This window comes from Saccostrea cucullata, unplaced genomic scaffold (genome assembly GCF_032062105.1).
Source record: "Saccostrea cucullata isolate Sc308-1 unplaced genomic scaffold, CSIRO_AGI_Scuc_v1 ctg1204, whole genome shotgun sequence".
Lineage (NCBI taxonomy): Eukaryota > Metazoa > Mollusca > Bivalvia > Ostreida > Ostreidae > Saccostrea > Saccostrea cuccullata.
Window position 1 is genome coordinate 17314 of NW_026938394.1, and position 72089 is coordinate 89402.

Sequence of the window (72089 nt, forward strand, 5' to 3'; positions counted from 1 at the left end):
ATTCAAGTCTGTAGTTCATTTAACCCATTGATTGATTGAATGGAAAAAAACAAGCAAATTCAAAGAATTGTGGTCCCCTGCTTTTGGCGTCCTTATGGGTGAGATGTTATTATAATTTATGTACAACATATTTTGTCAAATAAGAATGCCAGGTATCATATGTCATTGAAGAGTTACTGTAGCTCCAAAGTTTTTTTTCTCTATTAGGTCAAACATGAAGGTAAAGGTCAAGGGGTCAGAAATCATAGCATGCTCAGAAATATCATGCAACAGACCTATGAAAACCCTATCTCTTCTAAATCAAAGTCATAAGGAAGAATTAATATTTATGAAAAGTATGTCATACTTCAAGGTCAAGATATAATGGTAAAAAATCATGATAGTGTAATCTGTATTAAGAAAGGAATAATTCGCACAGGTAATATATACATGTGTAATTTGAACATGTTGAAAGCCCTATCTCATCTCATTCAAAAGATATGACCAAAGTTTAAGTTTTTGTGACATTGATAAGCCGACCATTTAACAGATGACAGATGAATAAGATTTAATGTCCTCTCATATTCGCTAAGGTGGGGGACAAAAATCAGAACTCATCAAAAGGGATTGACTGACCTTGACCTGATAATGCATATAGATGCTTTCTGTAAAAATAAACGTCTTCTTACAATAATTTAGTTTATAGTTAGAAAGTTTAAGTATCATAAGAAAAAGAAATATCATGTTTGACATACATGTAGATCTATTTCAATGAAAAAAAGTGATATTGTCAGAATGAGATCAATATTGCCAGAGTGCACCTTGCAGGATGAAAATTTAGTTTTATTAATTTCAGAACTTCTTTTTTTCTAATTAGAAACCAAAGAATTTTCGATGAATTCCAATCATATATTACTAATAATTATAATGTACATGATGTATGTAAAGCCTAAATTGATTATCCAATGTAGATTTAACAGTCGAGCTGGTTGATGACAGGAATAAACTTAAGTAGTAAATAAGGTACCGTAAAGGCGTAGTACTTGTATGCAATGTATATGTTGTCTTATTTCATTATATTCATTGTACCTGCTTTTTTGGCTGATATTAAGTGGTTATTTCAGCTTTTTTTTTTTATTCAGACAGAGTAGCATAGAGATGCAATTAATTTCATTTTTCATAATATTCATTCATTCATAAAAATAATAAAGACACCTATCCTAATGATAAAAAAAGAAGAATAAATCAGATTGGTGATCAATATCTAAAGACATGCATGATGGCAGATCTAAGGGAATACTGTAGGTTGTAATATTTTCCTTCGTTTATTGCTTTTCTCATTTACCTAAGACATATCGACATGAGTTATTTGTCTCATCTTTTTTTTTTATGATTATGGCTAATTGATTTCAAACATTTAGCTTATGAGTCATGTATTATCATAGTCTAAATTTATGAGTGGTGGATCCAAGGGGAGTTGATATTGAATTTTTAAATACTTGTGGTGGATCAAAGGATACTAATGATTTTTGCAAATTTATTTCAATGTTTAGCTAATATTTCTGATTGTGATCATGATCTTAACTAAGAAGTGGTGGATCCAAGGCAAGTGGATATTAATTGTTTTGATAGCCATGAGAGTTGTGGTGGATGTAAGGGGAGTAGATAGATATTTGTAATGGGTCAAAGGAAAATAATGATTATGGTTAATTGATTTCAAACATATAGCTTATATGTCATGTGTGATCAAGATCTAAACTTATAAGTGGTGGATCCAAGGGGAGTGGATATTTATCTTTTTTAATTATTTGTGTTTGATCAAAGGATATTAATGATTTGTGACCATGTCTAATTTATTTCAAACATTTAGCTCGTGATCTTGATTTTAAAGTAGTTGATCCAAGGCAAGTGGATATTATTTTTAAATATTTGTGATGGGTAAAAGGACATTACTGATTCCGGCTAATTGATTTCAAACATTAAACTTATATGTCATGTGTGATCAAGATCAAAACTCATAAGTGGTGGATCCAAGGGGGGTGGATATTTATCTTTTTTAAATATTTGTGAATGATCAAAGGATATTAATGATTTATGATTATGGTTAATTTATTTCAAACATTTAGCTTATATGTCAGGTGTGAACATGATCTTAATTTAAAAGTGGTGGATCTAAGGGGAGCGGATATTATTTTTAAATATTTGTGGTGGGTAAAAGGATAATAATGAATATGGCTAATCTATTTCAAACTTTAATCTTATATGTCATGTGTGATCAAGATCAAAACTTATTAGTGGTGGATCCATGGGGAGTGGATATTCATTTTTTAAAGAAATATTTGTGGTGTATCAAGGATATTAATGACTATGCCTGATTGATTTTAAACATTAAGATTATATGTCATGTGTGGTCATCATCTAAACTCATAAGTGGTGGATCCAAGAGGCATAAATATTTTATTTTTAAATATTTGGGTGAATCAAAAGATTTTAATAGTTGTACTTTGTGATATATAACTGAATGAGTTCCATTAATTAAATATGTAGATATATTGCACATGAATTAAATAAATCCAATCTTATTAGTGGTGAATGCAAGGGGAATGGAGATTTTAAAAAAAATCCACAAACTAGACATCATATAAACCTAACATATATAAATATATATTAGTTAAGGAAAGAGACCCTCTTTGTTTCATTATGGGAGGCAACTGCCTTAGAAACCTGTTTTCATATAAATCTTCTTTTACATAAGCAAAAATTTGAAGAATGAATACTTGAAAATTTGAAAAATAATAGATATTTGTCATAACTATTCACTTTTATAAAATGAGAAACCGAGAAGATACTAATGATCCATTAGTCTAAGAAAAAAAACCAAGTTTTTAGGAATTATCTTACAGTAAATATATCAATACATCGGATTTAAAACCCCATGATAAAGAAACGTGGGAGAAAAAACCCCATATGACAATATAAGCAACATATGGGTTTAAAAAACCTACATTGATTTTCGTGGGGTTATTTCCCCCATGGGGTGAAAAATAAACCCCATGGGGTTTTTGTGGGGTTTTTTGTGGGGTATTTTTAAGTTCATGTTTCCCCATGGGATTTTTATTTTTGAACTCAAATATCTCAAAAACTAGCAGAAAATGTTGAATTTTTTTTTCATAAATCAATTTGATTATAAAAACCCCACCATTTAAAAAAAAACCTAAGATGATAGCTTTAAAGGAAAAGGGTGCGCAAGTTCGGAAAAATGTCCATTCCGAAGTTGTCCGTCCCACTGTTCACTATACCTTGTTTATTTTGTGGCAGAAAGCGACCCTGTCCAGTCTGCGGCTGTTTGAAATAACAATTTGTGAGAGAACCGATTTTTTCAAACAAAACAAAACAAAAGTATCGAAAAAGCTATTGACGGGTTAAGATTGTGCAAAATGAGACGATTATTTTGATTTCCTTATTTCCTTTTCAAATATTCTTTATATATAACATTAAGGATTTTAACGCAGATTCATCAGAGTAATGCTGCATTTAAAAAAAATTGTTTTTAAAATCAATGAAATAATTAGTGAATAAATAAAAAAAAATTGATTAAAAGCACGTATTTAATCATTGTAAAAAGAACAATATATTTATCTATTTAATTTTAAAATTGACGATACAAACAAATTAATTAAATTATAATCCCGAAAGTTGGATTTATTTGGCTTATTTAATGTAAACAAGTTTTCACTAAAATGTCTCCCAAAGTCTTTTTGAAGCACATTTATACTACTTATAATTATTTTACTTCCGTGTTGGATATCAAAATAATCGTCTCATTATGCACAATCTTAACCCGTCAATAGCTGTTTTTTTAATTTTGTTTTGTTTGACAAAAATCGGTTCTCTCACAAAGAGAAATTGTTATTTCGTGATATTTGTTGTCTTTTCAATTACAAAAAGAAATAAATTATTTATTTATTTATTTATTTTGTTTATTTATGTATTTGTAGATAAATTGGTAAACAGAATAAATAAATAAGATAAATAATTAGTTCATTTATTAATTTTGTATTTTTAAAGTCATTTATTTTATTTAATTTTCACTTACCACTTCACCTTGTTTATTTTGTTCTGTGTCTACTATGCAGCTCTGCATTTGTCAAGAAATAGATTGATTTGTTTTTACAATGATTAATTTCATGCCGTTAATTAATTATATTAATTTTTCAAAGAAACTGTATCAATTTTAAAAGCTACAATTTTCCAAAATGCAGCATTACCCCGGCCTGTTTTTTATTTATTTTTTTTTTAAGTTACAAAGTCAAAATAAAAGTTTCAAAAAAGCTATTGACGGGTTAAGAATGTGCATAATGAGACGATTATTTTGATTACCAACACGGAAGTTAAATAATTAAAAGTAGTTTAAATATGCTTCAAAAACACTTTGAAACACATTTTAGCGTAAAATTGTTTACATAAACTTAGCCAAATAAATCCAACTTTCGGGTATACAATAAATAATTTTGTTTGTATATTCAATTTAGAAATAAGAAAAAAAGTTTTGATTGATTACATGCAATTAATTAGATTAACTTTTTTAAAAAAAGAACATCAATAAGTTTTAAAAAAGGAAGAATTTCCCCGGCTGTGTTTTGGTTTTTTTTAACAAAAATTACAAAGTCACTCCAAGTATTTTATGGATTAAATATTATTAAGTGTTCGCAAAATAAATAAATAAATTAATTAACTAATAAATCAATTTAAAGAATAATTAAATAATTAATTTTAAAAATTGATAGATAAATATTCTTTGAAGCAATGATTTATTAATTTTTCATAATTATTTCAGAGTTATAAAAGACCACAATAAGTTTCCTAACAAATTAAAAAAAAAAAACTACTATGTGTTTAAAATAGTGTTCAAAAATGACTCTGGTAAGTAACTCTGTGTACTAAATTGATAATCCCACATCTAAGGTAACCGTACAGTGCTCAGGGAGTGTGTAAACATCTTCTTTTTGCTTCAATGGTCATATACAGGGGCGTACTGGGGCATATACTGGGGTTTACCGTAGTTGTCTGTAGGAAACAGTAGCCATACAGTGGCATACTGTAGGCATTTCGGGGCCTACTGTATGTAGGCCTTTCAACTGCCGCTAGGGGACGGTGTTATGAACGATAACTCACTGCTGAAACTTGTTTAGAGCAGGTTCGGGGTATCTAACTGTTTACACGGAAGGCAGTATTTAGCATTTCCCAAGTGTTTCTTTGCTCTCAGTAGAATCCAGTGGTTTTAAAATTTAGCTCCAATGTTAAACTTATTTACTGTATAGATGCAGACACCATTTCACTACATATAATTAAAATTTTTAATTTAAATAAAAACTGAAATCTACCCTCCTTCTCAGTTCTAACCTATTTAAATTTTTATACTCGGTCGTTCCCCTTCGTGCTTAGTAACACAAATAAGATGATCAATTGTTGCATTTACTTGTAAAAATATATATATTTACAGAGGAAGCGAAAAAGCGCGAACACAAAAAATATGACATTAAATTTTCTTCTTCATAATAATCGTCAAAGAGAGTTAAAACTATTGAATATAGTCTGTTCCCCATTCATTTGACCCTGTTATTTCAGGTAGAGTGAAGGCATTCTCTTTCTCTTGGTCAAAACTTGTTGTGTACAAAACAATTTAAGGAACCCTTTTGTGTATATAACAATACCAATGCTGAAGCAGCCTATATGTCATTCCTATAAACGATAACTCATAAATCGGCACTTAATTGGTCATTTTTCACACCTGAGTTACCTGTCCTTAAACGCAACATCTTAAAAGTCAATTATAAATGATTAAACTTTTTAATAATGTAATTAAAAGTATGCATATGTTATTATCTTTTTTTGATAATTTCATGTACCTATAAATCTATCTATGCAATGTTTTCTACCATACGTGCAACTTGAAAAATTAGTTGAAAGGCCTACTGTATGTAACTGTGGCATGCTGGGGATACATACAGTGTCATACAGAGATTTACTGTATATACAGAGCTAGCATACTGTAGATATACCGTAGATTACTGTGAAAATGCTGTAGGAAACAGAGAAAGACAGTGGATTTTCATACGGACAGGGGTTTTAAAAGCCAGTAGTGAAACATGTACATATTATTATTATAATTATTATTATCAGTATACCCCATAGTACTTGCAATTGTCACTTTTCTGAAACTGCTAAACCTAATTTCGTGAAACTTTGCATTGTGTAGGCGCATATTACAAAGAAATTCCGCTTCCTTTTTTTCTGGGAATTTCGGTACTTTTTATTATATTCATTTTATCTGTACAAAATAAAGACTCAATAATTGCACGGAGTTTTAATACATGTAACGATTACTTTGGAATTATGCCCCATTTTGAATTACTTGTGTGTATTTAATGTGTAACATGCCATTTATTTTGCATGACATTGTCAAATATTAAGAGGGGAGGGGCGTGGGATGTGTTAACTTGCTCACTTTTTCATTTAATATCATTTGTGAATGCAGGGGGCAAAATGTTAAAACATTCAAGGGGTCAAATCTCCACATCAACGATGCTACGTGCCTGCAATAATTTTTAATAAAAATAGAGTTAACATCATTTTAAAGTTAAAATAATGAAGTATAACAACCTGTATGTACTACTCGGGATACGGGTGATCTGGAAACGCCATGAAGGTCGCCTACTTCCGAAAAGAAGTCCGCCTTTGACAGATATCTTAAGGTGATACTAGTAATTACTTGTAAGATGTTTATGTGTATCTTTATATATACATGTATAAATAAGTATGCAAATGTACTTTAATTATATTAATAGGTACATTGTAAAACCCATTATATTTGTCATATCGTGTGATTCCATGCGTCAGTATTTGTTTATTTATGTGTGGATATTTAAGAAGCATACAATGCTACAGTAAGCATTCACATATACATGTACCTGAATGTGGGTGGGAATGGCATGACTTTTGTATGTAGGTCGCCTCACAATAGGGTCAACATCATTCATCAGTTTTCGAATGACTCTTCCCGGGAACCTATACCTACTTACGAGATCTATATCATCAAGATACTCGAGAGGGTTGGTTCGGTCCCGAAAAACGCATTCTCGCCGAGGTGTTTCCCTTCTTCTTCTGCGAAGCAGCCAGAAAGTCGCCATTATCCAATGTTTACGTCTATAGTTACGCCTGCCTTAAACCAGCCGTAAATTTTTGTCTTAACTTCAGGCGGGCGCAAAGTTACGCCCTTTAGTGAAACGGACCTTAGTCCAAATGTTAGACGTAAGTCCGGACTTACGCCGGGCGTAGAGTTAAGACAGCCGTACGCCTTTTAGTGAATCGGGCCCCTAACCTCTTCTTGATATGGAGGGACATAACAATCTTTAATTGTAGAAGAGAATTACAGTTGCAAAATATTTCAAATAATATGAAAACTTTTAAAAGAGGAAATGTGTTATAGTGCGACTTGAAGTAATTTATTTAGTATTATTATCGAACAGTTGTAAAATAGTGTACGTATTGATATAAAGTTCTTAAACTCTTTGATTCCTGGTAAGGAAAAATGAGCACCATCAAAGTTAAAAATTAAGAGTTTGGTAGTCTGCCACAGATAACTTACATTATTTATCAAAATTTTAATTATAACCAATGAAACACAAAGAAAATTAGACACACAAAATCGATATGAATGACCTTGTTTTAGTACCTACAAGTACGAGGGATGATCAAAATGTTCGCGGACTATCTCTATATCTACAAAACCACAATTCATAATAGAAACAAATTTGGTACACACATAGCCAAACACAAGTTCTATAAATAGCATATGCTGAATAAAGTTTTGCTCCTTGTTTGTGACGTCATAATGTGAAAATGACGTCACTATGCAGGTCACTTGTGACGAAAAATGGTTGTCTCAGTGAAACTCGTTCAACAAACGACTGTAATATTTATGGTATATCTCAGAAATGCCTTAAAAGTAGCGTATAAGAATTTGTGCACAGTTTATTAAGACAAATGACTTCCTATGATTTCAATCAATGATTGGATAGATCGTTTTAGTGAATGAAGGCAGATGGTTAAATATGATACTTGTTATGTTACCCGGTGAAAGCAAGTTTGAAAGGGATGTGTTTTTAATTAAGCAATATGCTATCAAAGACCTCCAATTTACACTTGAGTTTTTGATGTTCATGCAGAATTAAGAACTTCTAAATGTCAAGACATGAAACATACTGAAGCAGATCTTTTGACCCTTGACCTTGAAACTTAGATCAAGGTCATCACTGGTAACCTGAATAAAATGTTGATATTAGCTATTTACCAAAATGACCTTGACCTATGAACTTGAAATCGACCTTAACCTTTGTCCTTGACCCAAGGGTCAAAAGAAACATGAAGTACATGTACATGTATCTAGAAACACCTTTCAGAGTTTATTTCCGTTGGCAGGATAGAAGTTAAAGAAGTGGTGGTTTTTAATGACCTTGACCTTTCATCCAAATGTCTTAAGTCAATCTTAAGTTCTTGGAGTAAGAAATAAGATTCAACTCCAACGTTAAATAGGTTAAGAATAAAACTAACCCCACCCCCACACAAATCAAAATAATAACAACGTAGAGAATCGCTGTAAAGCTCAAATAACATCTCGGACCCACGTAAAATTTCAGAAAAACTGCAGAAAAGAGCTCAAGGAAAGTGTATTAAAATATTTGATGTGAGTTTCCAAAGTATATAGAAATTATTAATTTATACGGAAAAAATTACAAATCCTGTCGTGTTTGAAATTAAAGTGCAGATTAACAAAGTTGGTATATAAGCCTTTTATAGCCTATTTATTCAGATGTCGTTAATAGCATTCAATTCTACTGATTTGAAATAATGTTTTAATACCAAGCATCCTTTGTTTATTTTACCTTTGAAATTTATTTGATTTTTTTTTAGAATTACGTAATCCCCAGAAAAAGCGATTTTCGGTATATTAAAAATCAATATACATTTACGCTCCTTCGTAAAATAATCAGGTATTTGCATTCATGAAAAAATATTAATAAAAGGTGTTAAACAATATTGGTCACATTATAGCTGACACGAATGTCTCTTTAAACATTTTTTGTAAACCCCAGAAAGTAGCCTCCTATGCATTGGAAAAAATGAATAGTTCCGGTCAAAAACCTTTATATACATGTATTTATTTACAAAGTATATAAAATTTACTAGGCACAGGTACCAGAGTTGTCAAAATGGCCTGAGGGAAAATATTAAAAAAATTCTGAACAGAAAGGAAAATCCCTTTTCCATGTATGGAACTACTATTGAATAAGTTCATTTCGATTGGTTAGCTATCGTCGTGATACCCTTAGTCGACTTTAACACTGCCTTGTCGTCGGAATAAAACCAACTTTGAGACCGAGGTTAAAATCAGTAGAGAAATAAAATGTGAATTGGTATTTTAAAAATGACATATGTTTGAAAAACGGTAACTTTATATCTGTATTTTTTTCTTTGATTCGCGGGATAGAAAGATATGTTAATCGCTTAACCAACATGCCATTATAATCATCTTGCATATTCATGTACATGTACATGTACGTGTGCGCGCATGCAAATCATTAAACGATATATAGTTGATAGTGAATATCATTGTAACTTTGATACTTAGCATATTTAGAAAAGGTCTTGGAGGAATAAGGCACGAAAAGGGACATGGGGAGTGTTTGGGGAACATCTGTAACGGTCCCCGATACAATTTGCCCTTAGTCTAGTTACCTGTGATATTTACCTGTGATGTACTAAGTCCATCATAAAAATAAATATCATAAATATTCCCTTTAGATATTTGGCAATAAGTGAAGTTCTACTTATTAATAATTTTAAAATGCATACTTAATATCAATTTTAAAAAAAGAAAAAATTACATGTATATTTAAATTTCAAAGCACAAATTATGAAAAGATCATAAAAATTGTTAAATATAATATTTTTAAATATATGAATAAAAAATGATATAAATAAACTGATTTCAGATTCTTAATGTACAAGATAAATTTTCGTTGATGAGAAGAGTTTATAGAAAAAAATGTTCATACTAATTTACAAAATCTTGTTTATAATGTTTGGAAAATCGAGCGCTAGCAATTTATGCATGAGGGAAAATAACACATTGATTTCTCTCATAGTATCAGATGCACATTCATATGGAATGTTTGAATTTTAAAAAGAGCATGATTTATTTGTAGTAAGTTTATTTGAAAATGAACAATATACAGTAAAACATGTATTAAGACTTTCCAACGGAGAAAGGGAAAAAAGTCACAAATGACAGGTGGCCTCTTAATACAGGTTGCTTATTTTCCGCAGTGCTCAAATATACAATGCTGAAAATATCACACATGTATGTTGAGTGTATCTTATAATACCTGTTTATTTCCACTTTTTAATAGGTACTGCTCAACTCTAAAATGATTTTACAATTGTGCCGTTAAGAAATAAAAATTGGCTTGATCCGCAAATAAGTCATTTGTATATTTTGAAATTTTGTGAACATCTGAAAATATTAATATTTTTTCATACAGTATAAAAAGCTGCATAGTATTTTTGTCCCCCGCTTGAAAAGTGGGGGATATTAATTTGGGTTTGTCCGTCCGTCCCTCCGTCCGTCTTTCTGTCTGTCTGTAACGCTTTCGTTTCCACACGATATCTCGAGAACCCTTTGAGCTTTTGCAATGAAATTTAGCATAGCAACTCCTTATGGACTACAGAAGAACCCTATTGATTTTGAGGTCAAAGGTCAAGGTCATAAATAAGCAAATTCTGTCTGTTATAACACTTTCGTTTCCACACGATATCTCTAGAACCATTTGAGCTATTGCAACATAAAATTTTACATAACAACTCCCTGTGGCCTAAGGAAGACCCCTATTGATTTTGAGGTCAAAAGGTCAAAGTTCAAGGTCGTAAATTTATACATTCTGTCTGTGTGTAACACTATCATTTTCGGGCGATATTTCAAGAAGATTTTGAGCTTATCAATGTAATTTGATGCTAAAACTCCCTAGGACCTCTCTCACCCCTCTCAAAGTGCCCCACCCCGTTTGTTTTAATTAGTATTTATAGTATTACATGTCGCTATTTTTAGCACAGGGGCATGACGAGAGTTATTGCGTATAAAACAGGTTCTCAGAGGACTTTATGTTCTCATTACATCTATTAGAACTGTTTAATAAAGGCTAAATAAATCAAACACCATGGATTGTGTAAAATTTTGAGAATACCGAACATGAATATATACATGTATGTGACTTCAGTTGTGCATATACTTCACCCCATTTAAAGCGATTCCGTGGTCTAGTGGTATGTCTCTCGCTTCACATGTGAGAGGTCCCGGGATCGAACCTCGTACGATCCTTTTTTTTTTTTTTTTTTTTTTAAAGATACTTTTCTTTTTTTTAATAAATGATAGTATTCAGCATGTGAAATGAAAAATTTATGAGGTTATAAAATCATCATTACAGTGTGATAAATATTCTATAAAAAGAATCTTCTATACACATAATAAAGAATAAGCAATCAAATCTTTATATGCATACTGACATACAAGTATTTTATTTGCTTCAGTATATATGTATACATTTAATAATCCTACAAATTCAGTCAGGGAGATCCGACTTTTTCCCTAAGCGGGGGACACGAATTCTCTGAATTAGCTTGTTTTCCTAATAATATATATATATATATATATATATATATATATATATATATATATATATATATATATATATATATATTTTTTTTTTTTTTTTTTAACATGATAGCCTATATATAACTTCGTAAGTTTTGCTTATTACTATAAATTAAAACTGTATCATGATTTTTGTTATGCACTTGGTATCAAATTAAATTATATTTATGACTAAAATATTTATTTATGCACTTGGTATCAAATTAAATCATATGTATGACTAAAATATTTATTTAACCTAATTAGGCCTATTAATAATTTTTTTTCATTACTGAACTATCGTGTCTAATTGCCTGTTTGTGACCAGGTATTTAAATCACTTCAATTATCACAGACATCACTGCATGAAAAATTCAATGTTCATGCAGTCATCTTAGTATTCAATTGCTTTCTTCGGAAATGTGATATTTCATTTTATTAAATAAATTAGAATTTTTAAAATTTTCATTTAAACACATGATTTACAGTACAAATTTCAGATTTCAAAGGCATTACCAGTACCTTACTTTTACATGACGTAATAATTTTTGTTTTCAAATACATCTGTGATACAGAGTATAATAAAACTGACACTTTAACATTTCAAATAAGTCATAATATCGAATCACAGAGATTAAAAATGAATAGATATTAAATTAAAAAAAGAAAAAGTTTTCAAATCATTTGAAACAAACGAATTCAAAGAATCGTGGTCCCCCGCTTTCGGTCTTTTGTGGGTGAGATGTCAAATCTAAACGCCCTATTATATGTCATTTAGAAATTTTCACCCAAGATGAATTTTTAAAAAATAAGGTCAGTCGTGAAGGTCAAGAAGTCAGAAATCAGCATAATCGGAAATATCTTGTCATAGGTAATGCACATGACAAATATTAAAGCCCTATCTCTTCTCAATCAAAAGTTAAATGGAATAAGATGTGTTTGAAACACTGATGACCCCGTATGGCAACAAAGTAAAGATTAAACTTTTCTTAAATGCAAATTAAATATATTGGTACCCAAATTTTAAAAAGTAGATCAAACTCCAAGGTCAAGGTAAAAGGGTAGAAGTTCTTGGTATCAAATGCCAGGTCTTGTCACAAGGATTAAATATGTGAAGTATGGAAGCCCTAGTCCTAAACCTTCAAAAGTTATGATCAAGATTTGTTTTTTAAAAGTAGGTCAAAGGTCAAGGCCAGAAGGTCAAATTTCTTGTTATCCAATGAAAGGTCTTCTCACAAGGATAACATATGTGAAGTATGAAAGCCCTAGCCGTTACCGTTCAAAAGTTTTGGCCAAGGTTAATGTTTTTAAAAAGTAGCTCAAACTCAGATCAAATGGTCTAAATGCTTGCTATCCAATGAAAGGTCTTGTCACAAGGATTAAATATGTAAAGTTGAAAGCTTTAGCCCTAACCCTTCAAAAGTTGTGACCAAGGTTAAAGTTTTTAAAAAGTAAGCCAAACTCCAAGGTCAGAGGATCAAAGTTCTTTTGGGCCGCCAGAGAAACCAAAAACTTTCAAAACCGTTCATACAATATTTAAATTTCTCCGCCGAAATATGGCTGAAATATTGCCGACTCGGCGTTAAAAAACAATAATCAATCAAAGTTCTTGTTATCCAATGAAAGGACTTCTCACAAGAATTACATATGTGAAGTATGAAAGCCCTAGACCTTACCGTTTAAAAGATTTATCCAAGGTTAATGTTTTTTCATAAGTACGGAAATCTCCAAGGTCAAGGTCAAAGTTGTTAGAATCCAATAAAAGGTCTTGTCACAAAGAATATATATGTGAAATATAAAAGTCCTAGTATCTATCGTTTAAAAGTTATGGCCAAAGTAAAAGTTTAAAATTTTTGTGTAAAAGTGGGTCAAACTGCAAGGTCATGTTTAAAAGGTCAAATATGGTGGTACCCAAAGAAAGGTCTTATCCCAAGGAATACACATGTAAAATAAGAAAATCATAGCTCCACTAAATCTAAAGATATGGGCAAGGTTAAAGTTTTTGTGACGGACGGACAGACGAATGAGATTAATTTCCCCTCGCTTTCGCGAAAGCGGGGGACAATAATTTTACAAATTAAAGCAATGCAAATGAAAAGCTCCCGTAGCGAGCTTAAAAGTTTAACATGTACGAACGGAGGACTACCGTTTGCGGACTTTTTATCTGCCGTCACTTAAATACTCGGCTATATCCTATTTTGTCCGAAACTCCCGAGAAGTTCGGAATCTCGATTCGATGTACTGGAAGTGATTTCTTTCTTTATTTTTTTTCTCTTTGTTTTTTTTTTTTTTTTTGTTTTTTAAATGAACCGAGGATAGGCAGTAAAAGTGTTAGTTAATTGTGTTTAGGTTTTTAATGGTGCACAACTGCGCTCGCCCCAACGGTCACACCGTAAAACATATTAATCAATTCAAATTATTAAAAATCTGAATTAATTTATTAATAAATATTTATTTCATATTCATCACATTATATGAATTGACTTATATTCTTAACCTTTCACAAAGGTTCATCTAAAACAGACTATAGGTCACCTGTATAAAATAATTTCTTTTGTTCTCTATCTCCCTCCCCTTACTTGTACACCATTCCCACCCAGCCAAAACCAGTCACCTGTACTTTTTTCAGAATGTTGGGTAAGTGGGAAGACACCGTCATGATATGCATTCTGGTTGAATGGTTTAATATTCCCACTTAGCCAACATTTTGAAAAAACCTATTCCCACATAGCCAACATTTTGATTTTTACCTGAGTGACCAACAGGCTAATTTTATAAGAAATAAAGTAATTAATGATAAAACAAAAAGGAAAGAATTTTGAATGCTCTAATATAATTAACATTTGAGATTAGAAATATTTATCTGAGTATGTTATAATATTTGATCATGGTAATGCCTGAACAACAGAAAAAGAAGCCCACACAAAGTGATTTATTATCTGATAAAGAAATCAACTTACATACTGTTACAGTATTCATTCCATACTTGATGTTCGCAACCCTGCTTATTTAATTATATATTGAGTTCCATTTGGTCCTCAAATTTGAACTTTTTTTGAATTCCTGTCATTTTGTTTAAGTATAGTTTTACTCTACTATGGAAAATGCACAAAAATTATTTTATTTCTCTTTAGAAAAAATCAATGTTTGTACATTAATTATCTATTATACATTTTTATTATTATATCTTATTTACATGTTTTTACATGTATCGCAAATCTATTAGCTAAAATATGAAAAGAGATTAAGTGTAGATGTACATTATAAATGTTATTTACGTTCAAATATAAATTCTCATCATTTTGAACTTGTAAAACCTAGCGTTTCTAAAGTTTAATTGACTTAATTTTATTCTGTTTACTTTAATGTAAAGTCGAAAAATAATTGGGTTATTGTTTTAAATTCTTCATATCTATAATTTACAAAAAAGCCCCTTTTTCATAAAATAATTAAAGACATAATATAGACTAAAATTAACAAATATTTTATTCACCTTAAAACAGACTATAGCCTATCTGTAATTTATTTCTTTTGTTCTCCACCTGTACCCCATTCCCACTTAGCCAACATAGATTTACTTGTGTTTCACCTGTATTTTTTCAAAATGTTGGCTAAGTGGGAAGACACCGGTTGAATATCACGGTGAAGGAAGTAAGCATGAGTAATTTTTTAATCGAAAAACCTGTTTGACTTTCGGTAAAATCTCTCTCCATATTCATACATGAATCAAATTACGACTTGACAATGTTATGACAAAAGCGGAATTTCTCAACATTATAATGCAGAAATCAATATTTACTTAATGATTTAATAAATGGTTTCGATAAATTGGCCTTCCTATGAATGCTCTGTCCAAGCGAAACAAAAACTAAGTTCATTTAAGTTTTGTTGGAAATTAAAATGTCCATAAGAATCATTGAGCAAATAAATGTTTTGCAACTTACTTTGTACATGTAGCTGACCACATTTTTCTAAAACAGAGATTAATTAGAAAGGAAAAATATCTTAGAACGCTTACAATGAACTTGTATCCTTACAATTTTATTCCTCTTTAATGCCTTTGTCACATTCTACGACTTATACTTTAAATATTGATTTTGAATAAAGTTACAAAAAGGTTGATTGTGTAATTAAAAAAAATCATTAAAGAAACAGGCAATCACAGTTCAGATTATATGCATAAACTTATTTGTAGTAAAATTAAAAGAAAAATATTTCTTACCTTATGAACGGAAATACAATAGTGTTGTTATCTCAAAATGCAGTGTGATGTGTTACATAATAATTTATAGATGGCACAATCTAAACCCTAGGAAGACCGGACGGCTTATATTATCTTACACAATGCCAATCATTGCCAAATTAATCAATTTTATTGATCTTATCAAAAGAAACTATTAAGAAACGTAAACACATAGCAATTCTTTTTTAAAATTTTAGTGTACGTGTCTATATCCAGTGTACATAAAATTAATTTTTATTGGAAAAAAAGTAAAAATATAGAATTTTACCATAAATTTACGTATTAAATTTTGATCACAATGGCAAATTCAGCGTTAGATGCAAAACCAAAGTTTGATGAGAAAACAATTAAAAGAATTAATATACAGAAAGTATTAACAAACTAAACAGTCTTCTTATATTCTCTTGGACCAAGTAGCAATGTCTTTAGAGAAAAGATTGTGAATTATAAATTACAAGCTTATATAACATACATTATAGGATTAAAAGTCCTTTTGTTCAGAAATTTCGATGAGTAAACCCATGCTTCTATTCACAAAATAAATAAAAACGCGAAGCACTTTTAAAAAAAAAAAAAAAAAAAAAAAGAACGTTTAATTCTTTTAATTACAATTTTTCAAATTGTTTCTCTTTGGGCCCTTTATACAATACGTTATTTTATACAGCGTAGGAATACTTTATGTCGCAATGTACATGTATATAAATGAACATAATCGAGATGAATGTTAATAAAGTTTAAATTATATCGTCAAAACAATTTATCAATAAAATAAAACTATATAAAAAAAACCTCGAATGCTGTTTAAGTCAACAAATATCGTAAATACAAGAAAACCTCTGAAGAATCCATCAATGACGATGTTGACATGTCATTTATAATTACGCTCTAGAACAAAAATAGCAGACCGACGACATACTTGATTTGCACTGGTTAGTTCAAAAACGAAACATAATATAGAATGTAAAAATACGAATTTGATGCTAACAAGCAAATTCAACGAATTGTGGTCCTCCGCTCTTTGTATCTTTACGAGTGAGATGTTTTTTCGTAAGAAATATTGTGTCAATTATGAACGCCCTATTATAAGTCATTTAGAAGTTATCACCGAAGTTCCTTTTTTTAAAAATTAGGTCAGTCTTGAATATCTCATCACAGCTAATGCATATGTTAAAAATGAAATCATTTTCGATCTCTTTTCAATGAAAATTTATAAGGAAAATTAAATTTTTTAAAAGAAGGTCAATCTTAAAGGTCAAGGTTACGGGGTAAAAAGAGTGTATTTAGAAAGGTCTTATCACATGTAATACATATGTCTGATTGAGTAATATGAAAGCCCTATCATTTCTCATTCAAAAGATATAACCAAGTTAAGTTCTTGGGGGAAAAACGTCATACTTCAAGGTCACAGGGTCAAAGATCATAGCGTATTTAGAAGGGTCTTGTCACAGGTAATATACTTGTTTAATATGAAAGCTCTATATCTTCTCATTCAAAAGATATGATCACCAAGATTAAAGTTTTTTAAAAAATAGTTCAAACTTGAAGGTCCCCGGGTTAGAAATTAGAGTGCATTTAGACAGGTCTTGTCACAGATAATACGTGGGGTAATCAAAAAGTTCGCGAACTGTCTCTATATCTACAAAACCACAATTCAGATTAGAATGAAATTCGGTACACACATAGCCATACACAAGGTCTATAAATAGGATATGATGAATAAAGATTTTCTCCTTGTTTCTGACGTCACAATGTGAAAATGACGTCACAATGTAGGTCACTTGTGACAAAAAATGGTTGCCTCAGTCGAACTCGTTCAACAAACGACTGTACAATTTATTGTATATCTTAGAAATCTCTCTACTGTATCGTATAATAATTTGTACACAGTTTATTATGATTAATAAGTTCCTATAAATTCAATTAATGATTGAATTGATCGTTTTAGTGAAGGAAGGCACATGGTTAAAAATCATACTTGTCATTTTGCCCAGTGAAAGCAAGTTTGAAAAGATATGTGTTTTTAATTAAGCAATTTGCATTCAAAGACCTCCAATTTACACTTTGAAATATAGTTGAATATTTGAACAATGATATAATTATTAAATACCTAAGATATCGTTTATTTTAGATTTTAAACATACATGTATTAGATATGATGAAAAGGAGGTACCCATTCTCTATCCACCTTGAATAAAGGTCTCTCCCGAGACAGAAGATTAGTGTTTTAATGGTCGCCATGCTTATTTTTGGAAAGGATATTCTTATCCGCATTCTGTTGCCGAGATTTGACTATTTCTGACAAATGAACTGTTCTTGTCATAAAAATTAACTCACATGGAAAGGAAATATAAAACTCCGAAAAATCTTTCAACTTTTTTGACAGAATACTACGGAGGGGGTCACGTGACCGCCAATATCACGTGATTCGCGCATGCGCAGAACGATGGTTGATGTGCATTAAAATTGGAGAGGATTAATTTAAAATATAATCAACATTGAAACCAAATATTGTTTCTTTTATGGAAGTTATTCAATTAGTTCGCGAACTTTTTGATCACCCCTCGTACATGTATACATGTGTAATATAAAAGCCCTATCTCTACTCATCTAAAAGATATGACCAAGGTTAAAGTTTCTGAGAAGTAAGTCAAAGGGAAAAATATTATAGTGTATTTAGAAAGGACTTATCACAGGTAATGAACAAGCTGCAGAATTGTAGCTCTCCGGAAAAATATATTGGCAGGCCGGAGAGCTACAGTGCCACCCATTGAAAAAAATGTATATTGCGCACAAAAAATGCGCCGTTTTTCAATTTATTTCTCCATGTTTTTCAAACCGTCACATCAAAATATTACTAGCCATGGGATCCTAACATATTCTTTCGCTGTTTCCACAGCAAAACGTTTCTTACAATTGTTGTTAATAGCCCTCCTGGCCCTACAGATCATCGAAAACTTCGTCTATTTATACTGCCGTATTTGTTTGCAAGATAATTCTGTACAACATGCTTCGTGCAGATGTAAATTACGAGTCTACTTGATATAAGGATTTTTTTTTTACTTTAGCTTTTTTTTAGGTCACCTGAGTAAACTCAGGTGACCTATTGCTATCTGTTTTCGTCCGTCGTCGTTCGTTAACATTTGAACATTTTCAGCTTCTTCTCTGCAACCTCTGAACCAATTTCAACCAAATTTGACACAAAGCATCTATGGGTGAAGGGGAACAAAAATTGTGAATTTCATGATCCCTGCACCTCTGGGGTCTGAGGGGTGGGGCCAAAATCACTAAAATTAATGCAATCTTTAAAAATCTTCTTTACTCCTGGACATCAAGCAGTCAAACTGTTTGCATGATTGTAATCAGCAATAAGTCCTCTACCAAAATTGTGAAATTCATAGCCCTGGGGTCAGGGTTCTAGTGCTAGGGCGGGGCTAAATAAGTAGGTAGTGAAAATGCATTATTTCTTTGAAAATCTTCTTCTCTGCTCCTGCGTATCAGATAAACTAATTAAGTACATAGTTATAATGAGCAAGAGTGCCTATACCAAAATTGTGAATTTTATGGCCTCAGGGTCAAGTGTTCTGGTGTTAGGGCGGGGCTCTCTATTGATTATATAATGAAAATACATGAATTCTTTGAAAATCTTCTTCTCTGCTCCTGGGTATTAAATAAACCAACTAAGTACATAGTTATGATAAGCAAGAGCGCCTCTACCAAAATTGTGAATTTTATGGCCCCAGGGTCAGGGGTTCTTGTTTTAGGGTGGGGCTCTAATGATTATATATAGTGAAATGCATGAATTCTTTGAACATCTTATCCTTTGCTCCTGTTTAATTTGCTAATGATCTAATTACATATTTAAGGCCAGGATTTATTATATTTTCAGTTTTACAAACCCTCCGCTCAAGGTATTGAATTTTTAGAAAAAAATAAAACAATTTTTTCTTTCCGATGTCAAATTTGAGTCGGAATCGAGATTTCAAATTTACGAACTCGCACTTCCGGTTTTACGATGAAACGGCGGGTAAATAAAGCTAGATCTGAGAAGATAGCTTGGTTTAGTGTAAAATTCATCGATAAGAGTGCCATTCAAAACGTTTCCCCCGTTCAAAGGACAAATAAAATGCTGACGACTTTGTTGCACAATGACATGCTGGTGAGATAATTATGTATTCGTTTCAAAAGTAACTGTAAATTATTTTCCTCCCCCAGGTTTTAAACTGCCCGTGGTAGCTATTGCATATTGCCAGGGACATTGTTTAGGTCTCTGTTATAGCGTACAGTCTAAGCATCATTCTTCAGAAAAGGGTTGCTTATGCATTAGATGTGATGAATAAAACTATGGGAGAAGTGAAGTCCATTTGAGGAAGAAATAAACAATAACCTGAAGAAAAAAAAAATTCAACTATTAAAAGGCAAGAATATACAAATATATACAGGCATGTAGTATCATTTGTATCAGCCAGAAAATTATTTTACACTTAATTGAAAAAATGTTGACCCTACTCCCCAATACTCCCTGTCTGTTTTATGATAGGAATAAAAATTATAATTTTAGGCATCAAGTAAATTTAAGAATAATGTCTACACATTCACCTAACACATATTAAAAAAATGAAGATATATTGAAAGACTTTTAAAGAACTGATTTTTTATAATATATTTTGATCAACATCACAAAATTTATATAACTGGCCCAAACTGGCAGATGATGAAATAAGCAATTAAATGTTCTACTTTCCTATTTGTAAGCATTATGTGTCCAGTGGTAAGGAGCCTATTAGGATAGCATAAAAAAAGAATGTACAAATATTAATAATTGATTTATCAAAAAAAAAAAATGTATTTCCTTCTCCTTCGGGACTTTTTTATTCTCATGTTCATAACTAAACCTAAACATAAAAAAATGCTGGCCTTATAATGAAGAAAGGGGCCTCTTTCAAAATAGATAATTTCAGGGCTGCTGGATCAGGGGTACCAAGGGGGCACTTTGACTAAAAATAAATTAATGCTTTGAAATCTGCCCTTTGATAAGCAATGGCGCCTCTTTCAAAATTTGTGAATTTCATGGCTTTTGGCTTAAAACACGAACCAAATACAATCGCTGGAAAGTTGTTACATGATACTCAGGTGACCTATAAGGCCCGTGGGCCTCTTGTTTCAATTTAGGTAAGAATTTGGTAGAATTGATACAGAACTAAGCGCAAATTTTCATGCGCAATAAATATAGTTTTTTTTTCAATGGGTGGCACTGTGGCTCTCCGGTCTGTCAATATATTTGTTCGGAGAGCTACAGTTCTGCGGCTAGTAATAAACATGCTTAATATAAAAGCCCTATTTCTTCTCATTCAAAAATTATTATCAATTCAAAGTAATGATTATTTTTTAAAGAAGGTCAATCTTCAAGTTCAAGGGGTCAAAAGTTAGAGTGTTTTTAGAAAGGTCTTGTCACAAGTAATATACATGTGGTAATATTAAATCTCTTATCTCTCAAAAGATATGACCAATTAAGGTTAAAGTTTTTGTGACGGACGGACAGACGAATAAGAGTTTATTTCCCCTCGCTTTCACGAAAGCGGGGAACAAAATAAGGCAAGAGTTTGAGGAACCTTTCTTTTCTCTATCACAACGCTACTGAGAAGAGCTGATTTGCTTCTTTTTTGGAACGTCGAGAATATAACCTCAGCGATTTTTTAAATTATCATTCGTCAGCTTTGCTTTCTTTAGTTTCACGTTTCTAAGTGCCAATAAATACGAAGTTAATTAACGTGCATTTCTTGACCAAAATGACCCCTCTCGATGAATTTTGTCATATATGTCTTTTTTGGGACCATGAACTTCAAATTTTTTCCCCTTTGCTCATTGATGTTATATGTCAAAATTGGTTCAGAGAAGTTGAAAATGTTCAAAAGTTAACGAACGACGCGCGATAACGACCGAAATCAAATAGTAATAAGTCACCAGAGAAACTCGGGTGACCTAATAAAATTTGTACTTAACCAGATGTCTCTGTCGAGACTGTAGCTCTACTGGTTTGTACTTTTGATACAGAAAGAGAAAAGAAACAGTTGGGACTTAAAACTTTACAAAAGCAATAAACAGAATAATGATCCTTGATTAAGTTTCCTTTTGAGGCAAGATTGCAATAAGACTACAACTGTAGGAGTAGCTTTTAATAAAATTTTACAGAATTTTACATTTAAATTACTATGGCAGCATAAATCATCAAAATCAAAAACACAAAACTGATAATTATACATCTCAGTATAGTCTGCTTGCATGCCAAATTTTATTATAATCAGACTCGTACTGTATTTGGAGTAGCATTTTGAAAGTATTTCACAGAAATTTCTATTTTTAGTAACCACGGCACCACTATTCATCAAAATCAAAAACCGATACACAGAATTATGTATCCTAGTGTAGTCTACTTGTGTGTCAAGTTATATATAATTGTACGTAGGACTAATATTACATAAGAAATGTTAAAAAAAACATGCCTTCAAAGGATTTTCTTTCAACTCCTAGTCTTTTTTAAGTGCGCTGTGACCGATTTCTACAAAGAAATCGACCACGTGAAAAGCTTTATTATTAACCTATGTTGAGAAATCGACAGTACAAAAATAACATTTTTTTTTAACATGGAATAAACTTTTTTTTTCATTCACGGTTATTAAATACTCCAAACTGAAAAGCAGGCATCTTGCCATGTATTGCTGACCAGTACACCAGTGGGACTGGTGCCTGGATGTGTACGAATATATATATCGTCGTTTTCATACAAGGACAAAACTGCTATTCCTGTCGTGCTATGGGAAGCACCATTCCCAGTGTTTGAAGGATCAGTGCGCCCTCTTTGTTCCCCGTTCACAATTAGCTCCATGGGAATGTTGCCGACAACTGGTGTGACCCAAGTTAGAACATAATATCCAGTTCTGGGTATTCTGTAGGTGCCAGAGTTTCTAGCATATCTACTGTGTGTGTCTGTGATGACTCTATCAAAGACGATGGTTTGCTTTCTTCCCAGATAATTGACATCATGTGAAATGCAGGAATGGAAGGCAACCGTGACTGTTGAACTTCTCATTCGACGTTTATCTAAAATAGCATTTTTAAAAATTTATTATACATCATGTTCTTTAACACTTCTGCTTTAGAACAGGATCTCTCTTTAAAAAAAACCTTAGCCGTTTTGACTTCTGTCTGTAAATAAACTATAATATATTGCATTTTTTATCAAATCCAAATCATGTGAGATGCATGGCTTGTCAGATAATAATGTCAGTTTGTCAGATAAGGCTATTCCAAGTTTTAGCTACTCCTACAGTTTTGGTCTGATTTCAATATAACTTGACACACAAGTAGACTACACATAATTCAGTATTTTGGTTTGTGATTTCGATGAACGGTGTTGCCGTGGTTACTAAAAATAGAAATTACTGTGAAATACTTTCAAAATGATTTTCCTCCTACAGTTTTTGTCTGATTTTAATATAACTTGGCACACAAGTAGACTACACTAAGACTATACTAAGATACATAATTTTGTTGGCTGATTGTATTCGGCGCGTCGGCGCACCCGCGCAACAGATTTTGTTTATAAAATTTATCGCTTATACAGCATCGGGCTCGATATCCTCTACTAATCAAAGTACTGAAAGTACTGATATGTGTTGATTTTAATGACGATTGGAATGAAATTTAATGTTTCACACTTTGTTCACAACTTTTTCAAGTTATGTTCATTTATGCTCCATAAGAAAGTTTGTTAAACTTAAACAAGAGGCCCACGGGCCTTATAGGTCACCTGAGTATTGTGTGACAACTTTCAAACAAGTAAATTTGGTTCGTGTTTTAAACCAGAGACCATGAAATTCACAATTCACAATTTTAAAAAGAGGCACCATTGCTTATATCATAATTATAAATTTAGCATGCTTACTCTGTTTACTTAATACCCAGAGATATATCACAGTAACAAAGAGAAAATGCAATTCCACTTTATAACCAGTTTTGCACCTCACCCCAAAGGAACCACAGACCCATGGGCCACATATTTCAAAAATTTGCAAATTTTTACCATAAAATTGTTGATTAATACCAAAGAACAGATTTCAAAGCATTAATTTATTTTCAGACTATGTAACTCCACCGCCCCCCCCCTTCCCTAACCAAGGGGGGGGGGGCATAAAAAATAACCATTTTGCTAGATGCACCTTTCTTTATCATAAATATATATACTTGGATCATTGGCAAAAAACCAGGAGCAAAGGAAAAGATTTTCGAAGAATTAATGTATTTTCACTATATAATCAATAGAGCCCCTCCCTAACACCAGAACCCCTGACCCTGGGGCCATAAAATTCACAATTTTGGAAGAGGCACTCTTGCTCATCATAACTATGTGCTTAGTAAGTTTATTCAATACCCAGAGAAGAAGATTTTCAAAAAAATAAATGCATTTTCACTATATAATCTATATAGCCCCGCCCTAGCACTAGAACCCCTGACCCTGGGGCCATGAATTTCACAATTTTGGTAGAGGACTCAATGCTCATTACATTAATGCCAACAGTTTGCCTGCTTGATGTCCAGGAGTAAAGAAGATTTTTAAAGATTGCAATAATTTTAGTGGTTTTGGCCCCACCCCTCAGGCCCTCAGGCCCCAGGGGTCGGGGACCATAAAATTCACAATTTACGTTTCCCTTCACCCATAGATGTTGTATACCAAATTTGGTTGAAATTGGTTAAGTGGTTTCAGAGAAGAAGCTGAAAATGTTCAAATGTTAACACACTACGCACGACGACAGACGAAAACGGATAGCAATAGGTCACCTGAGTTACTCAGGTGACCTAATAAAAAAGAAAATGACGCGATTATACACAGTCAAAAAGGTAATGTTTGTTTTGATCTCACCATAACCTTAGAATGATGTGCCAAAAAGTGTAAAGACTTTTTCTTTGTTCAATTTTTTCAATAAATTAATAAGGTATTTTTCTGACCAAAAGTTTGTTTTAAAGGGCTATTAATAGCAAAGACAATTCTGTAACTAAAGTTTCGTCCCATCCTCAGACCTCTAATAAATCAAGTAAATTCATAGTAGTACTATTATAAAACGTAACAAGGAATATTTTTTTGAAACACTGATACTAATGATAGCAGCTTATAGCCAAGAAAATCAAGTCTTTAAAAAGGAGTATAAACTCTAGAGTCTAGGGTCATAACGTAATACTGGTAAATTTTAATTTGTTACGGCGTCGGGAGCAAATTGAAAGGGGGGGGGGGGGTAAGTAAAATAAAAATTCGAACCTGAAAAATCTTAACAAGCAAAAAAAAAAAAGGGGGGGGGGGGAATGTATCTTTTGTCAAAACATTAAAATCCAATTTCATAGGGGGAGGGAGGATCGAACTTCTTTCAATACCAATTTTTGTTCTTTGAAACACTACCACTTACCATTCTTCAACTACACTGCAACGTGTCTGTTGAAAGTGGGGGCTAAACCTACGTCCGAATGTTTAATAGGATGTCTATCTGTGTAAGCCCCCTCCCCCGGTTCCCAGGAATATGTGATAAACATAAAATAAATTTATAAAAAACAAAGCACTCAATATTTTTAAATCCTATAGTTAAAATTTGGAGAGATATATAGACGAGATCGAGAGAGATCGAAAGTAGGCCAATTTATTGTGGTAAGGCATGCATGGATCAAAGGGGATCCGGATCCCTGGAAAATTCAAATGTATTTAAACTGACATAGTAAAATTACTAAAGCTATGCCTCGGACCTCTTCCCCTTGCGGTTTTATCCACCACCTCCTAGGAAATTTTTTTCTGGCTCCACCTAACAAAGAAATACAATCGGGCTCGGGCTGTCGACTTGAATATAAGCGATGACGCTTAAATTATAAAGAAAATCGCTGTCATTTGAGTGTTTTAATGCAGGGAGAAATACTTTTGTGATATTGGGATGAGATGGACGCGCTAGCACGCCGACGCGCCGAATACAATTAGCCATTTTGTTTATTGGTTTCATAGGTGAAAATACCAGGTTTTTAGTTCTACTAGTCAGAGACCAGAAGAGCTTATGAGATAGTAATGCGTCCGTCCGTCTGTCTGTCTGTCTGTAAACAATTTTTCAAAATCCTACTCTTCCTACAGTTTTGGTCCGATTTCAATATAACTTGGCACACAAGTAGACTACATAAGTCTGTGTATCAGACTTTTATTTCGATGAACGGTGTTGCCGTGGTTACAAAAAATAGAAATACATTCAAAATGATTTTCCTCCTACAGTTTTGGTTTGATTTCAATATAACTTCGCACACAAATAGACTACTCAAAGATACATAATTCCGTATATTACTAGTTACTTTTGATTTCAATGAACGGTGTTGCCATGTAACTTAAAATAGAACTTTCTTTGAAATACTTTAAAAATGTGACTCCTACAGATTTGGTCTGATTTTAATATAACTTGATACAGAGGTAGACTATTCTTTGATACATAATACTATGTATCGGTTTTTGATTTCCATGAATGTTTGTTTCGGATTCATGTTTCATTCATTAATTCATTATTTGCTTTTTGTGTACCATGTGACCTTTATGTGTAGTGTTGTGTATGACGTCACGTATGATGTGTTCTTAATAAATGATTGAGTTGATCACACGTGTTTCCGATGGCTCGTCTGAACATGGTGTCAGAAGCGGGATTCCAGTAATTTTTCCTGTATATTTAGCGGACGGATTAAGCTGATAGCTTCAGTAACCCTACAGAGTGTCTCGACTGGAAAGAACGATTTTCCCGCTTAAGAATGGCCTCGAAGTTGAACAAAGATGACCCGGAGGTCCAGATCAGCGCACTTATCTACGCAATGGGTTAGGAGGCAGAGCACATTTTTAAGTCACTGCAGTTCGAAGATGAAGATGATGAGAAGTTTGCGAAAGTCTTCAAGAAATTTGACGAATATTTCATTCCAAAGAGAAATATTATCCATGAACGAGCCAGATTTTATCAGCGCGCACAACAACCCGGTGAGTCTATAGAAACTTTCGTAAGAAATCTCCACGAAATTTCTGAGTATTGTGACTTTGCTGGAAAAAAAGGAGCAAATTAGAGATCGATTAGTGATTGGAATTTCTGACAAAGAACTCTCAGAGAAACTACAGCTCAGATCAGACCTGACACTCGAGAAAGCAGTAGAAATCGCGCGGCAATCGGAAATGGTTAAATCACAGATCAAGGACCAGAGTGTGTCAGCTACAAATGTGGAAGCAGTCCGTAAGCATAGTGCTATGAGTCAAAGTCAGCGGAATTTTAACACCGGCCGAGGCAGAGGTCGAGGACACAGACACTCAGGTGGGCATGGCAGAGGTAACCATTACGGAACAGGACAAGGTCAAGGCAAGTGTAACAAGTGTAATTTACGACATGCAAGGGATCATTGTTTCGCTAAGGGAAAACAGTGCAGACGGTGTCACAAATATGATCACTTTGCTGTGTTTTATAACCAGAATAGCATAGCGGAAATAGAACATCCAGAACCTGGAGGATATTGTATGAGGAATCAGGATTCGTTGGTTCGATCACTACTTGTTATGACGATGAAGCAGCATGGAAGGTGAACCTGAAAGTCTGTGGGAAAACTATACCGTTCAAGATCGATTCAGGAGCAGATACCTCAGTCATGGGTGAATCAACTTACCGTGAGCTTCAGTACCCACCGAAACTGAAATCAGCCAACACTGCTTTGTTTGGGCCTGGAGGAAGAATTGACTGTCTTGGGAGTTTTCACAGCTGAGACTAACTTTAAGGACCAAAACTTTGCGTTTCCAATTCATGTTATTAGAGGAACGAGCAACCTTTTAGGATGATCAGCTGCAAGCAAGTTTGGACTTATAAAGAAAGTTGACAGTGTTGAATCAAATTTCGGACTAGTGAAATGTGAGCCTGTAAAGATAACTCTTAGAAATGATGCTAAGCTGTACTGTTTAACAACTGCCTGTCGTATCGCATTTCCCTTGATGTCAAAGGTAGAAGCGGATTTGAACAGACCCGAGAAAGAGGGCATCATCGAAAAGATGGAGAGGCCAACGGACTTTTGTGCGCCTGTGGAGCCAGTGCTGAAAAAGAACGGCAATGTAAGGATTTGTGTGGATCTAAAGAAACTTGATGAAGCCGTGAAAAGAGAACATTATATGCTTCCAAATCTCAATGATATTTCACCAAGACTAGCAGGATCAACATTGTTTTCGAAACTCGATACATCAAGCGGGTTTTACCAAAAACCCCTACACCCTGATAGCTGTGAATTTACAACGTTCATAACACCTATGGGACGTTATTGCTTTAGACGAGTACCATTCGGAATTACATCGGCTGCAGAAATCTTTCAGTGTAAGATGACAGAATTACTAAATGGAATCGAGTTTCAGCTTAGCATCATGCGAGTTTTCCCGTGAATCAGAATATCATCAATGATAACCTCCACAAGTAAGTTTCACCTTATCGTTCCAGACACACTCTCAAGAAGTCCATTAGGAAAACCAAATGAGGGCGATACTCTTGCTGAGGAAGTCGAATGCTATGTTGACTTTGTAGAGAATACAAGACCATTGACAGACAAACTACTAGAGCAGATGTAGCTACAGAGGGAGACAGCATCCTTCAAGAGGCAATCAACCATACACGACATGGATGGCCGAATCACATGAATTCGATTTACAGAAAGGAGGTACGAGACTACTTTGTTACACGCAGTGAACTGTCAGTGTCGAGAGGACTACTTTTGTACAGAAATCGCATCGTAATACCAGAGACTCAGAAATGAAGTTCTAAGGAGCATACATGACGGACACCTTGGACTTACTAAGTGCAGGGCAAGAGCTTAGGATTCCGTTTGGTGGCCTGGTATTACTCAGGACATTCGCAACCTTATTAACACTTATGAATTTTGCCAAACTCACCGACCAGGGCAACTGAAAGAACCATTGAAGTATACCCCGTTGCCAAGTCAACCATGGCAGAAGGTTGGTGCAGACTTGTGTGAATTAGATGGAAAACACTTCTTAGTCGTCATAGACTATTTCTCCAGATTCATAGAGATAGCCTTCCTACAATCTATAACCAGTGCGCAAGTTATTGGGAAAATGAAAAACATGTTTGCACGATGGGGAATACCAGAGGAGCTCGTATCTGATCTGGTACACAGTTTACTTCAGAAGCTTTCCACGAATTTGCAATAAATTACAAATTCCGACAGACCTTTTCGAGTCCTCATTATCCACAATCTAATGGGGAGACAGAAAGCGTCGTAAAGATTTCAAAGAGAATTCTTCGCCAGGATGATATTTTTAAGGCATTACTATCATACCACAATACACCAATTGAAGCGACAGGTCAAAGCCCAGCTGAACTCATGATGGGACGAAAACTACGCACAACTGTTCCTACGCTACCAGAAAGGCTAGACCCAGAGTGGATGGACCTTGATGATGTGTATCTTCGTGATCAAAGATACAAGGAGCGTTATAAATCCGGTTACGACCGACGTCATAATGTGCGTCCATTGGCGGAACCTAAGCCAGGAGATTCAGTCAGAATCAAGACGGACAAGGACAAACTATAGCTTACTCAAGGAACCGTTCAGGAGAGAGATCTAAAAACGCGATCGTACGTCGAAGAGACGCCCAGAGGTTCGTACCGCAGGAACCGTCGACATCTTCAGAAGACCGACAAACTTTCGTTCTCTGATTATAGCAAACCTGTAATTCCTGCTGAAACGTTCATCCCAGATGCCGACCAAATGCCACCAGTTGTTCTTAAGGAATTGCAATCGCCACAACTGGAGCCTAAAATCGCGAGCGTCATTCCTAAAATTCCACAGTCTCCAATAACAGGAGTGGTGCAAACACGCAGCGGACGCGTCGTCCAACGTCCAAAGAACCTTGTTGATTACATTGAATGACATTTGATTAATGACAAATACCTTCTTCAGAAAGTTTGAATGTTCTAAGTTTGAGTACTAGTAACTGACTGTGTATTTATAGAGTAGTAGAATTGTTTGTATTCAATGTATAAAATAAGTACTTTTTAAATAATTCAGATAATGCATGTTCTAGTCTAAAGATAATTTTGTTTAAAGTTCATTGTATTTACTTAGGTGGGAGGGAAAGATGTTTCGGATTCATGTTTCATTCATTAATTCATTATCAGCTGTTTGTGTACCATGTGACCTTTATGTGTAGTGTTGTGTATTACGTCACGTATTGTGTGTTCTTAATAAATGATTGAGTTGATCACATGTGTTTCCGATGGCTCGTCTGAACAGTGAACATTGTTGCCGTGGTTACTAAAAATTTCTTTGAAATACTTTCAAAATGCTTTTCCTCCTACAGTTTTGGTCTGATCTTAATACCGCGTAAGTAGAATTTTTAGCAAGGATTTAAATTTTGCATTATTAGCGATTATGTTAAAATAGCTAAAATTGAATATCGCTAAATTTTATTTGCATTTTATCTGTAATAGCTTCTTTAGTGAGCATTTTATAATCGATTAAATTACTTATCGCTAAAAATAAAATACCAATTTTTATTGAGAAATCGCTAAATTTGCGTTTCGCTAAAATTTATACTTATACTGTACTTTGTCTACGCTAAGAAACATAATTCTATATATCGGTTTTTGATTTCGATGAACGATGTCGCCGTGCACGTGGTTACTAAAAATAGAAATTTTTGTAGAATACTTTCAAAATACTACTCCAGTTTTCGTCTGATTATAATATAATGTTGCATACAAGTAGACTATACTGAGAAACATAATTAATCATATTGGGTTGTTTTTTTTTTAGTATTTTGATCTTTTTTATAATACTTTATTTTTGAAGAAAAATTTCATACATACAAAAGAACAGAAAAATAAACACACAAACACACCCTCATAAACCACATGCACTCTGTGCACCTTCCCCAAAATACCAGCTGTTCATAATTACACCTAAAATGATAATTGGAATTTTTTTAAGCATGACAAATCAAACATTGCCCAGTTACTATACATTTTAGTTCTATAGTTTGAGAAAAAAAGACCTTTGTTCATCTAGAATTTCAGACTGGTCTACAATATGATTACCATTGGAGTTTATTAATTCAGATATTGTTTTAATTACATAATTTTTCTAATTTACAAAAATATTCGGAATTTTTCCCCGCATTTCATAACACGTAGCTTTTGAGTGTAACAATAATCCCTCTATACAGTTCCACCTAGAATTTTGTAAAGTTTTTTTTTCTTCGTGTCAAAATGTCTTCTGCTTTTCCCGAAATACTGACGTTTGAATCCCTTTCAAATCTGAAATTTCATTTTCTAATTTTTTCCTTTCTTATTTTTTTTTGGGCCTTATTACCGTCTTCCCTGGAAGGATATGGAGATAACGAACAATATTTCAATTTCAAAGACCATAAAACAATATAAAACAAGAGCAGAGCAAACACGGACCTCCGAAACATCAGAGGTGGGATCAGGTGCTATAGAGGAGTGAACATCCCTTGATGACCGGTCACAACCGCCGTGTGCTCATTGTCATGATCGTGAGATAACGGAAAAATCCGTCGTTAATTCAGTGTATAAATAATTGAATAATAATATTTATTTATATAGTTGAAGTTTTTTGCAGTCTTCGGACTATGCACTTCCACTCTTTTGTGTTTGGTAGAAATTGCATGATGAGAAAATCTTCAATTATTTCAATGGTTGAAATGCTGTTCAAGGCAAGGGAAATTACCTTCTAATAATCTAATTTTCGTACAACTTTACAATTTTGCAAGATTATCAATCTTTAAAAAATGACAAAACGAACAACAAAATCAGCAGTAGTTTTAAATTCTAAATAACATATTTTTTATAGCAATAACTAAAAAGGTTTCTTTAATTTCATTATAAATAAAATTTGTTTTTTTATTGCTTGCAGGCTTGACAATTTGTTATTATTCTTTTCCCCTTTCTTGTTTGAAGAAGGTACCGGATCAGCCGAGGTTTGTCGAAAGATTTTGGCCAGTTTACGGAGATGACCGAGCGACAACCGTGATACGGCTAATGCCAGTAAAAAGCTAATGTAGAAATACAAAATCAATAAATCCAATAGAATAATACGGTGTGATAGGTAAAGATCAATTACTGCTTAAGTTTGTTGCTAAAGACGGTAATATAAGCTTTTTTAAAAAGCTCTACTTGTAGAAGAATATTCTATTGTCAAGGATCTGATTTTCCTATTTTCTTTTGATGAATGTTGTTGCCATGGTAGCTAAAATTGAAAATATTGTAAAATTTTTATTAAAAGCAATATGTACTCCTACAATTGTAGTCTTATTAATACTGCAATATATATATACTTATGCATAAATAACTTTTGCAAATAAACGCCGAAACGGGTGCACAAGAGTTCTTACTTACATGTAGTCCTCTAATACTACACTACATACAAGATGATGTCCGTAAACTATATTTAGATTTCACTCGGAAAGTAGGTATCGTCAAGGCCGTAACTACCATTGAGGCAAGTGAGGCAAATGCCTCACTAATTTTTTTGAGTTTTCTGAAAAGTTTTACCTTGGAACTCATGAGTTATGTGTGTCTTAGTGCTAAATTAATTTTTCAACTTTTGTTGAAATCTCTCATCTCACAAGGTGCCTCATTTTCAATTAGAACACATGTAATTTATTATACAAAATGTTTGTTTGTTATTGTTTGATTGTGTAACACCCCTTCTAAGAATTTCTCATTCATATTGAGACACCACTTCTTACTGTTTGAGGGCTGCAAGTTTTAAATCCTGTAGTGGGCTTTTAGGGTCACTGAAGATGATTGAACACTGAGAGATCTTTTTTGTGCCATTACTTACTGAGACATAGGAGAAGAACCGGTCTCTACATCACGCAGTGGGATTCAAACCCGCGATGTAAGGATCAACTCCTTAGTCTGCAATTGTGGAGCATACGCTCTAACCACTGCGCCATGCGGGCGACAATTCATACCGTTAAAACTTCCTAAGATTTATTAAATCCTTTATTTTCTAATACCCAGGTTTCATGATCCCCCTCCCCCTGGAAACCCCCACCACTGGACATCAAGTGCCGTCTGGGACTAGGAATGCCCAGGACCCTTGCCTCACAAAAAATTTGAGCCTAGTTACGGCCTTGATCGTACATAAGATTAAAAGTCTACTTCAATTTTCTGAAAACAGCCATGAAATAGCATCAACGTAAGTATGGTGGCGTTTCCGGTTGGCGGATCTAAGCTACTGGCAATTTTTATGAAACTGGCAACAAACAATCGATTATTTATTTCATAACATGTCATCACTGCATTATTCAATCAAAACTTGATTTAAATAAATTAAAAGAAATAAGTTGTGGTATCCGATTAAAAAGCGAAAAATGCAAATAATTTTTGTCAATCTCTGATCTACATATTGACGTAAGTTTCTAGAACATCATGAAATGTTTAAAATTATCCCCTTTTACTACTTGTTTTAATACAAAAATAATTGTAAATAACGTTATTAACGGTTTATTTGATTAAATACTTTTACAACAAATGATGTTATATAAATTTAAATACAATAAAAACTATTATAGTTTTTATACTATATAAAAAGAGCAAAGTATGCTTGAAAATTATCAGAAACATATTGTTGCCGGGAAAGCCACTAATACACATGTATTTATTAATACAAGGATTATAAAAATAGACAAATGACAATTCCATTTAATATGACAGGAATACCTTAGTTGAAAACATAATATTACGACAGCAAGGAATGTCAAAAGTTAATGACAAAAGAAAATTTTATAAGGAAATACAGTGTATATATGGAAAGACTATAATTTATAGCGAGATTCGCGAAGCGACCTCAATAGACGAACGTGTAAGAACAGAGGAAATTCGGAATGACATCTGCAAATTTCTCTGTGAAACATTTCCAGAATTCCTTTACTACCCAATGTCCTTTGCGCGAATAAATCAATAAATAATAGCGTAAAGCATAAAAGGCTTTCAGTTTGTAGAAATCATTCAAAGAAACATAAAATAACTCTGCAATGTTTTTCGACCAATAGTGCACTATGCAATTTGTACATTGTAATTAATTTGCTAACAATAAAAGAGAAAACTTACGAATAAGGTATTGTTCAAATACAATTAAAGCTGTAAAGTGCTGTGCTTCAATAAAGACATTTCAGTTTTTTTTTCTTCTTAAAAAAGTCTTTTGTATCAGTTACTAGGCCTATTCACTAGGCGCCGGGGGGGGGGGGGGGGGGCATAAGCTAATTTGTACACGAGTATTTGGGTTTTCCTTTATGATTATGTACATGTATGTACCTTATTGATATGTAAAAAGCCTTTTACTTGTCAATAAGGGTACATGTATAATTATAAACCAAGACCCAAATATACGTGGCTTGTGAACTTTGACACCCCTCCCCAACCCCCCAAAATCAGTATATTTGTAAATTGTATATATTCGCTGCTTTAATCCTTCATGAAAATGGAAAAAGAAATCTGAATTGCAATATCCATAACACTGTACATGTACATGCATGAGGGTGCTAACAATAAAAGAGAAAACTTACGAATAAGGTATTGTTCAAATACAATTAAAGCTGTAAAGTGCTGTGCTTCAATAAAGACATTTCAGTTTTTTTTTCTTCTTAAAAAAGTCTTTTGTATCAGTTACTAGGCCTATTCACTAGGCGCCGGGGGGGGGGGGGGGGCATAAGCTAATTTGTACACGAGTATTTGGGTTTTCCTTTATGATTATGTACATGTATGTACCTTATTGATATGTAAAAAGCCTTTTACTTGTCAATAAGGGTACATGTATAATTATAAACCAAGACCCAAATATACGTGGCTTGTGAACTTTGACACCCCTCCCCAACCCCCCAAAATCAGTATATTTGTAAATTGTATATATTCGCTGCTTTAATCCTTCATGAAAATGGAAAAAGAAATCTGAATTGCAATATCCATAACACTGTACATGTACATGCATGAGGTTTCACATAAACGTCAATTAAAGAAAGTTTTCACAAAAAGTGGGTGGGGATGATGACGTACATCTACTTCATGCGGGATTTTTAACTAAGTATTTCTTCCCTCTATAAGTCAGTAGTCTTTCAGTAAAATCTACAATTTACAACTACAATATTTTTTAATTTTCTGTTGTAAGGGTAACTATAAATAAATTAAATTCCCCGCACTTGCGCGGGTGTTTATCTAGTTGCCACAAAAGATACTTAATCAAGGATCATTATTATTTTTAATTGCTGAATTAAAGTTTCAGGTCTCAGTTGCTACTTTTCTCTTCCTTTGTTATAAGTATAAACCAGAGGAGCCACAGTTTTTTTTTTATATGTTTAGCTTTTGCGGACAGATTGGTCTTGAGGTTATGAAATTAAATACAAACACAAATTTAAATCAACAAAATACAAATCTTTGAAACACAATTTACTCTTCTGGAATCCGCTTTGTTTAAAAAGAGTTAGTACTATTTGTTTGTATCAATAAAGTAGGAGTTCACTTAAGTTACAATGTGATTATTTGATTGATTGTATATTGTTTAACGTCCCTCTAGAAATTTTTTCACTAATATGGAGACGCCACCACTTGAGAAATTCTATAAATGTCCTTAACATTTTCCCATACGAAAATGTGTAGTTGACCGTCAACTAGCCGTCAACTGATAATGCGAAAACAGTTGACCACTCGGAGTTGAATGCTTTTCTGAAAAGCGATCAACTGATTTGCATAAAACGGCCAGGTGACCGTTAGTTGAATGCTACAGTGTAATACTTTGAAATTTCATGCAAAACAAGAGTTGACCACTAGTTGAACACTCCGACTTGTTAGAAAATTTCTCCCACGCTACATTTATGTTGGGTTCAAAATTACATTATCATAGATCGGGTTTGTTTTACCATAATTACAACAACCAAGATTTGAATCAGTACATGTGTGTTTTCTGTAGAAGGTGGGAATTTTGATTTGAAACATTATTGTCTTCGTGATGATTCAGCTTGTGAAATATATCTCATGTACTATTGTAAGTATATAAACCGAAAGATTTGTTTTACTTAGCTTGTTATTTTTAAACAGATAATAGGGATACAAAACACTGTAGCCAGTATAGGTCCCTATTTTTGTGTACTTTAATAAATATTGAAAGAATTCTGAAAACTTGTCATGCGTCAAGTGATTTGTTGTGTTTCTGTTGGTAAAAATATACCATTGCTTTAGACTAATTCTTTTCTGCACAAAAAATGAAGAAGGCATGTAACAACTTATGAGAGTGTGTCAGCTCAATTCATTTATATTAAATGCATTTAGATTTACAAGTACATTTGTATCAATTTAGAAACTCCATTGTTTTGACTTTTGATATTTTCAAGAACACTGCTTTTCTAATTAAGATTTCAAATCTCCCACCATTTTTCAAATATATTTAATGAATGCAACCTACGTGCACTGTCTAATGGAGTATTCAACTAGCGGTCAACTGCAAAGGAAATAGTGGAGTATTCAACTAGCGGTCAACCGTTAAAGAAATAGAGGAGTATTCAACTAGCGGTCAACTGCAAAGGAAATAGAGGAGTATTCAACTAGCGGTCAACTGCAAAGAAAATAGAGGAGTATTCAACTAGCGGTCAACTACAAAGAAAATAGAGGAGTATTCAACAGTGGTCCACTCTATGCTAATGAGTTGATCGCTCCCTCATTTGCATGGCAAAAATTCAACTAATGGTCAATTGACGGTCAGTTGACCGTCAACTAGTAGTCAACTGAATACTCCGATTGAATTCTAATAGTATTTTTTCATATGGGTTGTGTTTTCCCTATTAGTTTGCGTGCTTTTTTCGAATAGAAAGAAGGGTTTTCCATTTTGGATGGACGCTAAGCAAAAAAAAAAAAAAAAAAAAAAGAAAAAACTTGAAATGGCCTAATCAGTCAAATGTCAAAGATCTATTAGAAAATTCTGTGCTTTGCTGAATAATTATGTTAAATTCTTAATAGATACATGTAATTATGGTTACTTGATAGAAAAATATGTCAACTTGAAGGACGACACTCACTGAAACTGTTAATCATGTGATATGTTTACCTATTGACTCTAATTCTTTACAAACGTCTCTGAGGTTCCTTTGTAGTGCATCGAGCTCTGTAAGCAGATACATTAAAAGTTTTTTTTACTTCCTTCCACATCAAATCTGATTGCATGTTATGCCAAGACAGATTTGTTTCTATTTTTAAAAACATTTTTCCACCATTTTTTCTTACAGTGAAAGCTGCTGTTGAATTAAATTGATTCAAAGATTTGTTTCTTTTTACCTTTATTTTTTCTACTGTTTTCCTTTTCTAACAATGAAAGCTGCTGTTGAAGAGCACTCAGTTGTTGTTTGGTCTCTTCTGACTGATTCTGGATAATGTCTTTCATCGAAGCCATTTCTTCTTGCAGGTCACTGATAGAACCATTTGACATGCAAGCTACATGTTGCAGTCCAAACATAGAAAATATTAACAACCATATACTCTTCATGACGACTTGCAGTAAAATAAAGATTCTTATCTGCGTAGACTTTGATTCTTCGTCGTTCACAGTACGAGTCATGTCCTCTGATTTATATATCAACCAAGGAATCTACGGAGGATATTATGCATATCCTCATTCCATCAACAACATTTATATTCAGTGAAAAAGTGTTCCGATCTCCGTTGTGGAACCTGTCATTACATGAAAACTAGAAGTACCTTTAATTTCGGGAATAAAAACGTAATTTATTGTATTACATGAAACTGGAACCACACTACATACACGTGCCCGTAAACACAAACAGCATATTATCCAGCCTGAATGCAGAAAAATAAATGTAAGCGGACATCTTGGTATTTGTGGCCGGGGACAATTTTCAGTCTTTCCGTTTAATAACACTTTATACAGACAATCTAGTTCAAAGACGAGAATAGGAGAAATACTTTATAAAAGTGTTAAAACCAACACTAAGTAGATCCTCTACACATTTTTATATATTTCCCATACGAAAATGTGTAGTTGACCGTCAACTAGCCGTCAACTAACCGTCAACTAGTCGTCAACTGATAATGCGAAAACAGTTGACCACTCGGAGTTGAATGCTTTTCTGAAAAGCGATCAACTGATTTGCATAAAACGGCCAGTTGACCATTAGTTGAATGCTAATACTTTGAAATTCCATGTAGAACCAGAGTTGACCACTAGTTGAATACTCCGACTTGTTAGAAAATTTCTCCCACGCTACATTTAATATGTTGTGTTCAAAATTACATTATCATAGATCGGGTTTGTTATACCATAATTACAACAACCAAGATTTGAATCAGTACATGTGTGTTTTCTGTAGAAGATGGGAATTTTGATTTGAAACATTATATTGTCTACGTGATGATTCCGCGTGTGAAATATATCTCATGTACTATTGTAAGTATATAAAATTTTAAGATTTGTTTTACTATGTTTGTTATTTTTAAACAGATAATAGGAATACAAAAAACTCTAGCCAGTATAGGTCCCTAAACTCCCTATTTTTGTGTACTTTTTTAAATATTGAAAGAGTTCTGAAAACTTGTCATGCATCAAGTGTTTCGTTGTGTTTCTTGTTGTGTTGGTAAAAAATATACCGTTGCTTTAGACTAAATCTATATACATGTAACCTAGCTTTTCTGCCCAGAAAATTAAGAAGGCATGTAAGAACTTAGGAGAGTGTGCCAGCTCAATTCATTTATAATGCATTTAGATTTACAAGTACATTTATGTCAAATTAGAAACTATATTGCTTTGACTTTTAATATTTTCAAGAACACTGTTTGTCTTAAATTTCAAATCTCCCTCCATTTTTTTCAAATATTGAATGAAAGCAACCTACGTGCACTGACTAATGGAGTATTCAACTAGCGGTCAACTGCAAAGGAAATAGAGGAGTAATCAACTAGCAGTCAACTGTAAAGGAAATAGTGGAGTATTCAACTAGCGGTCAACTGCAATGGAAATAGAGGAGTAATCAACTAGCGGTCAACTGCAAAGAAAATAGTGGAGTAATCAACTAGCGGTCAACTGTAAAGGAAATAGTGGAGTATTCAACTAACGGTCAACTGCAAAGAATATATAGGAGCATTCAACAGTGGTCCACTCTATGCAAATGAGTTGACCGCTCCCTCATTTGCATGGCAAAAATTCAACTAATGGTCAATTGACGGTCAGTTGATCGTCAACTAGTAGTCAACTGAATACTCCGATTGAATTCTAATAGTATTTTTTCATATGGGTTTGTATAACACAGACATTTGTATGCAACTACAAGGTTGATTTTCTTTTAACTCATTTAAGGTAGAACCTATGTTGGAAAAGTCTTTGTCACAAGATTTTTAAAACTTTTCCAAATGATAAATTCGTACTTGCTTATCAATCAGTTAAAAGCTCAAGATATGTTTCCTTATTTTTAAATGTAGTACAGTCTCTGAAACTTGGAATGTTAATTAAATAATGTGACTACACATTTTCAGTTTTTAGGGGTACTTGTTCAGAAGAGAATATAAAAAAAATTAAAATACTTCTTCAAACATAGTCGTTAATAGACTTAACTAGACGGTATTAAGCAATATTTTTCAAGAATATTTTTTTTTTATTCAATTCACATTAAAGTATCCCCGTGTGGATCCGGGTTAGAATAGGTCCTCAGTACCCCCTTAAAGGGCGACTAAATAGGGCGGTCCTTCGGATGAGACCGTATAAACCGAGGCCCCGTGTCACAGCAGGTGTTGCACGATAAAGATCCCTTCCCTGCTCAAAGGCCGTAAGTGCCGAGCATAGGCCTAAATTTGCAGCCCTTCACCGGCAATGGTGACGTCTCCATATCAGTGAAATATTTTGGAGAGGGACGTTAAACAGTATACAATCAATCAATCAATCATAAAAGTAAAGTCCACATTTAGAAAAAAAAAATAAGCAAATGAACTCTATTTTTAGTCAATTTTCCACCCAACATTTGTCGATATTTTTCAGAAATCTTTGTCACAAGGTTTTCAAACTTTAATATGAGGATGAACATACCCAAATGATTGCAAAAAAAGATTGAAATATATACCTATCGCCGCCAATTAATAAAAAATAGGGTATATACCAATGCAAATATTCTTGACCTTTTTGCACTTACACGGGATTTAATTTATTTATTAAGTGACTGTTTGTGATTACTTTCAGATTAAAAATCTTAACGTTGTTCAAAAATTGTACTTATTTATTTAAAAGATCATGTCTGAGAGAAAAATTTAAAAATCAAACACCAACCATTAAAAATATATATGAATAAGTAACAAATAATTATACTTTAAACATATTTTAATGAATAATTCAATGAGGATTGGGCAACAGGCATGGTCTATGTACACCCTCACCTTAAACAAATAATTATGAGAAGGAATGCACATCATTTCATGATAGATATCACAAAATGTACACACAATCTACAACACGTAGATTGTCTTTGACTTAGACACATTTCATCAAGATGTTTTACTATTTAGTGGGCAACTGAAGATTTATTTTTTTTTTTAGGATTTTTGCATTCCTTCAAAACAATAAACATATCATTCACATTATTACAATACTTTACATATATACTGTAATTTCATTACAGGAGATTGGATTTGTCAGTTTAATTAATGTACTGATCTAGAAAATGAAAGGTGCCATCATGTTTCTCTAACTCAAGAAATATATTGTCATTAAGCTTTATAACCAAAAATATAATTAAATATTATGGATTCTGTTGAAGATTACGCCAGAATGGGCCAGGTATGAAAAAGAAAACGTTGAAACTTTGTCAGAATGGATTAAATGTATAAGGTCCATGTTAAAATCGCCTATTAAAAGATTGAGGGACAATATGATAACCATCTGTTCTTCTATATTCAATAATCCATAAGTGAAAAAAAGAATAAGATAGATTACATGATCAATATGTACTGGTCCCTGCTGAGAAAGCAGGTAACAAAATTGTCTTTGTTCCTGCTGAGAAAGCAGGTAACAACATTGTCTTTGTTCGTTATGCTCATTCTTTAAATTGTATTTTAGAAGAACTTGGATTTTATTTCACAAGTGGTTATCCAATTTAAAGTAATAGTTCCCTTTCTAAGGAATAAATTCTTCAAAATCATATGTCAGTTTCGCATATTTTCTAATATCCCGAAGAACCAAAATAATTTTGAACTAGCATATATATATATTTATCCCATGTTTAACCCTTTATCCCGTTGATATAGCTCATGTGATATCGTTTTCATATCACACAGTTGTGACGTCACAATGGATTTTGCGTTAGAGTGATGAAGTAAAATGAAATGGAGTCCTATATAAAAACAGTGTCAAACATTGTTCGTCTTGTTAAAAACATGGGATAAAAAGAATCTCACATGTTTTTGTAGTTGGATATGATTTTTATCCAACTCGTTGTGTTTTTTTATTCCCTCGCCAAGGCTCGGGGATAAAATCCACACAACTCATTGGATAAAAATCATATCCAACTACAGATCATTTGAGATCCTATATATATATATATATATATATATATATATATATATATATAAAAAGCACTAAAAAACCAACAACACTGTATATCCTAAATGTCGGATCTACCAAGTAGATACAAGGTCACGGATGGAAATTTATACAAAGCACTAAAAATGACCAACGACACGAACAATAAAAAATTGTCTCAATTTTTTATTGTTCGTGTCGTTGGTCATTTTTAGTGCTTTGTATATATATATATACATATATATATATATATATATATATATATATATATATATATATATATATATATATATATATATATATATACGTTGATAAGATAAATCCTTGGTACAGTAAAAAAAACTTAAATAAATAAAAACAGAATGCTGCAGTCCATATTAAATAAAATCTTTACTGTTAGCGCTTTCAGCCATGTTGGCTCTTCAGACAGTTACAAAAAATTCAAAACGTTGTCAATAACGTTGCTAATGACGTCGTGATAACTTAAGGCATTATGACGTCACAATGTAGTTTGTGGTAGCGGCTGCATGAACTTTTTCAACGCAGTCAAAGAATGTATAATTAAACATAGAAATAAAATAAGTTTTGTGAATTATACATAATCTCATTTGCAATTCAGTTTTGGTTTAAAAAGTCATATAAAGTAGTCCTCTTTGGTAACACGGGCGATTTCATCCGATGTCCACATTTTATAGATAGGGAAAATCTTAAATTTCCCTTTCCCACACTCGGCGAAATGTTCTGAACAAGGGGTGCATCTGACAGTTTCGTCCCGTATATGTTGCTTGTGTACCCTCACTCGTGCGTTAAGTTGATTTGTCTGCCCTATCTAATACTCGCCACAGGTTGGGCATGTTGCACAGTAAATCAAATTTGAAGATTTACAATTCATACTGGTATTAGGTTTTAAAACTTTCCCGTTTTTAAGTGTAATTTGTTCGCCCTCCTAAATGAAATCACACGTTCCACATCGGGGGTCACTACACTTTTTGACGACACTCTGGTTACTAGAGGAAAATTTTGCTTTGGTTAATATCCTCTTTAGGTTTGGTGCTTGTCTTCTGCTGTTAATAATTGACGATTTATCCAGAAGATTTTTCATGTTTTCAGATTGTTCTAATATTGGATAAAATCGCTTTGCTGAATTGAGAATATTGTGGTTACGGGGGTTGTGAGTTATCACAAATGGAATATTCTCTTCGTCGTTTTCCTCGGGATGGCGAATATTTCGTAATTGGGTTATAGGTATGTCTTTTGCCCGGTTCATTCCGTCCTCAATAAGGTTCATTGGGTAATTTTGTCGCGTCAGGTGTTGTTTTAGTTCTTGGAGCCTTTTTAATCGTAGAGAAGAATCGGTCACGATTGTACAAATACGTCTCGCCATATTGTATGGAATGTTCCTTTTTGTATGTGACGGATGGCAGGAGCGAAAATCCAAGTATTGATGGGTATCTGTTTCTTTACAGAATAGGTCTGTAGAAATATCCTCCCCGTTTTTTATTATAAGTATATCAAGGAAAGGAAATGAGTCCCGATTCATGTCACTTGTGAAATTAATTGAATCGTGTAACTCATTTATGACCGAATGGAATTTTTTAAGATCCTCTTCACTCTTTGTCCAAAAGATGAAGCAATTGTATAGCTCAGCAACAAATTAAACCATCTGTTGTAACGATTTATTCCAATGTTTCAACCTGAATTTATAATAAAACAAAATATAATCACATTATGACGATAACGTCGTTCCGTAGATTTTTCAGAGCAGCGAGGGTTATACCAGTCTAGCCGAACTCAAAAAACGACGTGAACTCCAAAAAAGAAGTCTTTGGCTCCGTCATGCATTGCGGCAAAATGGCTTCCGATGTAAACAAACGATGGATTGTCGTTCGCTTTCTCCACAAATACGACTGAATAATGGCTGTATTTAGTAAACTGTGACTGGATTTCAATTTTTGTTGAATAAATAATTGTACCCATTAAATTATTAAGTGGTTATTGACTTATTTATCGCTCTGTATTCTTGCATAATAGTGATTTGGGATATACGTACGACACCGGGATTCAATAAAGTCGGTAAGAATTAATTTTCTAACTTAATTTATTGTCCCCTTGATTTAAATTTTATGCCATTCCTACTATAAAGATCCTTAAATTTTACTTCTAAGACACTTATATATTTTTTTTATGAAAAACCGCACAATTTTGGCGGCGGAGCAGAGATATTAACAGGTTCGATTTGAGAAGACTTTTTAACCGTAATTTTAAAAGAATGATTTTTTTTAAGTTCTTAAACTCATAGATTATAATTCTAAAATGTTTTCATGATTATATCTATTCATATGTGAAAACATTAGGTATATAGCGATGGTGATAACTAACTAACGCTCTCAATATTCAGATGTCATACAGGATTATATGACGAAATAATATTACAAATAGGTAAAAATTCGGTCAATGTTTAACAGTTACAACATATATATATTACATTGTTCAATTTTACATATTTTTCCCTTTTATTATATATTTAATTCCCAAACGTTTATTTTTCTTTGTATTTGATCTAACTTGAAACGTGAACTTTCTTCAAAAAAGCCTCGGAGGAAATGTGGAAACTGAATGGATTCTCATGTAACTGTCACCTGATCGACTCTTATTTATGATTAAAACCATCAATTCAGTACTTTTTTTAATTATTGGTAAGATGTATTTACAATGCAGTTGCTCATTGCTGATCTAAACATGCTGAAATTTATTCGTACACGATAGACATGAAAGACAGAGGAAATTCGAACTGAAAATTCGCCAGCGTTCCTTACTTACAAAATAAACTTCTAAAATCAGTAAAAGTAGTTCTAAAATGACTAACTTAGTCACTACAGACAAATTATCAACCACAGAGATGTTTTCATAAGATTACGACTGTTTAATTTGTATTTTGTATCCTACTTGTATGATGTCTGGCTGAACCTCGAAGTTGGTCAACTTTGACTTGAAATTAAAAACTATTTGCACATGAAATCAAAATTCTAACAAATACGTTCTCTAAAACAATTTATTATTAATCATTTCTGAGAACTTACATTATTGTAAGGTAATCCAATTTTTTGCAAAAACACTTTTTATAAGAGCCCACTTTTCACGATTTTTCACCGTTTTTTTTTATATAACTGCGCATGCGTTGGACTCGTTTTTTGGAGTCTTTTCTGGACTGAAATTCTCACTTCCGTTAACGCCGTTTTTGGAGTTCGTCTAGACTGTATACTGAATGCCACTGTATAGTTTAACAACACAATAATTACAAATCTATATATAATCATTGGTCCGTACTTCGCGTTAGTCACAAAAACAGTGTCTACTCACACATTGATGGATCCAAAATTAATATTACTGAGCTATAATGTCACAAACACAGGATCGTCTATCCACAGGTAAACAAAACAAACTTCCGTTGACTGTAAACAATGAAAAATAATGTCCGACTCTAAAAGTTCCGGAATATCGTTAACGATACACTCCCCCGACGTTTCTTGACAAGTTCACAACTAATCACATTCATCCACTGGTAGTATAACTACAAGTCTATGAACAGATCTGCGAATGACAGTGTCAGTACACCCGTCATACTTTGCACCTGGTCCCACGTTCTTGTATCGCACTGTGACGTCTCGTACCTTTCCGTCTGTTCCAGGCTCTGCCTCGGCAATTTGAGCAAGTTTCCACTTTCCACGAATTAGATTTGTATCCTGGACTAACACAAGATCACCCTGCTTCAGATTTCTCCTGATTGTATGCCACTTCTGTCTCACAATAAGAGTGGGAAAGTAATCTCTAATCCATCTTTTCCAAAAGGTATCAACCAGCTGTTGAATGAATTTCCATCTCAATCGTGGATTGCAACGTTCTTCCATTTGCATCTGAGGAACCCGAACAGTGGATCTCCCTAACAGTAAATCATTCGGGCATAAGTACGTTCCTTCGTTTGGGTCACACACCTTGGTCCCGATAGGTCTCTCATTTATTAAATTCGCAGCTTCAAACAACACAGTTTGCAACTCTGAAAACGTTAAAATTGAATCCCCAACAGCAATTTGCAGACATCGCTTCACAGACTTGATTAAGGATTCACTACAACCATTCTCCCATGGAGCGTCCGCAGATTTGATGACATTCCATTCTACTTCAAACTTATCCAATTCCTTGCCTGCAGCTACTAGCTGTGTGCCTGCATCAGAAATCATTCGCTTTGGATTGCCACGAAGTGATACAAATCTCCTGAATACAACAAGGAAACTTCCTGTGTCGTAACCTTCCGCCAAATCGATGTACACACCCCTGCAATATAGGCAATTAAACAATACCCCATATGCCTTTCCATGTGTTCGTCTTTTGACTGTGTCACGTATGGTATATGGTCCAAACATATCAACGGCACAATTATAAAATGGAGGTGCTGGATTCAGTCGGAATGAAGGTAAAACACCCGTCTGTTGTTGTATTGTTACTTTATCCCGCTTTCTGCACACAACACAGTTATCCTTGACTCGTCTTATGATTTTTCGAACTCCGGGAATCCAATATCTGCTTCTGATTTTTGCTAACGTCACCTCCAATCTTGCATGATCTTCACCATGAACACTGCGCACAACTAACTCCGTAAACCGACCCTTTCTTGGCAGCAAAAAGAATTCTCTCTGGTTCCATGATTGTTTGATCCATTCAGCTATGCGTTGTCCAACGCAAACAACCCCATCTTGATTGATGAATGGCCCAAGTCTTTGAAACTTCTTCATGCAATCATCTGGTAACTTTTCCTGTGCGTGCTTAACCCAACTCCTTTCTGCTTCAACAGATGTCCCTGAAGTGATCTTGCTACAAATACCTCTAAATGTTTTCCATTTCACAATGGCTAAAACCATGCTGGTGACTCGAAGAAGCTTCTTCAGACTGGCAAACCGCTCTATGTCTATAACAGCGCATCCATTGGAAGAACGATTCTCAGAAGTGATTGACATTGTCACCCCAATAATATCAGGTATCTGATCGCTGTCTATGGTATTTTCTTGACTTATTGGCCAAAATTCAAATGGAGTTCTCAGAAAATCTGGCCCGTTTTGCCACTTAGAGTCAGTCCCTAAAGCACTTGCTACTGCAACCCATGTAGTCATGTCGGCAGGGTTCTGATCTCCTTGAATCCACCACCACTCAGTGGGATCAGATGTGCTTTGTATTTCAGCAACACGTGTTGCCACAAATGTCCCAAAGCCATAACTCTCTCGCTGTATTTGCGCTCTTACAATCATGGAGTCGACAATATGCACAATCTTACTGAATTTGAAATTCATTTCTGTTACTAGTTTTTGACGCAGCCTAGACGCAAGCACTGCTCCACAGAGTTCAAGACGAGGGGTAGACAACTGCTTTGCTGGTGCAATTCGATTCTTTGCTATCACTAGGCTCGATGCGTATTTGTCATCTTTGGTATGCCATCTGATATAGGCACATGCACCGTAGGCTTGCTGACTTCCATCCGAAAATATAACAAGCATTGGATCACCTTCTGTATTCTCCGGCATAAGGCATCTTTTGAATGTTAAATTCTGCAAATCATAAAGTCCTGTAAAGAACTGAACCCACTTGGCCCTCATATCTTCACTCATAGGCTCATCCCATCCAATCTGATTTTCTTTGGGACACATGGTCCTCATGAGAATTTTTGCAGACAATACATATGGAGCAACCAGTCCAAGAGGATCATATATGCCTGCAACTTGACTTAGAACCATCCTGCGAGTTAGACTGTCCGGAATAAGATGTAATTGTCCATCCTCGATATCATCCTCTGTATGCTTTCCACGTCTTTTTGGCGAAAAGTTCAGTTTTGCCTTGAACATCCAAACATCATCTTTGGGTAACCAAATCATTCCAAGAATGTTTTCCTGCTCGGCACATAACACATTCAATCCTGCAAAGTGGTCATCTTGATCACCAGAAACAATCCAATGTTTTACATGAAATCCTCCGCAGCTTAAAAGTCTTTCAGTGTTCAGAATTATTTCCTTGGCTTCACAAACAGTATTCACTGTAGTGAGTAAGTCATCCACATAACTGTTTTTGATAACAAATTTAGCTGCCTTTGGATATTCTTCCTGATTCATTTCTGCTGTCATTCGCAAGGCCATGGTAGAGATTGCTCCGCTGGGTCTATCTCCAAATGTGACTGACATTAAGACATAATGATCAGGTGGTCTGTCTATCTGCAAGTCCCTCCATACAAATCTGTGTGTATGCTGATCTCTTTCCGACAGTTTGATTGCGTTGTACATCTTCGTGATATCTCCAGCAATTGCAATTTTTCTTTGCCTAAATCTGATAATAACTCCTAAAAGGTCGTTCAGAACATTTGGCCCCTTTGCCCAGTATTCATTCAAAACATGACCCATATACGAGGACGATGAATCGAATACGATCCGCACTGGTGTAGTCTTGGAATTTGGTTTTAAGACTTCATGGTGTGGAATGTAGTGGATAGGTCCTGCATAAGTTTGCATCTCTTCAGCCGTTAATTTTCTTGCAACGCTTGTCTGCACCATATCCGCAATCTGGTCACCATATGCTTCACTGTACTCTTGTCCCGCCTTTTCTAAGCGCCTTTCCGTGCATTTCAACCGACATACCGCTGCATTGATATTGTTTGGGAGAGACTTTGGATCCTTAATCCATGGGTACGTAGTAGTCCAGTTCTTGCCCGCTTCATCGTACTGAAGTCCCTCCTTTATAAAATGTAACTCTTGTTCTTCCTTTAACGTGTAGCTTCCATTTCCAGGTGGACACTTCCCGCACCTGCAACTTCCACACTTTGGTACACAATGCGTTCCCAGACTTTCTATGTCGAAAAAATTGTCAACAGCATTCTTAAGGCTTTCATGGTTTAACCGTATTGGTTCGATTATCCTTCCAGAAGTATGATGAATGCACACAAGATTTGACTCCGTTGTAACAGGTACTCGTAACTTGGCGTGACTTCCTCTAATGCAGTGTCCAAATTGATTTCGCATCAATTGAAGATTTCCAATTTGATCAATTTTCTCAGGCAATAAGATGCAGCAATCAGCTCCTATAAGCAGGTCCACTTTTCCTTCTGGTCTCACTATATCTCCCTCTTTAATCCCTTTAAAGAATTTCACAACTCCATGAACATCCACTTTGAAATATCTGCTGTAATTTTGTTCATTCCATATACTTTAACTTGCCAGACCTTGCCATACATGTCTGTCAGTGGCAGTAAGTATTCTTTGCTTTGAATACACTCAGATGTGTTTCCCACCTTCGTCACTGATAATGTCACTTCACGCCCCTTGAGTCCAAGCTTCCTAGCTGATTCAAAAGTTAAAAGAGAAATATTAGCACCAGGATCCCATAGGGTGGTCAATGGGATATTACCACTCTCTATTTTGCTGATCATGAGAATGACTCCCTTCTTTCCCTGCTCTTCGTTAACAATGTTTACACTGTGATGATGTGCGCTCGCGTTCACTATCGCCCCATGTAAGAATGGATGATGAAATCTGCCGCATTTTTGTTGACGAAAATCTGTGATTTCACAGGGCTTTCTATTATTACATCTTTTTGATAGATGTCCACTTTTCAGGCAACTAAAACAAGCACCGTTTCGTTTCAGCAACTCCATCTTTGTTTCTCCATCAAGAGCAGAAAAAGCGGTGCAGTCCCCAATAGAATGATTGTCAGTCTCGTGATACCAACATTTTTTCCTGAAAGACATCATTTCTGGAAGCATCGTGTATTGCTCCCCTCTGTTTTCCATTAAGAAGCGCATCTGTCACTTGTGCTAATCCTTCAATCACCTGTTGCATTTTCTGTTCATTTTGCTGCATTTGACTCTGTATAACATTGACAAAAGAATCGTCAAATTTCTCATTTTTCTCGTGTGAGCTGGTAATAGTATGGATTTTTCCTTTACGAGAAACACTGCCATTATCACTTTCTCGAATATCCGAAGTCATATATTCAACTGCAGCTCTTTCATCCAAAAGGAATCTCATCAAATCAGAAAACGGTGTAGACTTCAGTCTAAGTTTCAGCAAAGCCCATTCTCTCTTCTGGATAGAGGGTAATAATTTCTCAATCTCACTGATCATGGTGGCATTGTCCATTTCTTTTTCCAAACCCATCTGCTTCAGAATCAACCAACATCCCTCCACTATCTCCACCATTTCTGTAAACTTTGTGCTGTCTCCCTCAGGAACTGCCTTCAATGCCCTTATGTCAGCCAGAACGGTGTCCGCCAACTTTTCCGGTCTTCCATACTTCAGATCAAGACGTTTAAACATTTCCTCAAAGTCATTATCTACTTCCTTCAAAATTTCAAAAGGCTCTCCAGATAAGGAATTCTTCAAAGCAAAGGGATCTTTTCCATATGTTGGAATCATGTGAGTAAAATAGTCTGACTTAAAACTCGGGTAATCTCGAATCTTGAAGTGTGGCGGATCTTATTTTTTCACTTTCAGGGATTGTTCTTTCACGCATTTCTCTTGCGATGTGATTTTCTTGGTAGTTGATTTGAGACAAAGGGACCTGGCCTTACACAACTCTTTGTATAAAGTGTTCATGTCATGGTTTGCTTCGTCCATCTTTGGTTTATCATTTTCATCATCTGAATCAAAGTTCTCTAGGTACTCACTATGTCGTACTTCCATATCTTTATATGACTGTTCCAAATCACTGAGCATCTGTTTGACAATATCTGATTCCTCTTCATCCTGAATTTTCTCCAAAAGGCGTCCATATATTCTGTGGAACCTTCCCTTTGCTGTACTTCGCTTTTTCCGTAACATCTTCCTAATTTCTTCTCCCATGTTCTCCAATGTGTTGAAATGTATAGCTCAGCAACAAATTAAACCATCTGTTGTAACGATTTATTCCAATGTTTCAACCTGAATTTATAATAAAACAAAATATAATCACATTATGACGATAACGTCGTTCCGTAGATTTTTCAGAGCAGCGTGGGTTATACTGAATGCCACTGTATAGTTTAACAACACAATAATTACAAATCTATATATAATCATTGGTCCGTACTTCGCGTTAGTCACAAAAACAGTGTCTACTCACACATTGATGGATCCAAAATTAATATTACTGAGCTATAATGTCACAAACACAGGATCGTCTATCCACAGGTAAACAAAACAAACTTCCGTTGACTGTAAACAATGAAAAATAATGTCCGACTCTAAAAGTTCCGGAATATCGTTAACGATACAGCAATCATCTAAGTACCTTTTCCAGTTCTCTTTAATGTACTGCGTAAAGTCTAGATCAAATGTTTCCGGCAAAACGTTGTAAAGTTTTTCTTCTAAAAATCCCATTACTAAACAGGCATATGTAGGGGCGACTTTGGTGCCCATGGCAGTACCTTTGATTTGTAGATAATTTTCATCATCAAACAGAAAATCATTATTCTCTAGTACAATTCTAAGTCCTTCTAAAATGAAGTTTGCGGGGAATCTATCGTCGATTTCTTCCGGATACTTATCCCACCAATATTTGATCGCCTCAATTCCTAACTCATGCGTAATATTAGTATACAAGCTGGTAACATCAAAACTAACAAGTAATGTTTCTCTTGGTACTGTTTGTGGAATATAGTTGAGGAAATCCATATCATCACGCACATAACTGGTCACTTTGGTACACAGTGGTTTTAAGATTATATCTAGTAGATTGCTTAATCTTTGTGTACTAGATGCGGGTCCTGCAATGATGGGCCTCAGTTTAAGATCATTTGGTCTAAGAAGTTTAATGTACGTAGAATTACATTTGTTGACATTTTCCTGGATTTCTTTACATTTGTGTATTTTGGGAAGACCATAAAAATGGCTAGTTTTAACTTCGAAATCCGTAAGGTATTCAAGTTCATTTTTCGTGAGATTACCTTGGTACTTCTTTGTGAGTTTTTGTATTTTGAGCATAGTTTGTCGATCTGTATTTTGCTCTAGTTTCTTATAGAACTGATTATCCTGGAGTTGAGATAGGGACATTTCTTTATAATGTTCTCTGTCCATAATTACTATAGCTCCTCCTTTATCAGCACTTTTTATGACAATTGTTTGGTCACTTTTAAGATTTTGCATTGCTTGATATTGATTATGTGGAATATTTGACGTTACCTTTTTATCCGCCATGTTGGAGTGAGCTGCCTTTTTGAGACATGAGATATAATCCTCCAAATGCTTATCTCTATTTAGCGGTGCCTGAAACCTTTCCTATTTTTAACCAGAGATATATCATCATCGGTTTTATTTTGAAAAAATTCCTTCAAGCGTAATTTACGGCAGAATTCTTCTGTGTCCTTAACGACATCAACCTTATCAGACTTTGGCGTAGGCGTGAATTTTAAACCATGTTCCAAAAGTTTTATTTCATCACTATTCAAGTCTCGTTGTGATAGGTTGATAATTTTGGGTTCTGTAGAAACTGTCTTCTCTGTGCTTTCAGGCCAGTTAATTATTTCTTCCGTTTCGTTTGGGACCAACCCTGTCCTAAAAAAGAATTCCTGGAATTCTGTAATGATTTACTCCTTGCGTCTCCCTGAGTTGTCCTTAGGCTTTATTGGCTCTTTCCCATAATTGATCTCATATTGTTTCAACCATGCAGATTTTGATTCCAATATCTTCTTGGATTTTTCCTCCTCCCGAGTAACATCGTTATTCCATAACTCCAGCAGTTTTTACAAACGTTGCCACTACTTCTTTTGTTTAATTCCTCCAGCATAATGGCGTCAGTATTTTCATACTTGTTTTTGTATTTCGGAACTCTGAGGCGAAGCAGTGTAATTTCAGCTTCAAATCTTTGAAGTGCTAGTTTGATCCGGATTTTGGTTTTTTCGCTTGGTTCTGTTGTTATTTCCTTAACTCGGAATTTTCTAGGAAAAATAACATTTTCACAGTTTTTCCATTCCTCATAGGTGTCGGCAATTATTAACAGCAGAAGACAAGCACCAAACCTGAAGAGGATATTAACCAAAGCAAAATTTTCCTCTAGCAACCAGAGTGTCGTCAAAAAGTGTAGTGACCCCCGATGTGGAACGTGTGATTTCATTCAGGAGGGCGAACAAATTACACTTAAAAACGGGAAAGTTTTAAAACCTAATACCAGTATGAATTGTAAATCATCAAATTTGATTTACTGTGCAACATGCCCAACCTGTGGCGAGTATTATATAGGGCAGACAAATCAACTTAACGCACGAGTGAGGGTACACAAGCAACATATACGGGACGAAACTGTCAGATGCACCCCTTGTTCAGAACATTTCGCCGAGTGTGGTAAAGGGAAATTTAAGATTTTCCCGTTCTATAAAATGTGGACATCGGATGAAATCGCCCGTGTTACCAAAGAGGATTACTTTATAAGACTTTTTAAACCAAAACTGAATTGCAAATGAGATTATGTATAATTCACAAAACTTATTTTATTGACAACGTTTTGAATTTTTTGTAACTGTCTGAATAGCCAACATGGCTGAAAGCGCTAACAGTAAAGATTTTATTTAATATGGACTGCAGCATTCTGTTTTTATTTATTTAAGTGTATATATATATATATATATATATATATATATATATATATATATATATATATATATATATATATATATATATATATATATATATATATATATATACTGTATACAGGGCTATTTTCGCCCCGTGTTATTTTCGCCCTTTTGCACTTGCGAACAGTTTTGCCCCGTTTTAAATTCGCCCAATCATAGTTCTGTTTAAGAAATTATGCTGTGTAATTTCAATTCGCTCCGTCTTAAATTCGCCCATTCAAGAAGAGGGCGAAAGGGGCGAAAATAAAACGGGGGCGAAAATTTCCCTGTATACAGTATATATATATATATATATATATATATATATATATATATATATATATATATATATATATATATATATATATATATGAATCCTTACAAACAAAGATACAGATACATTCTTGGTTCCAGAAAATGTTCAACCAAGCCTCTTTCTTTACTGCTCACTAACACCCCAACTCATGTAATTGTGATTTAAATTCAAGACATGTTGTTTAGGTTGATCTATAAAATTGGCAGTAAACATGATATTGCTATAGCCTGTTTCTTTTAAAAACATGTCCTGTAATAAATGTTTCCAGACCTTTCTGAAAGACTTTCATGATTTTCAACAGAAAAAGGGTGGCTGAAGGGGGGGGGGGTATGTTAAAATAACACTATATCTTATACTTTTCAGCGAAAATAAGGGCTTACTAGTGACCGATTTGCTGGTAAAAAAAATGTGCATTATAATATGACAAACCTTTGTTTGCCTTATATGGCTATTGTTATAAATGCGCACAGAGGATCTTACCACGAGCAACTGAACAACCGTTGAATGAATAGCAACGTATACGCTAAATACATGTTTACATTTTACTTCGAACACGTAGTTCAGGTCAATCTACGATCATGTTAATGGACTGCAAAATAGAAAAAATGTTCTTACGAACAAAATACAAAGATAAGAAACTATGACAGATGTTACGGGCGTTTTTAATTTGTTGTTAAATGAAAAAAATGTTTAATAAAATGTAGTTAGTGTCAAGTTCAGAACACCAGCGCTTCAAGAGTAAGGAAAACTAGCAGCATCTCTTGTGCATTTAAATTGACAAAACTTTGTTTACGTTCGTGATCACGTGTTCGGTCAGGGAATTCACCTGGCAATTGTATTCACCGATAGTACAACAAAGGAATTAATACGTACAGACGCAAATTGCTTTTGCAGTATGACTTTCAGAAACCTAGAATTCCGCCGTTTATTTAACAAATGAATTGTTTGTCATAATGAGCATGAAAATAATATTTTTAAAAATGCTTTTCATTTACCGTAAGATTTTCCTCTTTTCAAGCGTAAAATTCCTGTAGTATTCATAGTAACCCATAATGCAATACTCATTCAGCTGATTGGTCAGTTAAAATCATGCTGTTGCCCAATTTGCTTATCTGACGCCAAAACTATAGTTTCGGTTCCCATGCAAAAATATTTATCCAAAAAGAAATTTTAATTCATGCAGAAAATTATAATAGAGAGAATACTTATTTAAGTTTGAATGAATGTTAAAGAGATCGATTGATTGAGGTACATTTCTACAGACATTATCAACTGATTCTAGGGTTGTGAAAACTGAAACACAACATAACTTTTCTCTTTACCTTGCCTCTACGTGCTAGTCACTTCCTAGCCATATTTCCGAGAATAATTTACCCTATCTCGCTGAAGTCTCGCTAACTCTCGCCAGAGCCACTGCCAGAGCTACTCTGAACTCATCGGGTTTATAATTTGCAGAACACCGAAAAATAACAGGTTCCGAACACAGTAGTAGGGGTGACTAAGATATTGACAGACGTGAAGGAAAAACTTCAAGAGTACTGCGCAACAATATATTCAAGAAGTGGCGTGAATCAGATGTGGATACTCAAAATTCCAAAGAATTTTTGGACAGTTTGAAATCACAAGATTTTACCAAAATCAACATGTTAAAAACTTTCGACTTTTCAACTTTATACACCACCATTCCCCACGATAAATTAAAGTCCAGGCTTTTTGATATCATTGACAGCAGGTTTTTCAATAAAAATGGAACCCGTAAATTTACTTACTTGGTCATCGGTCATTTGCAAAATTGTTTTGTTAAAATACATTCTGGTTGCACACAGTACTCTGAAGTTGACATCAAAAAGATGCTTGAGTTTCTGATTGACAAAATCTATGTGGTTTTTGGAGACCAGGCCTCAGGATCATGAAACAAACTTAGACTTAATTCAAATTTTCAATCACCTATGAAATATTTACTTATTATGGAATTTTTCTAAATTTGGAGATAACAACACTTCTGTGAAGCAATATTGAAAAATATTTTAATTCTGGTCTGATAGACTTCTACAACATTTTATTATAAATTAAAGATTTTGACTTAAGCTTAAGATGTTTCATGATCCCGGGGCCAGGTCTTCCAACAATATATTGGAATCCCAATGGGTACCAATTGGGCTCCAATATTAGCAGTTAATACCTATTTCATACGAAGCAGAATGTGTGCAAAGTCAACATTTAGATATATCGACGACGTATTGTCAATTAACATTAATAATTTCCATTCCTATGTCGACACGATATATCCTGATGAGCTTGAAATAAAAGATACCACAGATTCTGACACATCTGTTTCATACTTGGATATTTTTTTGAAAAAGACGTTAATGGTAATCTTACAACCAAGCTATATAATAAACATGATGACGAACTTTTTTATCGTCAAATTCACTTACTTATGCAGCAATATACCTTCATCATCTTCATACGGCGTTTATATATCTCAGTTGATTCGATATGCAAGAGCATGCTCTACGTATGAACAATTTCTAAATCGAGGCAAATTATTGACAAACAAGTTGATGAAACAAGAATATCAGCAGTCTCGTATAAAGTCATCATTATTTTCTAAAGCTCTTTGGTCGATACAATAACACTGTCAGCAAATACAATTTATCATTGAGTCAAATGCTTACGTTTTTCATACTTAGTGTTAGTCTATTATTTATACACTGATTTGACGACGGATTTTTCCGTTATTTCCCGATCATAACAAGGAGCATACGGCGGGTGTGTCCAGTCAGCAGGGAATGCTCACTCCTCCATGGCACCTGATCCCACACCTGATGTTTTAGAGGTCCGTGTTTGCTTTGCTCCTGTTTTGTATTGTTTTATGGACTTTTATATATTGAATATTGTTCGTTATCTTCATATCCTTCATTTACATCTGAAAGAATTAGTAATTCATACAATCAAGCAAACAAAGGATATTTTTCTTATTGACTAATTATAAGAATGGAATTTATCAATCAGTGTTTTAACAATTCACAATAAATATAAGATCATTCAATTTTTGGTGGAGGTTCAATCATCCATTTGCCGGTGTAGCATATTTTGCATTTGTAAGTTTGGACTGAATGGTTATTGGAACCAGAAACCATGTTTCAACGAAGATACCCTTTTATTTTACTCTTTATAAATACGACAGATTAAATTATTCTCAAGAACAGAAGTATAAGAAAAATATCTTATTTTTATTTATCCAATTTTGGCCACATCACTCTCCTGAGCACATGGGCTAATTAAAAAACACAGATCAGCTCAGTATTGAAAAGTTAAATTGTTGGGGAAGGGTAGATTTGAATTTCTCTACTACGTAAGGAATAAAGCTTATTTCAACTTATGTTATACAATATAACATAACTTGGGGCAGTTTACACTTTATAAACCGCGAAGCGTGAACTTCCCCAAGTTAAGTTCGGATATTATGAGTTGAAATAAGTTAAATTCCTTTTAATTTGATTTCAGTGTAGACAAATAAAGCATATTTTTGAAGTTACGTCATGCGGAGCGATACTTTTTGGACGTAACTCATTTTGAGGAAGGCAACCTATGTTATACAAATGGATTAAATATTTTACCCAATCAAATGAAGTGTTAAAACTGAAAATTAAATTATTTGAGAGTGTCACTATACCAATAAAGCATACATGTATAACTTTGCCATACTTGAAAAGATTTTCCAACATATTATTTGATCTCCCATTGTGACCCCTTACTAACCAATCGTCCTACCCCAAGGTGTCATAATTTGTACAAATTTGATTCTAGACGACCTGATGATGCTTCCACATGAGTATCATTTTTCCTGGCGCAATGGTTCTAGAGAAGAAGATTTTTCAAGATTTTTCCTATATATTCCTATGTAAAACTTTGATCAGCCATTGTGGCCTCGCCCTATCCCCAGGGGTCATGATTTGAACAAAAAGAATCTACACTACCTGATGATGCTTCCATATAAGTTTTATCTTCCTGGCCCAATGGTTCTGGAGAAGAAGATTTTTAAAGATTTTTTCTATTTATTTCTATGTATAAATTTAATAAGCTATAGTGTATGGTGGCCTCGTCCTACCCCCGGGGATTATGATTTAAACAAACTTGAACCTACACTATCTGAGGATGATTCCACATGAGTTTCGTCTTTCCTGGCCCAGTGGTTCTGGAGAAGATTTTTAATGATTTTTCAAATATATTTTTCTGTATAACTTCGATTAGCCATTGTGACTCCGCCCTACCCCCGGCCGGGGTCATGATTTTAACAACTTGAATCTACACTATCTCGGAATGTTTCCACATGAGTTTCTTGGTCCAGTGGTTCTGGAGAAGATTTTTTAATGATTTTTCAAATATATTTTTATGTAAAATTTTGATCATCCATTGTGACCCCGCCCTACCCTTGAGGGTCATGATTTGAATAAATTTGAATCTACATGACCTGAGGATGGTACTAAATGAGTTTCATCTTCCCTGGCCAAATGGTTCTGGAGACGAAGATTTTAAAAAAGATGCTATGAATTTTTCATTAATTCATAATTATCTCCCCTTGGAAGATTGCTTGGTCCTTCATTTGAACAAACTTTAATCCCTTTCACCCAAGCATACTTTGTTGCAAGAGTTTGGTTGAAAAAGTTTTGTCTGGTCCGATTTATAGAAAAAAATACTCTTAACGGCAAACAATTATTATTTAGTCCAGCATAGTTTTTGACCTATTTCGAGTATGCTGAATCCGAAAAAAAATATGCTGGCCTTCATGAAAATGGCGTTAAAGAGGTCAAAATGGCGATTCAAAATGGCGGACTTCCAATTTTATCGTTAAAAAGGAGAAATAATGTGTGAATATCTAAGTGAGTGTAATACAAGAATAAAAATGATAATAGAATAGAACATTATTAGTTTAACTCAGAAAATTTATTCGTTTCTACACTTAATTCGAATTTTCTCTGATTTGTGGTTTATTGTTCTATATTCCGCTTTGTTCAGGATTTTACATTTCCAAATATCCATACACCGCAGATTTGTATTTTTTCCTCTGTATCTCACTATTCTACAACTGAATGATGGCGCAGCTGTAAGTTAAAAGTCAAACTGGCGATTCAAAATGGCGAATGTTCACCTTTTCAAAAAATTATTTCTTTATGTCGTTTATATAGGAGAAAGGATTTGTGAATATATTACTGAGCGTAGTACAACTATGTAAATGCCAACAGAACACTACTTTGATCACTTTAAATCGAAAATTTAGTCGTTTAAATTTGAAATGTGTTATTTAGCTCAAAATGGCGATTCAAAATGACGTCTGATACACTCGAATTTCGTAGAAACTGCTTAATACTGGTGCGTTTTGCAGAAAATAAACTAGTTTGTTTTTCATATATGTAGTATGATATATATCATATTGATTAGTCCATTAGATATAAACAAAAAATACTTGAAAAGATTCTTTTATTTTTCAGGAAATAGTTGAAACAAACTTGACTTAAGTTTCCAAATTTCACCCTTCGTATTTGACCGTACGTGTTCGAAAGCCTTTGAGCCCCCGTCCACCTAAAATCACTCCCGAGTCGCTGTCATTATCAACTCCCACTTCTACCTCAACATCCCTCGTCACACCGTCAAATATTACAGAAGAAATTCTTGTCCGATTTGACCGAACACTTTGTTCTAGCTTTTAAGCACTAATAAGAACTTAGTATTATCCCCTAACATCTTCTATTCCAGCTTTATTTGCTATATGTTTCAGTATGTCTTCGGAATTGTGGTATTTTCAACACTCAAGTAAAATGGTGCCCTGAGTCAAGGATGAAAATCCCCTTGGCATTTAAAGATCGTTTCTCTGGAGTTCAAAAAAGAGTAAGCTCATTGCAACGGGGCCGCCAGAGAAACCAAAAACCGATTATTTAAACTGATAATCCGCTGAAACATGGCTGAAAAATTGCCGACTCGGCATTAAACAATATACAGTCAATCAACCAACATTCAAGGAACAACACATTTCAAATGTGAAAAGTCTTTTTTGTTTTTCAAAACCATATGCAAAATGAACTAGAGGTACTGAGAGCAATTAGCTGACTAAATGATAACCGGTCTCCCATATGAATGAAACGAACAGTATCCATGTTTTGCTATGGGAAACCCACAATATGTGTCGGATCATTAAGTAAAATAGGCGGTCACAATGGCAATATGAAATGAAGATTCTGTGAAGGTTTCATCAAATTTCAATCAGTGGTATGAGAGGAGTTGCGGATATGAGATGGGTACCCCAAAGCGTAACAGACAGACGGACGGACGGATCGATTACTCTATACCCTCCCGCTTTTCAAGCGGGGGGTATAAAAAATCTCTAATATTCAAGACATGTAGCTCTTTATCTTGTGACCTCGTATAAATCTGTTGTCTTTTAGGGTAGAAAGGTCATTCTCTGTGTTATAAAAAAAGTCATTTACAAAAATATCCTCCAAATTTCATTGCATATTTGAACATTATTTCATGAATAAAAAAACAAACTGTTATTTATTTTCTGCAAATTGAACCACAATTAAGCCGTTTGAGTATTTTTCGAAATTCGAGTTTATAAGAAGTCATTTGAATTGCCATTTTGAGCTAATTAACACATTTCAAATTTAACGACTAAATTTTCCGATTTAAAGTGATCAAATTAGTGTTCCATAGTCAATTTACATAGTTGTACTATGCTCAGTAAAATATTCACAAATCCTTTCTCTTATGGAAACGACATTAAGAATTAAATAATTTGAAGAAAAAGATGAATATCATTTTGAATCGCCAATTTGACTTTTAACTTACAGCTGCACTATCATTCAATTGTAGAATAGTGAGATGTAGAGGGGAAAATACAAATCTGCAGTGTATGGATATTTGCAAATGTAAAATCCTGAACAAAGAAGAGTATAGAAACAATAGACAAAAAAATCAGAGAAAATTCGAAATAAGTGTAGAAAAGACTAAATTTTCTGATTCAAACTAATAATGTTAGATTTCTATTATAATTTTTATAGTTTTATTACACTCAGCTGGATGTTCACTCATTTAGAAAAATTGGATGTCCGCCATTTTGACCTCTTTAACGCCATTTTCATGAAGACCAGCATATTTTTTTTCGGATTCAGCATACTTGAAATAGGTTAAAAACCTATGCTGGACCAAATAATAATTATTTGACTTGAGAAGTTTTTTCTAGCATTCATTTTAAAAATCAGGACCAGACTAGTTCAACTGTCCGCTGCAAGAATCGTACAGATCTGTCAGTATTAACATCAAGAAACTCGTTATATTTTGAAACAAGATGGGAACCTCTCATAATAAGAAGGGATAAATTTAAACTTTTAACAATGTTTAAAATCCATAATAAACTAGCTCCTGATTATCTAAAAAATATTTCAGTAATTAGAAACACTGTTTCAAATTATAATACTCGTAATTCAAGTAATTATTTCTTGCCAAAATGTAGGCTTGAATTATTCAATAAGTCATTTGTCACTAAAGGGTCCAGTCTTGTATTCCACCATATTTCAGGTTAAAGACTACACCTTGTATTTCCTACAAATATACATCGACCATTGCTTCCAAACTTTTCAATTACAAAAACACTTTACATGGCCTGGATATCGATTATCTGAAAAACAATCCCCCTTCGTGTTCTTGTTCTTCTTCGCCCTATAACTATAGTCCTGCTGGACACGTTACTAAAGTTGACGTAAATATAGTTCGTAATGAGGACCTTAGATCACATATTTTAAAAGGTCCTAAATATAGAGAACCCCGATCCTTCAACTGGCGTCGGAATTTCATAAATATTATGGATTCTGTTGAAAATTACGCCAGACGATGGGCCAGATATGAAAAAGAAGACATTGACACCTTGTCAGAATGGATTAAATGTATTAGATCCATGTTAAAGTCACGTATTAAAAGATGAGGGGCAAAATGAAAATCATCTATCCTTCTGTGTTCAATAAACCAGAAGTGAAAAAAGAATTAGATAGATTACACGATCAGTACGTACTGGTTCCTGCCGACAAAGCAGGTAACAACATTGTTTTCGTTTGTAAGGCTCATTATATAAATTGCATTCTAGAAGAACTTGGATTTAATTCTACAAGTGGTAATCCTACTTATACTCATACTTCTCTTTCTAAGGAAGAAATTCTTCAAAATCACCTGTCAGTTTTGAATACTTTTAATATTCCACAGAGCCAAAATGAATTTGAACTACCTTATATATATTGGATTCCGAAACTTCATAAGAATCCTTACAAACAAAGATACATTGCAGGTTCCAGTAAATGTTCAACCAAGCCTCTTTCGTTACTTTTCACTAAAATATTGACAGTAGTGAAGGAAAAACTTCAAGAGTACTGTGCAACTATATATTCAAGAAGTGCTGTAAATCAGATGTGAATACTTAAAAATTCTAAAGAACTTTTGGACAATTTGAAACTAGAACTGTCCAAACGGGACAAAATACCCCACGCTGGGTTTTTCAGAAGTAAGTTTTTCCATAATAAAGATATGTATCAAACACGAATTATGAATTTTTTCTTCCAGTGACCTTGAACTTCCCCAAATTACCTTGGGTCATGGGCAATCTTTGTGTGAAATGAGAACCTACCAAGTTTATCCATAAGAGAGATATGGATCGGACACGAATTATTAAATTTTTCTACCAGTGACCTTCAACTTCTCCAAATGACCTTGGGTCAAGGTCATGACACACCCGTGGATCATGGGCAATCTTTGTGTGAAATGAAAACCTACCAAGTTTATCCATAAGAAAGAAATGGACCGGACACGAATTATGAAATTTTTCTTCCAGTGACCTTGAACTTCCCCAAATGACCTTGAGTCAAGGTCATGACACACCCTTGGGCCATGGGCAATCTTTGTGTGAAATGAGAACCTAACAAGTTTATCCATAAAAGATATGTATCAAACATGAATTTTGAAATTTTTCTTCCAGTGACCTTGAACTTCCCCAAATGACCTTGGGTCAACTTTATACACAACAATTCCCCACGACAAATTAAAATCCAGGCTTTTGATATCATTGACAGCTGCTTCTTCAACAAAAATGGAACTCGTAAATTTACTTACCTCGTCATTGGTCATTTGAAAAATTGTTTTGTTAAAACAGACTCTGATTGCACACATAAGTACTCTGAAGTTGACATCAAGAAGATGCTTGAGTTTCTAATTGACAATATCTATGTGGTTTTTGGAGACCAGGTATTCCAACAATCTATTGGAATTCCCATGGGTACAAATTGCGCTCCGTTATTAGCAGACTTATTTTTATATTAATATGAAGCAGAATTTATGCAAAATCTTATGCGTGAAGAAAACACTTGCTGTGGCCTTCAACTCGACATTTAGATATATCGACGACGTATTGTCAATTAATAACGATAATTTCCATTCCTACGTCGATACGATATATCCTGGTGAGCTTGAGATACAAGATACCACAGAGTCTGACACATCTGTTTCTTATTCGGATATTTTACTAGAAAAAACTTTAATGGTAATCTAACAACCAAGCTTTATGATAAACGTCATGCCTTTAACTTTTCTATCGTCAACTTCCCTTACTTATGCAGCAATATACCTTCATCACCTGCATACGGAGTATATATATCTCAGTTGATTCGATACGCAAGAGCATGCTCTACGTATGAACAATTTCTTAAACGAGGTAAATTATTGACAAGCAAGTTGATGAAACAAGAATATCAACAGTCTCGTTTTAAGTCATCATTTCGTAAATTCTATGGTCGATACAATGACCTTGTCAGCAAATACAATTTATCATTCAGTCAAATGCTGACTGACGTTTTTCAAACCAATTGTTAGTCCATTATTTCTACACTGAATTGTCGACGGATTTTTCCGTTATTTCCTGATGACAACGAGCACACGGCGGGTGTGACCGGTCGGCAGGGGATGCTCACTCCTCCATGGCACCTGATCCCACCTCTGATGTTTCGGAGGTCCGTGTTTGCTCTGCTCTTATTTTGTATATTGTTTAATGGACGTTGAGATTGAATACTGTTCGTTATATCCATATCCTTCTTGTCCCCGATATTATACGAAAATGGAATTCATTGAGTAACTAAATTAGGGAAATAACCTCAATAGGAATTTTCTAAAGAAAACTAAATAATAATGATGACAAGCCTCCCAGGTATCTGTCATGTGAAAAAAGGTATCATAACATGTTATATACAAAATTAAGGGAACAACTGTATTTTAAACTATAACTTATAAAGATGCAACATTATAACAATCCAAACTGTTCTTGTGGATATAAGAAGGATAGTCATCATTTTTTCTTTGAGTGTGGAAAATATCTAGAATCTAGAAGTTTAATGTTGAATTGTTTACTTTTTGTTAAAAATGTTAAATGTACATACACTACTTTGGGGAGATGAATCATTATCTTTGCAAGAAAATGAAAGAATATTTGGTATTGTTCAAAATTTTATTCGGGATACTGGTTGTTTCAATAAACAATTATTTGTATTTACGACCTCTTTTGAAACTATGTATGTATGTTTATTGTCGTCATTATAAACAAATATTAATTGATATTTTTGGCAATAATACCTATTGTTTTTGTTCTTCTACGTTCATGTATATAATTGAAAAATTGTAAATCTTTGTAAATATTGCATGGCTTTTGATACTTTATGTATGGGAGAGGACTATCTAAGTTTTTGGAACTTGTGTCCAATCCCATTGACATGTTGTCAGTAAAATATGTTCAAATCAGGAGTTTGATTGAAATTGGCCCAGTTGTTCTTGAGAAGAAGATGAAAATGTGAAAAGTTTACGAGGACGCCAACAACAACGGCGGAAGAAAACGGACACATTTTGATCAGAAGAGCTAACTGGAGCCTCGGGTCGGCATAGGTGAGCTAAAAATGTGTTTACATGATGATTGCTAATAAATAAAGATGAAATAGAATACTAGTATATTTCTGGCTATAATTTTACCAAGCATCGCACTGTTTTCACAATGAGATATTTTTTATTCACGTAAATGAAATAAAGTAAATAAAGATTGCCTTTTAATGGAAATTAAAGCAGACTTAATTATTACAAATTTCATCTTTTAACATGCTTAATACCGTCGTAACGGTGAAAATGTGGGTCATGTTTGAAATGATAAATAAAACCAGAAGTCTATTTCGAGACTGTAGCTCTACTGGTTTGTACGTATAACAAAGGAGGAGAAAAGTAGCAGCTGGGACTTAAAACTTTACAAAAGCAATAAATAAAAAAATATGATCCTTGCTTAAGTCTCTTTTTGTGGAAAGATTGCAATAAGACCACAACTGTAGGAGTAGCTTTTAATAAAATTTTACAGAAATTTTAATTTTAGTTACCATGGCAACATCAATTATCAAAATCAAAACCACAAAACTGATAATTATGTATCTCAGTGTAGTTTACTTGCACGCCAAATTATATTATAATCAGACCAAAACTGTGGGAGGAGTATTTCACAGAAATTTCTATTTTTAGTAACCACGGCAACACAGTCATCGCAATCAAAAACCGATAAACAGAATAATGTATCTTAGTGTAGTCTACTTGTGTGGCAATCAGACCAAAACTGTAGGGGGGTAGCATTGTAAAAGTACATGTATTTACCAGAAATTTCTAGTTTAAGTAACCACGGCAACACCGTTCATCGTAATAAAAAACGACAAGAGGCCCATGGGCCACATCGCTCACCTGAGGACTGTGGCTAGAAGAAAGTAGAAATTGGTTTATTATTGAATAGTTTAAATCCAAAAGTAGCCCCATCCCACTAATGGCTGTGCTATTCTTGATAAGATGATTTTTATAAAAAGTTGTCCTATATATGTCTATGTAAAACTTTGATTAGCCATTTTGGCCCCGCCCTACCCCTGGGGGTCATGATTTGAACAAACTTGAATCTTCATTACCTGAGGATGCTTCCATATAAATATAATCAATTATGGCTTTGTCATTCTTCAGAAGAAGATTTTTAAAGAATTTTCCTATATATTTCTTTGTAAAACATTGGTCAGCCATTGTGGCCCCGCCCTACCCCCGGGGGTCATGATTTGAACAAACTTGAATCTTCACTACCTGAGGATGCTTCCATACAAATATAATCAATTAAAGCTTTCTTTGTCATTCTTGAGAAGAAGATTTTTAAATAATTTTCCTATATATTACTATGTTAAACTTTAGTCGGCCATTGTGGCCACGGCCTACCCACGGGGGTCATGATTTGAACACATTTGAATCTACACTACCTGAGGATGCTTCCATATAAATATAATCAATTATGGCTTTGTCATTTTTGAGAAGAAGATTTTTAAAAGAATTTTCCTATATATATTTCTATGTAAAACTTTGGTTGGCCATTGTGGCTCCGCCCTACCCCCGGGGGTCATGATTTGAGCAAATTTGAATCTTCACTACCTGAGGATGCTTCCATATAAATAAAATCAATTATAGCTTTCCTTGTCATTCTTGAGAAGAAGATTTTTAAAGAATTTTTCTATAATTATTTCTATGTAACAATGTGGTTGGCCATTGTGGCCCCGCCCTACCCCCGGGGGTCATGATTTGAACAAACTTGAATCTTCACTACCTGAGGATGATTCCATATAAATATGATCAATTAAAGCTTTCTTTGTCATTCTTGAGAAGATGTTTAAAGAATTTTTCTATATATTTCTATGTAATCTTTGGTCGGCCATGTTGGCCCCATCCTACCCCGGGGGGTCATGATTTGAACAAACTTGAATCTACACTCCCTGAGGATGCTTTCATATAAATATGATCAATTATGGCCTTTGTTATTCTAAAGATTTTCAAAGAATTTTCCTATATATCTCTATGTAAAACTTTGGTCGGCCATTGTGGCCCCGCCCTACCCCCGGGGGTCATGATTTGAACAAACTTGAATCTACACTACCTGAGGATGCTTCCATATAAATATAATCAATTATAGCTTTGTCATGATGTGTTCCCATAGGTTTCATCTTTCCTGGCACAGTGGTTCTTGAGAAGAAGATTTTTAAAACCCACCAAATTTTCATTAATTCCCAATTATCTCCCCTTGAATCAAGGCGTGGCCCTTCATTTGAACAAATTTGAACCCCCTTAACCCAAGGATGTTTTGTGGCAAGACTGGTTGAAATTGGCCCAGCGGTTCTTGAGAAGAAGTCGAAAATGTGAAAAGTTTACAACAACGACGACAGACAAGGGACAAATTGTGATCAGAAAAGCTCGCTTGAGCCTTTGGCTCAGGTGAGCTAATAAACAGAACTATGTATCTTAGTGTAGTCTACTAGTGTGCCAAGGTATACTGAAATCAGACCAAAACTGTAGGAGGAGTAGCATTTTGAAAAATTGTTTACAGACAGACTGACAGACGGACGGACGACAGACGCATTACCATTGCATAAGCTCCTCTGGTCTCTGACCAAATAGAGCTAGAAATGATCACACCAAAATTTCCCAGACAGATCACCACTTCTGAGAATGAATAAGGTTTAAGACCCCCCCCCCCCAAAAAAAAAAAAAACAATAGGTCCATGGGCCTTATAGGACACCTGAGTATCATGTAACAACTTTCCAACTATTGAATTTGGTTGTTTTAAACCCGAGGCCATGAAATTCTGAAAATTTGGAAAGAGGCACCATTGCTTATCATAATTATAAACTAAGCATGCTTCCTCTATTTCCTTAATACCAAGAGGTAGATCAGAATAACAAAGAGAAAATGCACTTTCACTTTATACCCAGTTGTGCACCCAGAAGGAACCACTGACCCTGGGGTTACATATGTCAAAATTTTGGAAATTTGGAAATTTTATCATAAATTTTATTTCATCATAAATGGTTGATTGATACCAAAGAGCAGATTTCAGACTATGTACCACCCCCCTCGATACCTCTGACCCAGAGGGCAGGAAATTAACCATTTTGCTAGATGCACCTAACTTCATCATAAATATATAAACTTGGATCATTAGCATAATATCCAGGAGCAAAGAAAACGATTTTCAAAGATTTTCAATATATAATCAAAAGAGCCCCACCCCCCTTACACCAAATGGCAAAACCCTGAAATAAGGGTCATGAAATTCAGAATGTGGCATTATAACTATATACTAAGTTAGTTTACTTAATACCCAGAAGCAGAGAAGACAATTTTGAATTGTCACTATATAATCAATTGAATTTTCACTATATAATCAATAGAGCCCCGCCCTAACACCAGAACCCCTAACCTTGGGGCCATAAAATTCATAATTTTGGAAGAGGCACTCTTCCTCATCATAACTATGTACTTACATGTAATTAGTTTTTTAGTACCCAGAAGCAGAGAAGAAGATTTTCTAAGATTTAATGCATTTTTACTATATAATCAATAAAGCCCCGCCATAGCACAAGAACCCCTGACCCTGGGGCCATAAAATTCACAATTTTGGTAGAGGCACTATTGCTCATCATAACTATGTACTTATTTAGTCTATTTAATACCCAAGAGCAGAGAAGATAATTTTCAAAGATTTAATGCATTTTCAATATATAATCAATAGAGCCCCGCCGTAACAACAGAACCCCTGACCCTGGGGCCATAAAATTCACAATTTTGGTAGAGGCCATCTTGCTCATCATAACTATGTACTTAATTAGTTTATTTTATACCCAGGAGCAGAGAAGAAGATTTTCAAAGATTTAATTCATTTTCAATATATAATCAATAGAGGCCCGCCCTAGCACTAGAACCCCTGACTTTCACATGACATGAATTTCACAATTTTGGTAGAGGACTCAATGCCCATTACATACACATCAACAGTTTGCCTGCTTCATGTCCAGGAGTAAAGAAGAAGATTTTTAAAGATTTCATTAATTTTAGTGGTTTTGGCCCCACCCCTCAGGCCCAAGGGGGTGGGGGGCAGGGATCATAAAATTCACGATTTTTGTTCCCCTTTACCCATATATGTTGTATACCAACTTTGGTTGAAATAGGTTCAGTGGTTTCAGAGAAGAAGTTGAAAATGCTCAAATGTTAACACGACGACGGACGAAAACGGATAGCAATAGGTCACCTGAGTGACTCAAGTGACCTAAAAAAAATATTAGCATCCTTCTCTCTGAAAGAAGTGCTCTTCCATACTTTCTTTGCGGCGTATAATTCTTCCATTTGAATCATTAATTTTGTCAAATATCAGTAACATTGATTGTAGAAATATTTCATTTAAACCAACTTCTATGTATTTGTCTTTTTCTCGAAGATAATGCGTAAAAAGAGTCTCGTTTGAGCCAATTTCTATCAGTTTATCCGCAAGAGCCCTGGGTGAAGGGAAATCTAATGCATTTATAAATGTTCCGTTAGGTATGTATTCCACTGCATTTTTTGGTCCATTAATTACAGGAATAACATCTAAATTACCCAAAAATACATTAAATAATTTTTCTGTCGTGTAGTCTTTACAAATGTTATTTTCAAAGGCAAAATAAAATTTATAGTCACGAGAAAAATTTCGCAAGCATTCGTTTAGTCCTGCACTTCGAGTAAGACAAACAGCACTTCCGCAAGAACCGAACATATCGACCTGTATATATTTCTTTAAATCAAGTATGTAATCTTTACGACGAGACGGTACTGGACAATGCCCTGACATCCACACACCAAAATATTTCTTCTTCTGAAATATCTCCGTGTAATTCTTCACCAAAAGGGAGGTCCGTTTCTTAAGTAGTCCATAAGGTCGATATATGTCTGAATCTCTGCGATAAGACATCAACCAATCTAGATTATTATTCCATTTCTTGTAGTATTTCTTCATGAACATATCCGTTTCCATTGTGTTCAAAATCCAAATTTGACACTTTGATTTATTTGGTTGAATCTCATCCATAGTGTTATGTGAAAAAATTACTATATCACTCTTAGATAAATCTGTTATATTATGTGTAAAGATCCAATTTGGATGTTTATCACTCATTTTTAATTTTGTATAATTGAAGGCACTTTCTAAATAGGACGGGATGTTGTACCACAAAATTCTCCACTCCGTGTGGTTGGCTAAATTACAGCTTTTATAAGGAAGGAAAGGATGTCCATCCATTTTGTAAAATACTAATTCGATTATGAGGAATGCTAATCCAATAAAGATTAACAAAATGAAGATCCGAATGGAAACTCCCATTTCTTGAAACCTGAAAAAAGTATTCCTGATATCTTACTGTTTTTCTACTATGAAGTTGGTACAATGAAAAGAAATTTTATGAACATTTTTGAAAAGTTTTCAGAATGTTTATACTCAACTTTGTTAATCCTATCTAATGGTGTACAATCTGTTCACTGTCATTTCGTAGGAGAATGAAAATGTTTTAGCTAATGAAGTTTTAATTAGTCATTAGAATCTGTCATATTAGTATTTGTTCGTTTGCTTCTCTTTTAAGCTTAATACTGTACATGTATTGTTGATATTTAGAGCACGTGTATATTTTTATATTAATATATATTACATGTAAGCTGGCAAACCTAAGCTTGACCTTTTACCCTTTAATTAAGGGAGGTCCAGGCTTTCAAAAAATTCTGTCTTTTTATGAATACCTTCAATAACTCAGAAACTTACTACAAAGGCCATAAAACACATTTCTGAGTAAAACAACCTGTATCAGTGTATATACATTGTTCAATCTCATAGGGGTGTTCTGTGTAAACACAGAAAGTTAACAATTTCTTAATATTTTAGAAATACCTTATTCTTATAATTTACAACCAAAAGAATTAAGTAAAAAATGTTCCAATCTAGGCATCCAGTATTTTGTTTTTATCATCTTTTACATCTTCTGTATTAAGGTCTTTCAAAAAAACTACATGTATCATCCATGGATTAATCATTTCGGCTATAAATGGTAAAGATATATTATATAAACCTCTGATTGTTGTAAAAGCCTTAGATTTTTAACTAAATGTACATGTACATATGCATGTTTATCACATAAAATACTTTCTTTTTCAAAGATGTGTGATTTATTTCATTTTCAAAGTCCATCAGAAATTCAAAACTCGTAAGAACAGTTCATATTTGAAAATAAAAAGTTTACATTTATGTTTGTAGACAATCCCAAAACTTTTATAAATCAGTAATCTATGAAATTCAACAATTCAATGCAACTGTGTTAAAAGATTTTAATGTTGAAATCAATGATAGAAGAAAGGGATTTTTTCATATAATTTTCCTTTATAAAATGTATTTTATTATTTATACTTTTATTGTAATCGTTATGACCAGGGCTGGTTTTTTTAAGAGCTTTTTTATGATTATTTTATATATCACTGCAAAAAATTTACTTACAATTTTTTATTTAATCATAACAAATTTAAAATATCCTACAAAAGGATAATAAATGAAACAGTTCTGATTATTTTCCGTGACATACGAAAATGGGTTGATTTTTAAAGCTGTCATACCTTTCAATGTTTAATAATTTATCCGTCAGTTTCTAATAATTAGTGACTTCAACATTTCTTCTATATTTCTTACAACAAAAGCCTCCCCTTGAAATCACAAAAAAAGTAAGTTAAAATAAAGAAACATGGCCTACCTGTTCTTGGGATTGTCATTTGAAATTATTTGAAAAAGGCATTATCTAAAATCTTGATTGCACTTGGGGATGGGGGTTCTGTTATTTATCACTTTGCAAGGTAATGAGTTTGTGAAGTTCTTAAAACGAAAATTATGTATCATTCCAAAGAAATAAAATAATTATATTTGAAGTAATACTCCAGAGTGAAGATTTTCAATGATGAAATCAAATTTTCATACGATTGTTTGTTAGATACTTTAAATTCTTTAATTAAAAAAGTGATCTTCTGTGACAGTCTGTCAGAGTGTGACAGGATTTTTAAGATGATATCTTTTATAGAACAATATGACAGAATATCGGAAGTGCAGCAAAACTCCCCAAAACGAAGAGCATTGAATATACTTCTAAGACTGCTAGATAAAGCTGAGAGAGTAAATAACTTTTTTGCAAACAGATTTTCATAGCAGTTTGCTTTTGATGGCAGCATTTTTTGACAAGTTTGTGGTTAATGTACGTTTTATTTGTCAATTTTTTTTGCCAAACAGGTGATTGTTTGCAACAGTGGAGATACATGTACCATTGCCAATTTTATTGTTCTTTGTACTAAGGAAATATCCTGGTGATCCCCCCATAATTAACTATATTTGTGTTATATATTTATTGTAATTTTTAATAAATGACAATTCTCACTCAATATACATTGTCTGTGTTATAATATTTCAACTACAGTGATAGCCAAGCCAGATCACTATGATTACATAATACAGCATTACTGTAAATAATAGCTTTATGTGAAATATGATTGATAAAAGTCTCATTTTTTGTTTCAGTCTTATTGTGTTATTAGCGTTCCCCTTGAGAAAATAGTTTTTATTATACGTACTCAAATCACATGACA

The 72089-nt window shown here is 33.9% G+C and overlaps 4 protein-coding genes across 4 annotated transcripts; all 4 read right to left on the bottom strand.

The window, feature by feature from the left end:
* Positions 1-22117: 22117 nt before the first annotated feature.
* On the bottom strand, positions 22118-37590 carry LOC134250118 (uncharacterized). The gene is made up of 3 exons (XM_062732467.1): positions 37358-37590; positions 37131-37187; positions 22118-23069 (listed from the first exon to the last, which is right to left on the bottom strand). The coding sequence occupies exons 1-3, from the start codon at positions 37563-37565 to the stop codon at positions 22645-22647; spliced, it is 690 nt and encodes a 229-aa protein (XP_062588451.1). The 5' UTR covers positions 37566-37590; the 3' UTR covers positions 22118-22644.
* A 7549-nt stretch (positions 37591-45139) lies between these two features.
* Positions 45140-49284, bottom strand: LOC134250114 (uncharacterized). Its single transcript, XM_062732463.1, has 2 exons — positions 48858-49284; positions 45140-48765 (listed from the first exon to the last, which is right to left on the bottom strand). The coding sequence occupies exons 1-2, from the start codon at positions 49282-49284 to the stop codon at positions 45140-45142; spliced, it is 4053 nt and encodes a 1350-aa protein (XP_062588447.1).
* Positions 49285-50761: 1477 nt separating this feature from the next.
* Positions 50762-51802, bottom strand: LOC134250115 (uncharacterized). The gene has a single exon (XM_062732464.1). The coding sequence runs from the start codon at positions 51800-51802 to the stop codon at positions 50762-50764; it is 1041 nt and encodes a 346-aa protein (XP_062588448.1).
* Positions 51803-68725: 16923 nt separating this feature from the next.
* On the bottom strand, positions 68726-71231 carry LOC134250117 (alpha-(1,3)-fucosyltransferase fut-1-like). The gene is made up of 2 exons (XM_062732466.1): positions 71210-71231; positions 68726-69811 (listed from the first exon to the last, which is right to left on the bottom strand). The coding sequence occupies exon 2, from the start codon at positions 69799-69801 to the stop codon at positions 68728-68730; it is 1074 nt and encodes a 357-aa protein (XP_062588450.1). The 5' UTR covers positions 69802-69811; positions 71210-71231; the 3' UTR covers positions 68726-68727.
* Positions 71232-72089: the final 858 nt, after the last annotated feature.

Excerpts from the sequence above, each read along its gene's own strand:
- LOC134250118 (XM_062732467.1), bottom strand. The coding sequence starts at position 37,565 with ATGAAGAGTATATGGTTGTTAATATTTTCTATGTTTGGACTGCAACAT. Across the intron at positions 37,188-37,357 it reads AAACAGTAGAAAAAATAAAG|AGCTCGATGCACTACAAAGG; the intron begins GTAAAAAGAAAC and ends ATCTGCTTACAG. Across the intron at positions 23,070-37,130 it reads TAAAGAATTAGAGTCAATAG|ATAAACGTCGAATGAGAAGT; the intron begins GTAAACATATCA and ends ATGCTATTTTAG.
- LOC134250114 (XM_062732463.1), bottom strand. The coding sequence starts at position 49,284 with ATGGAGTTGCTGAAACGAAACGGTGCTTGTTTTAGTTGCCTGAAAAGT. Across the intron at positions 48,766-48,857 it reads GCCACTGACAGACATGTATG|GGATTAAAGAGGGAGATATA; the intron begins GCAAGGTCTGGC and ends AATTCTTTAAAG.
- LOC134250115 (XM_062732464.1), bottom strand. The coding sequence starts at position 51,802 with ATGGCGGATAAAAAGGTAACGTCAAATATTCCACATAATCAATATCAA.
- LOC134250117 (XM_062732466.1), bottom strand. The coding sequence starts at position 69,801 with ATGGGAGTTTCCATTCGGATCTTCATTTTGTTAATCTTTATTGGATTA.